Raw genomic sequence first — 63,782 nt, 5'->3', positions numbered from 1 at the left:
GTTTTTATGCTGGTAGTCGGTATGCTAAGTTTTTATGCTCACCCACAACACGACAGCCATGATTATTATTGATGAAGAATAATTCCATCCTTGCGTGGAGTGAAGGAGGCTGAGAATGATTGAATGTGTGATATAATTAGTGAAAGTATAAAGGAATTGGCCCATATTAGCTTCCACATTCATCCCTTCCCTCACCCACAGCTCCTCTCTCTCTCTCTCTCTCTCTCTCTCTCTCTCTCTCTCTCTCTCTCTCTCGAGTTGTAAGTATGATGAGAGGGCTAAAATGAAGGGAAAATTATGGGGTAATTATAATTATACTCCTTTCAGCTTAACTTGGCTCAGATTTTCGTCTTTTTGTAGCTTATATCACGTAGGTCTGAGTCAGAATTAGACAATGCAACTACGGCTCGATATCCTTTCACCGTAGCACTTCTTCCTGACTAGCATCGCATTCTAGTGTTAATCTATAGTTACAAGTCAACATTTAAGATGAAGAGATGGCATTTTAGGGCCACGTTAGAGTGTGTGGTGAAAGGCAAAGCGAAGCGGCCTACATTATTAGCCTCTCGCACTTATAATTCAGCAGTAAACAGGAATCAGAAGTGAAGTGCAGATATGAAACAAGTTTGGGTTTATCGAGAGTTAATCAGCGAGTTGTCAGGCGTTCTTTTTTATCAGTCAGTCAGCCTGTCTTCAGCTGGCGGGTGATGATGATGATGATGATGATGATGATGGTAAAGCCTGATCATTTCCCATCTTCCAGCTAAAATTCAGAATAAGATAAGCAGAAGAATAACACATGCATATTGTCAACTGTGAAGCTAAGTAATATAGACAATAAGGCAACACAGAAACCCCGTGACCTGGAAGACAAGTGGGCGTGGGGCACCGGATGTAAAGCTTGGTCCCCCCTTTATGGACTTCACCTCCTTCACCACTACATAGGAAGGATTAGGACCTCAGCATAAGAAAATAGGTTTCATTGCAGAAGGAGGCTGCCAGAGATCGAGCAGCAGGGAGACCCGCCATTAGATGACCAAGGCAGAAACAGGACTTACCTTGGCTAAAAGTGAATGTGCCTGTCTGTCTCTCTCTTGTACTATCAGTCTTTCATAAATTGGTCGGCTTTGTGTTTTCTCCAGTATATATTTCCCTCTGCCTATGACCTCCATTTTTACACGCAATCTGGCCAGGCACCTCGAAATAAGCGGATCTTAGCTTTGGTTCTCTCTCGTTCAACTTTTCCTGGAGAAGACAACTTTCTACAGGTTTTTCCATCTCCTTCCCTCCTTTCCTCCCCCCCTCTCTCTCTCTCTCTCTCTCTCTCTCTCTCTCTCTCTCTCTCTCTCTCTCTCTCTCTCTCTCTCTCATAAATGAGTAGAATCGAAAACATTAAAACATTAAAAATTTTCCCCTTTACTAGGAACAGGTTATTAGTTTTAAATCATTATATATCTACCTATCTACCTGCCTACCTCTACCTGTTTACCTGTCTATCTATCTATCTATATATCTCTGTCTGTCTGGCTGTCTGTGCTACCACGAGATTATTTTTTAAATTTAGGACACGCGAATTACCCAGTATGTCCAACCCTCTTAACCTCTCCAGCACCAAGGCCTCTGAACATGGTGGAAATAATGAGATATAAACACTGATCTGACACACTCACACACACACACACACACACACACACACACACACACACACACACACACACACACACATACCTGGAGTCGCATTAATCTTCTTCCAATCTTAAATTCTGCATAGGCTTGTTTGTATAATGTTCTCTTCTCTTATATACCTACCAAATACTTCAGAATCATATTACGAGATAGGAGAGTGAAAAATACGAAAGGCATAAGGATTTGTGGTAAAAGTTAGCTGTAAATAAGACAAAATTGTTTACTAAATTACTAGAGATGAATGATTATGTCAGAGAAAATGACCCACAAATAATATGCCTAACTGAGACAAAATTAACACCAAGGATATCCAATGACATACTAAACTTAGAGGAATACAATATATGGAGAAGAGACAGAAATTTAAAAAAAGGAGGAGGAATTATAATATTAACTAAGAAAAATCTAAAAGTCAAGGAAATAAACCTAGATATACCATCACAAGTAGAACTGATTGCAGTAGAGATCGACACATCTGAAGGTAAAGTAATTGTAGCCAATTTGTATATGCCACCCAGATCAAACACATGGGAAAGAGACGAATATGAGGACCTGGCAGAGAGTACAATTCAAAGGATAAGATCCTTGCTACATAAAATGGAAGAGAAATCGGAAAGAATTATACTAACTGGGGACTTCAATACAAATATAAATTGGAATACTCTAGATATAAATAGCCAAGAAAGCTGTTGGGACCAAAAGCTCCTGGATCTCGTACAAGAGTTTTTCTTAACGCAACATGTGAGGGAAACCACTAGAAAAAGAGGACTTGATGTAGTGTACCTTCAGTGCTAGATCTAATATTTACTAGGCAAGAAAATGACATTGACAGTTTAATATATGACCCTCCACTCGGCAAAAGCGATCATGCAGTACTAAATTATAACTTCAGGATAGCATATGACATAGTAAACAGCAATGACAGTTACAAAAAGAGCCTAAACTATAAAAAGGGAAATTATCAAGACCTAAAGAAGTATTTCTTAGAAGTTGATTGGGAAAATGAGCTTAGAGGACAAGATTTAAATGCTGTATATAAAAAATTTTGTGAATTTTATGAAATAGGAGTCCAGAAGTACATCCCACAGCACAAAGAAGCAGATAAGAAAATACAGAAATGGTTCAATACAGAATGTAAAAAATCAAAAGAAAGAAGAGATTTGTTGTGGAATAGATACAGAAGACACAATAGTGAAAGGGCATATAATAATTACAAACAGGCAAGAAACGACTATACAAGAATAAGGAGGGAAGCCCAAAAACAGTTTGAGGAGGATATAATAAATAAAAGTAGTGATCAACCAAAGCTGTTTTACAGCTATATCAGAAGCAAAACCAAAGTAAAAGATATAATACAATCCATTAAGGACGAGGGAATCACTTATACACAAGAGAAAGATATTTGTGAAGCACTAAATAAGAATTTCCAATTAGTTTTTACAGAAGAAAAAAATTTTGAGAGGGACTATGTGGAACACGCATGTCCACACATACTACCAGATATACAAATAGCAGAAAAAGTAATACAGGAGGAGTTAAGTAGATTAGACAGAGGAAAAGCAAGTGGTCCTGATGAAATTTCATGTTGGGTGTTACGAGAATGTGCAAAGGAGTTAAGTAAACCATTATTTTTGATTTTCAAGAAATCCTTGAGTCAAGGGAAACTACCTGATATTTGGAGAAAAGCAAATATAGTCCCCTTATTCAAGAAAGGAAATAGACAAAATCCTCTCAACTACCGACCAGTATCACTGACCAGTGTTGTAAGCAAGGTATTAGAAAAACTTATAAGAAAAGCTTGGGTAAATCATCTAGAAGAACACAGTATGATAACAGAAAGACAGTTTGGTTTCAGAAAAGGAAAATCATGTGTTACTAATCTGTTGAGCTACTATGACAGAGTAACAAACACAATACAGGAAAGGGAAGGATGGGTGGACAGTATCTATTTAGATTTCAAGAAAGCTTTTGACACAGTACCACACCAAAGACTTTTATGGAAGCTGTACCATCAAGGAGGAATTCGAGGCAAACTGTTTTGTTGGATGCAAGACTTTCTCATAAAAAGAGAAATGAGGACAGTACTAAGAGGAAACTACTCATCATGGAAAGAAGTGACTAGTGGAGTACCACAGGGTTCGGTGCTGGCACCAATCATGTTTTTAGTGTACATAAATGATATAAACAGTAACACTGGAAATGAGAGCTATCTGAATATGTTTGCAGATGATGCAAAAATACAAAGGAGAATTACTAGCACAGACTCTTGTAGGGAGCTACAAGAAGAATTAAATAAACTTCATGAATGGAGTAGTACATGGCAAATGGAATTCAATGTGGACAAGTGTCATGTAATCAAGTTTGGTAAAAGTGGAAAAAGACCTGATTGGGATTATAAGTTAGGAAATAAAACCCTATACACATCAGAAAGAGAGAAAGACCTAGGTGTGATTATCAATAACAGACTATCTCCGGCTGACCACATCAGCGAGAAGGTACGGAACATGTATACACTGTTTGCAAATATGAGAATAGCATTCACATACATAAATGAAGACATGCTAAGAAGGATAATAACATCATTCATTAGACCAACCCTGGAATATGCATCAATAGTCTGGAGTCCTCATCTCAAAAACCATATAGACAAGATTGAAAAAGTTCAAAGGGCCGCTACAAGATGGATACCAAGCTTAAGGGACCTAAGCTACGAAGAAAGACTAAATAAACTGAATCTACCAACACTGCAGGAGAGAAGGAAAAGAGGTGACATGATAATGCTATATAAGTGCATTTCAGGAAAGGAGAAAATAGACATAAATGATTACTTAACATATGGAGAAGCATCAGCAAGAGGACACTGCAAAAAACTGCATAAGAAGAGAGGTGATAAAGACGTAAGGAAATTCAGTTTCCCAAACAGAGCAATTGATCAGTGGAATGCACTACCAAATGATATAGTGTGTGCCAAAACAATTCACAAATTTAAGGATATGTACGATAAATATGGTCTAAGACACGGGACAGTACGAGCTTGACTCATTTCTGTAAAGATACAATTAGGTAAGAACACACACACACACACACATCCTTTCCCTCACCTACCCTCTCCCCTTACAGCCCATCCAGCTGCCTAAGATCCAATAATTATAGCCAATGAACCTATCCTTTTACGACACTAACTCGGCCCCACCTCCCTCCTCTCCATCCACCCTTCCTAGCCCCTCTATCCCCGTCCTTCCTTTATTAGCGTCTCCTTTACTTTCCACATAGAGGATGGTCCATATATAGCGCTTCTCTTCCACTTCGTCGGGTGATTTTGTGTGTGTGTGTGTGTGTGTGTGTGTGTGTGTGTGTGTGTGTGTGTGTGTGTGTGTGTGTGTGTGTGACGGCTCAGTAAGTTACCATTGCCTGCTCTACACCATTTATTAATTTCCTACTACCACTGCCACATCCACGCCCACACCAGCAGACAGGGCCATCCCCGCAAGGCATAAGGTACCACCAAGTGAGTTTCCAGTAAGGCATTATTTATGGATCACGCTGTATAAACATTTACTCATTCTTATTCCCCATCTCTCCTTTCCTCCGCTTCTTATTCCCCATCACGCCTTTTCTCCACCTTTCTGAAGCCTTCACGGATGTCCAGCTGCCTATCTATCCCACATCCCAGTATATCCCACACCCAATCCCACATCCCAACCACTAAGCAAGCCTTCATGACTAAGCACATCACCACAGCCTGCCCAAACAACATTATATATATTTAGAGTGTCGATAAATCTGTCATGTACAGTAAACAGATAAATCCAGCCTCACAAACTTACGACAGCATCCAACAATGACTATGAGAAATTTCCAATAAGGAGTATAGGCTGGGTCAATACTGCTTATACTTCCTCACTCTTTTTTCATTTTCTCGTGCACTGGTAAGGCTATGATGAGGTGAAGTTAGGCGTTGACCCGTTCCTGTGTTGTACGAAAAATTATCAAATGCTTAGCAGATTTGTGAAGGGATGTATATGAAGTGTGGTTGTAAACAGATATTCAAACACATATATATGATAAGTTTGCCTGTAAATAATGTGTAAATAGATACATATAATACGTCTGCTTGTACATAGGTGCAAATATATATGTGTTTGCTTGTAAATAGAAACAGAAACATAGATATAAAACTATGGGATACAGGACACATTTATGCTTTACTTAACAAGGCATTCGAGGTTCTGTCTATAACAAGTGGTGGCCGTATGTATGCATAAAGCTACGTTATAGATAAGAGAAAAAAAAAAATGCTTTATTATACTAGGCACTGGAGATCCTGTTTAGATTTAGAGGGGACTGTATGTATATATAAATTTATCTACATATATATAACCAGGCGCCCTAATCCCTGAAGGGGTGGCCACAAATTAATCACCTCTATGTCACACTATCCTCCGCCATTAGACTGCTCTCTCTCCAACTCACACGCCCTCCCTTATATACCTCTTGGGCCCATTCCTCTGTCTTCCTCTCTCCTTCCCCCTCTCCTCCTGAACTTCACTCACTCTCCTAGTCAGTCTCTCATTATACATCCCTTCCACATGACCACCAAATACGAGTATATCCACCACAAGAAATAAGGCCACGTAGTAAAGGAGGTACAAGGAAGGATTAAACCCGACAAATAAGGCAGAGAAGACCAAAAAACTTAGAAATGCAAAATGAGGTGTTGAGATAGACAGATGAATACAGTGCCTACGAGGAGAGAGACAGATTGTGAACATGAGTGAGACTGATAACTACACGAACGTGGAAGAGAAGGGAAGGAGGACTTAAAATTCACTCGTTTTATCTTGGTGTAGATTTTCCTTTTAATGCCTATTTCCTGTAGTTTCAATGCAGAATAAGACAATACTACGGCTCTACAGATGGTTAGATGGACATAGAGTGATAGATTTATGTATCCTGGTAACACTTTCTTGCAGGCAGAGGAGATTAGATGCAACTGCTGTTTTTACAATGCTGTGCTCAGAATGTAGTCAACACTCTCGATGCACAGGACTAATATGAACTGGTTCTCAGTAGTCTACACCCTTACCATAACACTTCTTTATGACTAGCACAATATTCTGGTGTTAATCTCTTGCTACACCTCAGCATTTAAGATAGTAAGATGGCAAATTCGTTCTAATTTATAATGAAGCGAGTATAGCTAATCTTAGAGGAAACCACCACCACCATCCAAAGAGTCAGACCAGATTTCCCAACGGCGAGGTGCAGGGAAACATGCAAAATTTTGGCTCCTGAGTGGACGCCGCAGCTGATTCCTTCCTCTCAGGGTTCACAAAGCCACCACACGAAATCTCCTTATCAGTGCCATGGCATTTCAGGAAACAAAAAAAAGCAACGGCATTTCCAAACTGCCGGTAGGCTGAGCGTGTCTAAATAAAGGCAATTGTTGACCTGGTCGTGCTAAGTTATAATGAACACTGATTTGCCACACGCCAATTAACAGAGTAGCCTTAAACTGGACGCAAAAACACAGAAGGCTTTTCATTAGGCCATGCTCTCGTCACCTCAGCTCTTTCACTCCTATGACGTGCCATTTCAGCGAGCATTGTGTCCTGCATTCGTCATTATTATTACGATGATGATGATGGCAATGGTAAGGTAAAACTGATATTCTTCGACAGGGGTTCTCTGACGTTCCTGCTGGCGGTGCAGAAGGCCCCGGCTCGGTACGACTCCCTGTGACAAGTGCTGGACGACCCCAACGTCACCCTCATACTAGAGTCCTCCACGGCATTCCCCGGGTTCTACTTGGTAAACACATATTCCATAGCACACTCAGTAACACCCCCATAACACACTGGTAAATATACACACACTGTAACACTCCACAACACTCAGTAACACACTAGTAAACAAACACTCCACATCACGCTCCATGACACTTATTAACACGCTGGTAAACACATACTCCCTAACAAACTCCATCATAACACTCCGTAACACACTGATAAACACACACTGATAAACACACACTCGATAACACTGGTAAACACATTCTATAACACACTCCATAACACTCAATAGCACACTGGTAAACACACATTCCACAACACACTCCATGACAATAGTACATTGGTAAACACACTCCGTAACACAGTGGTTAACACACAGGACCCTAGCACACTCCACAGCACTTGAGAACGCACTCGGTAATGATACTCCATAACACATTAGAAAACACTGTGTTATGGAGTGCTTTGAAGAGTGTTATAGAGTATTATGGAGTGTGCTATGTGCTCCATAACATTCCATAGCACACTCCTTTCTCGATAATACATTCCAAAATGCACTCCATATCAGTAGATAACAAGCTCCATAACATTCGATAATACTCCATAACACTCGATAACACACTCCATAACACTCGATAACACACTCCATAACACTCGATAACACACATCATATAACACTCGATAACACACTCCATAACACTCGATAACACACTCCAAAACACTCGATAACACACTCCATAACACTCGATAACACACTCCATAACACTCGATAACACACTCCATAACACTCGATAACACTCCATAACACTCGATAACACACTCCATAACACACGATAACACACTGGTAAACACACAAAGTCACCCACCTCATTCACAGGATCTACTCAGTAATCACACACTCATCCTTCAACAAATTTTCATCCGTCACTCGCCACAAATTGTAGAATCAGTGGAGCGACTCTTCCTGGTATTTTCTAATGGCAATTTATACAGCTGACGAAATATGACGAAAGCTATCCAGTACACGTGTTAGGATGACACAACCTTCTGCTACATACCCACTCAACTTTGTGGAGAGAACAATTTCGCTATACTGTGTTGTTCAGCTTTTCACCCTTCCTTGTACTTCCTCCTAATATTCGGTTCAATCTAATAAATATCCATCTAACTTTTTTTAATACAAAGTCAAAAGAGCTAAGGATAATTAGAAAGTAATATTTACATTCAGTGACAAAAGCCTGTCTATTACTTCACTGCATGTATTTCACACTGGCCACGTCCATCAGTTTCCTCCTTGACACATCGTATCAAAGAGAATCATCTGTAGGCAGAGAAACATACCACACCTCTCATAGGCCTGAAATATTACCTATCATAGGAAAGTGAGGAGAAAAAAGGTGATATATGTATTAGAAGGGAAATAGCTTGTTCTTGCTGTGCTACATGCATCAAAGGAATGAACGTTATTAGCTTCACTTTCAGCACGTAAAAGGGTTTAACGGATCCATAATTGTGGAAAAATTCAGTACCTCTAACTTCTGCAGAAATACACCCTTTTCCCCTTTTTACATAAAATTGACTCAGATTTTCGTCCTTTTGCGACTTACATTATGTAGCTGAGTGGCAGATAAAGACAGTGCTACATTCTGCAACCTTTCCATAGCTCTTATTCATGACTGCCATCATACTGCAGTGTTAGTCAATTCCTACAGCTCCGTATTAAAAATGGAGTGTGGGCAGTTATTATAGGCCACGCTAGAGTAAAATGCAGTACGGTATAGTATCTCCCTGCAAGTTACACAGGAGGTTAGTTACATTTTCCTTCCAGTCTCCCCGCAAGTTACATAGGGGGTTAGCTACATTTTCCTATCTCCCTGCAAGTTAATATGTTACATTTTCCTATCTCCCTGCAAGTTACTCTGGGGGATTGGATAACATTTCGTTCCTTTTCTTCCTCCCTAGAGCGCCACGGAAGGCATTTACAAAGAGCTGGCGGACTCTATGACGACGCGGGGAGTCTATGTGAACTCGGAGGACCTGTGGAAGTCTGTGCCAAGCCTGCAGGACGGCCGGCATGTCATCATTGTGGAGGAGACAACGGGTCTCAAGTTTATGTCGGATTCCGTTAGCCTGGTCGGTAAGTTGATGGTGGTGACGACAGGAAAAACAGAGGATAAATTTTATAGATTAAACAGTAACTATCTATTTTCTTAGGCAAATTTCTACGATCTGCAAGCATTCCTCCCCCCTATAAAAAAAAAAAAAAAAAAAAGGAAAAATTGGAAATAAATGACTTTTACATGATATACGGGTTGGCCTATAAGTAGCGCTGGACTAGAAACTCTGCTGGTTGTATCTCATGTGTGACGGGGACGGTTTAGTACGCTGGTGTAGGCGTGGGTGTGGCAGTGGTAATAGGAAATGAATAATTAATTTAGATTATAAATTGATAAAACTGTCAGAGTCGTCCCCGAAACACACAAGAAATCATCTGGTGGAGTTGAAGAGGAGCGTGGGATAAAGGCCACCCTGTATTTATAACTTTATTACGGCAAAAGTACTTTCTGTCATCCACGGAAGGTGGTGGTATAAGAGTGGACTGGTGTCAAAGCGGCCACACTTAACACCTTCAAGCAAAGACACCAAACATTCTGACGTAGCTGAAGTCCGGACTGGAGAGTATTACAATTTGCACACACACACACACACACACACATACTGTATACATACATACATATATACATATATTCATTGCGGCCACTGCGGTACCTACAAATATACATACTCTTGGACCCTGGCAATGGCTGGTTGGCTGATGATCAGACTGACAATTTCGCACACGTACAAAACACGGTAATACGCTCTGGTTTAAAGAGAGAGAGAAAAAACAAAAAATAGACCCCAAATCGACACCTCTGAAAGAGCAGCACAAGCTAAGGGAGACCAAGCTAAATGTGACAGTAAAAGGAATGGATGGCGAGAAGAAAGGCCAAGATCTACAGTAAGTAAAACAACAATGCAACCTTTGCGGTGTCCTGGTATATGGGAAAGGAAAACTGCGATGGGAGTGGATAGAAGTGAAAGAAAGCAAAAGGGTAAATTAAACGATTACGAATGAATGAAAAGAGAATATACCAGTTATGGGCAAGTAAAAGAACTGTATGGAGGAAACTGAAAACAGGTTTTAAAACAAAGAGGGGGGGGGGTGTACTCGAGTATTTCTATGTAGCAGTGAATGACAATAATATCAGAAAGACTACTGGGATGGAGAGAGAGACTGACGAGGAGAGTGTATATGAGTGAGGTGGAGGGGGGAGAGGGAGGGGGAGGCCAAGGATGAGATGGAGGGATAGAGTGGAGAGGTATATAATAGAGGGGGATGTGAGCTGGGAGCAGGGCAATGAAATGGCGGGGGACAGGGTGACATGGAGATTTGTGGCCTTCCCTTACGGGATTAAGGCGTCTGGCAATTGACAGATAGATATACTTCTGGGATGCGTATGGTAAGAATGAGAGAATAGGGTTGCTTAAGAGTGTACATACTCTGTATCGCAGGGAAAGTAAAGTTTTGTAAGTAATCGGTTCTTAAGGAATGCCAATTGTTAGTTAAAACATAGGCTGATGCAACGAGTAGTCTGAGAATTTTAATTTTGTCAAAAGAAGATTCACTGATGTTCAAGACCCACCGATATGCCACAAACACCCCCACCCCCGCTAACACCAGTGCACTTGTCCTGAATGAAGGAGCTCCTCATGTGAAGGTGTGATCCATAGGAAAACTACTGGGCCTCAGAGAACGGACAATCAAGTCTATACTCAAAGTCAAACACAGGAAAAAAGTGTGCATGCAGAGATATAGCTGAGAAAATGAACTGGTGTGTAGACAAAGCGGAATACAGACTGTTGTTTCTGTCTGCGTGGCTGAGCAGACCCGTCAACGACAGGTAAGACAACTGCTTCTGTGGGGCCGCTCTACAGGTACAGTATAGTACATACATCGTGTAGGGATCCGGCGCCCCCTTGTGGTAGAGAGTGCCTCGCCAGGATGGAATCAGGGTCCTTTCCCACTGCGAGGTGCTAGGAAATAGGAGGAGACTTTGCTTCTAGGTGAACATCGCAGCTGCTCCACCCAGACTACACAGCGATACCAAGTGTAGGCTCCTTGCCAGCGCCGCGGAATGGAGGTACAGGTAACAAATGCAGTTAAGAGGAATGTGTAAGGAGAGCCTGAGAGAACACACAGTACAGAGAAAAAAATTTAGAGGCGAAGTTGTATAGACGCTACGTAGATGCAGGATAAAAGAAAGGGTGACCTAAGTACAAACCACAAGATGGAAGGATGAAAGGAGAGCCTCAACAGAACTTTCATAGGAGCCACCGCCATGTAATAAAAACGCCCCCACCAGTACCATCACTCAAGTCCTGCATGAGAGCCCTATAGCTGTGGTCCGATAATTGTCCCCCAGTGGTCTGTCGCGCATAGGACTTCCGGATCTCAGGGACTTAATACACCCTAATGTCAGATGCATTAACTATAAATTGTGTAATTACTAGTGTGGACAAGGGTAACTTAAAATTGAGGGTGGTAGAGGTGATGCTTGGTGACAGATGTTCGATTGATACTGCTGTCGCGACCACGATGATGTACCCGTAGACTTGACAGAGATATAAGAATATTGATCAGTAATGAAAAAAGTATATACTCGTATATCACCAATGAAATGGACAGAGAAATGAGAGAATGAATTAGAAATAAGAATATGGATTAATAATAAAAATATATGTTATTAACAGTGATTCATAAACTACAGGAAAGTGTGAGCTATACATGTCTTCGGAGCACTTCTTCCCTACCGTCATCGCAATGGGCGGACCCAAGGACAGTCCTCTCCTCCCTCTGATGAATTTCAGGTAAACTTCACGATCTATTACATCTTTATTATTCATGAGGAGCCTGGGGACTAGGAGCTCGACTGCTCAGTCCAGACATTCAAAATAGAGAATGACCAGTCGCTAGCACATGAGTGGCATTACGTGAGCAATAAATCCCAATCAGCCCTTCAGTTTGAAACCTTTATGGGCTACATCCAGTTGAACCACCTTAATCCACCTGACCACCGGGTATCCATCCTCGTAAGAGCTGTGAATCCCTTCCACCACACCTCCTCTAACAAGTGGTTGTTACTTAATACTGAGAAGGCGAAGGGATAGGCCAACCTCTTCTTTCTGACAGCCCTTTATGGAACAGCAGTGATCATTAAATGTGGTTAACCGTCATACACACAACAGACAGGATTCAGCAGTTAGGCAGGGTCAGTGTGTAGCTGTATTTTGTTGACAGTAAGTGGGTGTTGTGATGGACCTATGAGAGATGCAGTCATTTTGATATTCTTGGATAAACATTAGTACAATTTAAGTTCTTACTGAAGCAGTTCATGTTCGCTTAAACTGTTAGAGGCCTGTGTCCCACAGGTCTGTTCGCAAATATAACATCAGTATTAAGTTCGGCACTTTTATGTCCCCTATAGTCTAGTGGTGAGAAGTGAGGATTTTTTTTATCACGTAATGCTTTCAAGGAAAGAAGGCTGGTCACCTGCCCTGGTCATCTACGGTATCCTAGCCTCAGGCTCCTACATCTCGGGGAGGATAATATAGAATTGACTGTTACCGTTTACATTAATGGCTGCTATTATAATCACTGTTACGAAAAATGAGAAAGTATGAGGTGAGGTGCAGTAAGCCGTAGTCAGTGGGGTGCGATGGACAGCCAAGAGCAGCTAAGCCTCGGAAAACTCCAAACAAAGTACAGCCAGATGGACCTCTCAACAATTGGGACTTTGAGCCCTCACCACTGGCAGCACAAAACCAAGACCGGCTCCAAGACGAAACCCAGCGGGACATACAGGACTTGGTTGAACTTTTCCCCTTCACAGCACCTCAGCATTGTGGCTGACGCTGAGGAAGTCACCGAATCATTAAAGATAAAAAACACCAATGAATTAGAATACATACCAAGAGCAAAACAAGCAGATACACCACTCTCCTGAAGTCAGCCTCTTTCCACCTGCTGCCTCGCTAGCGGAGCCAGCATTCCAGTCAGGATAGGTTACAAGAAGCAGAAGTTATGGTGTAAACAATTAGTTTTTATTTTTAATCGAGAATCGCCACCACCCTTCCATCTCCGACTTTGTTTCATCTTTTTACATGAATTAGTCCTTTTAATCGACTCACCTCTTCTTTCACTCCCACTTAAATATCCCTTAAGCTTCAGCATCAGGAAGTCGTAACTTATTTGTGTGAAGGGACGCTGGCTACTTGTGGCTGTAGCAGTAGCAGTAACCTAATCCATGTTTCTAGTTTTCTCAGCTTTAACGTGTCATTCCATATAGCCATCATCCAATCATTTTTCACCTCACCAGGAGGTAGGGGCCCATGGCTAGACTACTAATTTCCGACGTTTAAGGCAAGGGTGACCAGCCTCATTAAACCTGAGTGGCATTATGTAAGCAATAGAACACAACCACCCTCAGATGGAAACCCTTACAGATTCCATCCGTTTGGTGCTCCTTAAACCATTAAACTATCAGGAGTCCAATATACAGTAGACTATTTATTTTATGATATACTGAAATAGAAGGATTCCTCTAAAATAAGATAGAGGTTTAATTTACTGTGTTAAAATGAGCGATGTATATTGTGTTGCAAGGAGTGGTTACATGTAGTGTCCTATACGAGAGGACACTACATGTAATCATTGAGTGATGCATACTGTCCTGAATTAAAAAGAGTACAGCATATTATGTTGTGCTGAAATGAGTAATGAATATTCTGTTAATAAATGATGTATGTTGTATGGTGCAGGATCCAGATGCTGCGGGAGTATGCTGTGTACGAGACGTGGGTTACACAGGAGCTGCAGAATATCTCACAGTGCCTCACACCACTACAGGATGCCACACTACACCCATACTCCGTCAAACATCTCATGGTAACTCTCTCTCTCTCTCTCTCTCTCTCTCTCTCTCTGTCCAGACCCTTTGAAACACCGTAGTAATAAAGTAACTGTATTTCTTTAGTTGCAGAGAAATCAGATAAATCATAATGCCGAGCGAATAATGTGGCATTCCATAGAGTTTAAGTCGCAGGAAATTCAGCAGAGGCCGGATTCAGGCACACGTACGACCAAATCCCTGTCGTAAGTGTGATTTACTCTCCCAGGAATGACAGTGAAAAGGAAATACACATTCTGCCCATGTCCCTTGTACCCCCTACAACAAGAAATCCTGGTGATTGAGGGTGAATTTGTTTAACAGGAAGGACATGGGAATAAGAGTGCGGGATCCCCCATACCTCTAGTTTAGCCTGCAAAACTAAATATAAGAACGGTATTTAAAGTTCCTTTCGCTTCGTAGCACCCCTTCCTTGGTGATTTGTTTTGCATATTATGGTTTAACAATCTCGTGTATGTAATTTAGAATCTTGTAATGTCACATAGACTGCACAACTAACACACAAGAGGATATTGAGGTGTAACGTGTAGAATAAATCTATAAGGAAGAGGTGTTACGAAATCTCCAACGTCACTCAGAATACAGCCATAGGGTACAAAAGGGACCCGATCGTATAATTATACGTTCGAGACTCCCACTCTTGATGTATTATTGCGGACAGTAATACTGTTCCACCCTAACGATAAATAACGAGGTGGTGAGCAGTTGCCATTGAAACCTAATGACTGTATCTTTGGAAAACCAACACGGCACTCGGGATATTGTGTGTCATAATTGATCGAATAAAAAGGTTGATCGATATTAGAGTCCGCAGTAGTACCAAAAAATTTACAGATATCAGCACACACACACACACACACACACACACACACACACACACGGACATATTTGCACATACGAACATCCACTACTTTTTAATTTGCTGTACATGCATAGATGTAGAAATGTAAGTTTACACTGTAGGTGTAGGCATACATACATACTTACATATACTGTATTTAAATTATATTTAAACATATATTTATGTACATACCGACATTCATTTATAAACAATTTTCATTTCGGAGGAGGTGTAGGACAGCATAGAAGTAGCAGATGGGTGGCAAGCTTGGTAACTAGCCATACAGTCATCACTCTTGGTCAGGAAAGATTCAGCCGCAAATAAAGTCATTCGATGATCTTTCTTCTGAGTCTGTACACAGAGTCAAAAGTGCAAGCTGAGATTCTCACATTGTTACCGATCTTATCTCCCCAACAACTTCCAGCAACTGTTGGGAAGTAATAAGCTGCTTGTGGCACTTGGTTTAGCGTCCAGTCCATAGCAAACATCACTGTGGCCAACCCCATTATGGGGATTCCTTACGAGGCAGCATGGCATCGTTTGTAATGAACTAAAAACGAACGGATCTTGAATTTGGCTCTCATTTGTTTATTTATTTATTTTTATTTATTTATTTATTTATTTTTCTGAGGGGGGAGGAACGGTTTGCGGGCTACTGGCCGTTGGTTCCTTCTTCCTTGCATAAAAAAAAAAGTATGGAAGTATGCATGTATGTAGACCAGCATAAACATTTAAATTAACATAGATGCAAAGGAAACAGAAGTATACAGTATATGGTCTGATGAGAAGGTTTATCAGATAAGGCAGGCGACTGAAGCGGAAAACCGACAGTGGTTAAAAAAAATTATTAGAGGCAGCTTAGGGTATGATAAAACTACTGCAAAAGTTATGTGGCAGGTCAACAGTTAGACTGCACAATAGATTTTGGAAATGCGTATGTGTGTGTGTGTGTGTGTGAGAGAGAGAGAGAGAGAGAGAGAGAGAGAGAGAGTCGTCCCAGCCGTGAAACCGACATGATGTAGTTTTTCTGTTTTGTAAGTTCTAACCAGCTGATACTGTACACTGAACATTTTCTCACTCACTCAGTTGGCTGTTGTTGTTAATGTCATTTAATTTTACCTAAGTTACAAGATGCCAGGTAAATGAGAGCAACTCGAGCTGATCTTGTGTTTGATGGAGAAAACAATGAAATCCTAGAATTAGTTTACATAAACGTCAGCCGCCATTTTAACTTACGCAAATAACTCAGAATGTTGAAATACAATTTTGTGCAGCTTTTAGTATATCCAGTGGGAAGCATAAAGAAATAAGTCAGAATTTCCGTTTGTGTTAGATTGTTTCCATTTCTCTGCAATATTCAGTATGCTAGTGTAATTACAAAATATAAACTCAAGAATACGTCATCTCTCTCTCTATCTCTCTCTCTCTCTAAATATATATTAGAGAAAGCGAGCGAGAATATATATATATATATATATATATATATATATATATTAGAGGGAGCCTCTGTGGTACAATGGTAGAGTGTACGTTTCGTACACGGGTGAACCCGGGTTCGCACCCCGCCAGGGTAATAAACTTTGGGAGCGTTCACTCGGCCACATACTGCAATGGCGGACACAAGGGGTGCTGTGGTTGAACCAGTGTCGCTTACTATAAATTATGCTTGCATCCAGTCGGCTTGTGCGGGCCGATTACACTTGTTTCACAGACTACACACACATCCAGAGCCACTCCAACACTACAGTTACACTTACAAGCACTTCTTACCCTACATACAATCTCAACCAGACAGCCTAAGCCACTTGGTATAGATACCTTGGCTGTATCGTCCTGACTTCGGTCAGGATAGGCCGGTCCTGCAGTGGATACTCAAACGGCTGATGATGATATATTAGAGAGAATATATATATATATCTCTTAGAGAGAAAGAGAGAGAATATTTGTATACAGTATATAATTATATTCTCTCTCTCTCTCTCTCTCTCTGTAATTTACATGTATGTCACTGCTGCAGGGGACATTCTTGGTGCTGGGGTGTGGAACTGGTGATGGCCGTGCTCATCTTTTGCTTGGAGCAATTAAGCCCACGAAAGCGGAGGAAGAGGGCACCACCACCACCGCCACCATGCAGACGACGAAGGCACTGATGGGGCAAATATATGACAAAGAAATACACTGAAAAATAGAGAAAGCATCCTCCCTCCTCTAGTATTTATTGTATAGGGTAGAACTTGCATGATGATCGCCTCCATGACACTTTCTCTGCACATAGCATTACCATTATCTTGATCACGAGCTTACTTTTAGGCTGCTGTGGGATAGGGTGCTGGACAAATATTACGCAGTAGTTTGAAATCTTATATTCCTGTTTAAGAAGTGTAGTAGAATGTTTTTTAAACATCTTCAACAAATATAAAGTTTGCAAGAAATGCACTCTATATCGAAGCACAGCTGTATAATAAACCTCAGAAAGAAAAATTCTTGGAATAAGACAGAGTACTTTCGTCCACACAGCTACAGATGATTTGCATAATTTTAAGCCCGCGTCATTGCTTAACTGTGTTAGTACTTCAGATTCTTGTAATTCTGAATAAAATCGTGGAATGCAACTTCTTATTTCTTGAAAAGGTCTTTACATTTACATGTACAGAAAATATTTTAACCCTAACTGGATCTCGTCCACAGGAAGAGACTTCATGCATATGTGACCTGACCTCAGATTTCCGTTCTGTATACTAATTTTGCGCTACGCAACAACCCGATACTAAGGAAACAACTTTACCTAACCTTGATTGTCCTGTATAAGAAAAAATGCAAGAATTGTACACAGAACGGAAATCAGCATACAGGACTGGGTTAGATGGCGCGATGTCACTGGTGAATGTTTATGCTGCCCTGCCACGCAGTGAGAGAGAGAGAGAGAGAGAGAGAGAGAGACGCCCATAGATGCTTAGTCTAACTGAACATGTAACTAAAAGCCTTATCATCCGGAGGCAAGAACTTTATATACAACAAGTGCCAGTGGCAGTCCAGTTAGCTGCCACTGAGTGTTGTTGTGGACAGCATAACTTTTTCTGTCTGCAGACACATTCTTGACCATCCATACTCACCGTCGCTGTCCAAAACCCCGAAGTCTCCTTCTCTGAGGAGTATTTCTTGGTGGTGGCTGTCTACCGTGCATTGTCTGCTTATTACACTGGGGTCTTCTTCACACACACACACACACACACACACACACACACACACACACACACACACACACACACACACACCAATCTCTTGGGATCCAGTCTGTCAGCCTCTTGGTCTAGCGGTTATCACGTATTCTTGTTACATGGCCCGCCCACCTCCATATCTGTTCTTCTGTAACTTCTATAATGTCTTTGACATTAGTCTACTCTCTCACCCAAGTTGATCTTTTCCTGTCTCTTAATGATATTCCCAACATTGACGTTTTCCATTGCTCTCTGAGAACGGGTTAATTTGCATCGATTTTGTCAGTTTCCAGGTCTCACAACCATACGTCATAGCTGGAATTATACATTCGTTATATACTTTTCGTTTCATACAAACTAGCAAACTACTTTTCATAATGTCTCTATGTTTGCCGAAAGCTTTCCATCCAATTGTAATGCGTTTTTTTTTTTTTTTTTTTTTTCACTATAATGATCTTTCATTAATTTAAGTGTTTGCCCCAAGTAATAATATTGTAGTCCTCGACTTCTTCAAGAATTTCTTCGCTTATTCCGATGACGCTGTTTGGTGTTTGTGGATTAGACATTAATTTTACTCCGGTTCATCTTTAGCCTTATTTTGAGACTTTCTCTGTTCAGGTCAATTACCATTTGTTGCAGTGTCTCTACTGTTTCTGAGATTAGGACAACGTCATCTTCAAATCTTTATATAGCTAGGTAGATAGATAGATAGATAGATAGATATAGATAGGTAGATAGATTGATTGATTGATAGATATAGATATAGATATACATCAGCAGCAGCAGCAGCTGTTGAGTTATCCGCTGCAGGACCGGCCTATCCCAATCGAAGTGGGGACGATACAGCCTATGTATTTCTATCAAGTGGCTTAGGCTGGCTGGTAGAGATTGTATGTAGGGTAAGAAGTGCTTGTAAATGTAACTGTAATGTTGGAATGGCTTTGGATGTGTGTGTAGTCTGTGAACCAAGTGTAATCTGCCCGCGCAAGCCGACTGGGTGCAAACATACTTTATATGTGTGTGTGTGTGTGTGTGTGTGTGTGTCTGTGTGTGTGTGTGTGTGTGTATACACATCCATCCATCATCCAATCCTACGTTGCCCCATGAGGAGCGTAGGAGCCCGGGGCTAGGCAAGTTGGTCCTGACATTTAAGATGAGAATGAATATACTGTATATATATATATATATATATATATATATATATATATATATATATATGTATGTATGTATGTATATGTATATGTATATATGTAAATGTATATCTATTTATCTATCTATCTATATATTAAGGTGTTCAGCACTTATTCTATCTATATACCTAAGCTGCTTCCCCCAAGGAAAGTGAGGTAGCCGAGACAGGACGACACACTCCCCATTTACTCATCCATTCAAACACATTCATTCGCATCTTAACCCCAAAGGGGAGAACGGACAGATCCTCACCGCACCACACCGCACAAGGGTCAACTGCACAATGCAATCAGTGACATCCGCAGCAGGGCCCGACAGCAAAGCTGGTTTACCCCTGCCACATCATAACAGACCAATCCCCTTACGCGCACCTAACCTGACTAGCTGATCAGACCAAATACGGGAGAATATCCCCTCAGGGCTGTGTCATCACATTCATTTACAATTTGTCTCCATTTATTTCTGTCACGCACAGCCACTCTTCCTTGCTCAACAGACATCCCTCTCACATCCAGCGCTCTCTTCACACTGTCCATCCATCCTATTCGTGGTCTTCCTCTCAGCCTTACATCTCTCACATCAGATCTAGTTATCTTTTTCACCAATCGCTCATTATCCATTCTCTCCATATGCCCAAACCATCGCAACACCCTCTGCTCAACTCTACCAGCCATCTCCCGAACAACTCCAGGTCTCCTTCGCACTTCATCATTTTACACTCAATCCATACGCGTCACTCCACACATACTCCTCAGACACCTCATCTCCATTACATTCAAACTTTTCCTCTCTGCTACACCCATATTCCATGTTTCAGCCCCATATAATGCAGTCGGTACCACAACACCCTCATACAGCCTTCTCTTTGCATCCATTCTAAGCAAACGACATCTAAACACTTTTTTCATTCCTCCAGCACTTATAGGGGAGGAAAAAAAAAAAAAAAGTATTTAGGTGGGCAAAGTATGCAATCGATTCTATTTTACAAACAAAGCATTCAAGCAGAAATTTATGTTTTTTTATCGATGCAAAGTCGTGCCTCACTACCCCTGCATTCTGTAAATCTAACTGATCTGAGTACGTGGAGGGTATGGTGAAGAAAGGGAAAAATAAACAATGTGGTACAAAAAGAAATAATATTTTTGAGCTTTACAGCAAGCATAACCAGTTTATTACATGTGGGATTTTTTGGTAGAGTCGTAGAGGGCTCTGTGGTGCTGCACAATTAGGAAGATCAGCTGTCGTTCTTCTTCATTCTTCGTCAGACCACTGTTGTAGTCCATTGCCAGTCTGACTGCCCACACAGCAGCGTCATTGACCACTCTGAGGTGGGCCATGACATAGGAATAGGGCAGAGGTCATTGATGGTTGTCGGAGTATCCAGCTTCAAACACTGGAAAAGGTTTTTCGACTTCTGGGTGACAAACTTAGAGATTCTCAGATCAGATACCTTATCAATCGTCTTCATATTCAAACGGCACGGACCCTTCTTCCTCGGCAGTGCTGTGGTCATATTTTTCAGCATTTCCTGTTTTTCCTCAGCAGAGACTTTGTCAGAATACATGGCTAGTGGAGCCAGTCCTCACTGAGGTACCAGAGGTGGCTTTTGACTTTACCCAGTGCCTTCTTTGCTACAACCGGGTCCACCTCTATGAATTCTTCAATCTTCAGGAGATTGAAGTCATTGATTGAAGCGTCGACAGCATTTGGGGCTTCAAACCGGTGCATCACATGGATGGTGACGAGGAAGACACAGATGCGTTTGATGGCCTCCTTTTAATGCCATGTGGAGGGGAAGGTGGCTGCATCCTTCAGTTGATTTCTGAAAAGGAAGATCTTGAGGAGGTAAAGGCCTTTGGACATCCAACGCGCTCTGTGATAGACACCTGGGCGGTGAAAGGTCATCTGTGCTGGCTTCTTGTCAAGGAAAACCAAAGACAGCTGGAGGAGCTCAAGGTAATCAACACGGGGTTGCACACGAGCCATATGGCTGAATGTGAAGTGTTCAATGTCCTCGGCTCTGTTGGCAATCCACAACTGAGATTTTTCATCTAGGTCACCATCGTAGGGATCGAAGGAATCTGTGTCAAGTTTGTTCCAGAACTCTTTGCATCGACCGAAGAGAGGAATTTCAGGACCAGAAGAAGATAAAACGGTCAAAGATCCCTGCCACTGTGAGTTCTCACATGTGGTGCCTGCATGCCAAGAACAACAGCGGGACTTAGAGACCTCTTTCAATGACAAAGCAAGCTCCGCTGTGAACTCCAGTGTTAGACGCTGTAGTATCAAAACAGCCCTGCAATCCAGGGCTTCACTTCCGGCCATTCGTCTAGAGTCCTTAGCACTGCCGCTCCCTTTGCTTTACCCGTTCCAGCTGGGATCTTAAGGATCGCCAGGATCTTCTCCGTACCAATCCCTGTAACAACAATCGCCAGGGGATCACTGCGGCCGCTACCATCAATGTTGGGCATGAGCTTTCCATCAAAATCGAGAATCAAGGGTGTTTGTGGCTGGAATTCTTCTTCTTCTTCTTTTTTTTTTTTTTTTTATTTATCTTTTCAGCGATCTCAGTCCTTGATTCCTTCCAAACAGAATGGAGAGATCCGACAGACAACGTGAGTTCCTACACCTCATGCCCTGCTGCGATCAAGACGGGAGTTACCACTTGCATTGCAACTCGCGTTGAACTGAGGCATGGGTTTGAGAAAACCAAAGAAAAATTGCAAAGTATGGTGTAGTTCCCACCAGTAGTGGAACTGAATAAGCACTTTGCCCTTCAAGTTCTTGAAGGTTCGATTTTTCTGAACACCCTATTATATATATATATATATATATATATATATATATATATATATATATATATATATATATATATAGATATACACCCGACCCTGGCAGCTGCTGGCTGTGCATGTCATGGACCCTCTTCCATCAAAAACCACGGTCAGATTTGTATTTACCTTTGCAGACACCTATTCCAAAGTTCTAGTCGCCTGCCTCGCCAAGTCCCACTTTGCTGCACAGCGGCAGAGGCTCTCATCACTGATGTATTTCGCTACTTCGGCTTTCTGTAGGCCCTCCATTCAGATAATGCCCCAGAATTCGCAGGCCAAGGCTGGAAACAACTGTCCCAGCTGTTTGGGTACTGCCTATCCCACCCCTCTCCTTGCCACCCACAGGGAAACGGCATCTGCAGGAGAATTAAGCCACCGGAGCCTCACTGACCAACTTCGGACCTGGTTAGTCACCCCGGATACCGATGACTGGCCCTCCCAAGTGAAAATCATACAATGGGGGATGAACACCTGACCCCAAGCAGGCAGTATCACACCCCATGAGCACATCTTTGGAGAGCTCCCGCTACTACTCCCATTTCGGCACTTAGCCCTACCAGTTACAAGCCCCACCACCCGAGATCCACTCTCACATCTCAAGAATCGGCTCCGCCACATGCAATCCTGCCAGGAGCTACCGAAGGACGAGACCTCACTAGACAACCCGTATCAAATCGGCCAGAGCGTCATGGTTGCTAGGTTTGCCCCTCGACCACAATTTGCAAACCAAATTCTTGGCCCCTTTTGAAAGTACACGCATGCCGAATTGTTACCAGGTCATCGTTGACTTTCATGGCGAAACCAAGGTTTACCGCAACCGGCACATAAGATGATACAACCCACCCCCGAATAACCAGACCAACACAGAGCCTAGTGAAGTGAAAAACCCCTATGTCACCCAACACTGTTGCCAACCTACCCTGCTCCCCACACACACCCTCAACTTTTCACCCTGTCCCTTCCAGCGTGGAACCACCACCACCTCACTCTCTGCCTCCCCACCCACCTCATCTACTCTGCCGACATCTAGTCCTACGACCCCCCTTCCCACTAGAGTCACCGCCCACCTCTACCTCACCCAACCAGCTTTTCTATACCACAAAATCCCAGCCACCCACCCACACCAACAGCACCAGATCCCCAACCCCATGTTTCCTGCCAACCACCCCCTCACCCCATCCCTCCCCCATAACCACCACCTCACCCCACCCCTCCCCCATAACCACCACATCACCCCACCCCTCCCCTAACCCCTGCAACATAGCTTCATCCCCATCTCAACTCATCACCACTTCACCCTGCTCTGTACTTCCATCCAGGGATTCTTCCCCCTCCCTCACCACAAGTTTCACCTCATCTACCTCCTCACGGCCCCCACCGCCTTCCTTAATCCCATCTCCCTCCCTTCACAGCCCCAATTCAACCTCCAGCTCCATGTCCTCCTTCTCCCGCATGATCAACCAACGGAGTCGCATTCCAATCTTCGCCAAATCTGGCCGACAATCGCGACCTCCAGATAAATATACAGCCCCACAACACCACCACACCCCGCAACCCTACCCATGGCATCCCTACCAATCTCCACCACCACTCCTCCACCCTGCACAATACAACAACAACCCAAAATCCAGTCCCTCACAAACACATACTCACACCCACCCTACTACACGAATACCCCCCCCCCCTCACATAGCAGTACTTTTGCATCTGCTTCCATGGATGACAAGTCAATACCCATGTCAAAGGTCACCATTCGACTCCCTGTCAAGACTACAGCCACTACCATCGCTGCCATCTCTTCACTCCAACCACATCCGAACCAAGTCAGTATGTTCATTCGATATGCCTTCTGAGTCTCACAAGAAGGGCAACAAAGAAGAATTCAATGGCCTCAGCACTTCCCCCGGTTGTTAGCCAGCTATCCCCACTCCAGCTCTTTGAGCCTCATCGAAGACCCCACCAGAGAACCTGATGAGCGATCCTGCTCCTGGTACCGCCTCCTTCACAAGCTCAAACCAATCACCATCACCAGCCAAGGGCAAATGTTCGACCTCCTGCCACAAGGACATGCCTTACAGGACAATGGAGGCGGTAAAATAACCGGCGCCCCAACACAACAGGTCGAAAGATCTACCGCAGTTCCGTCTCGAAAGGGTACAGGAGAATATGCATGCAGCCAACCCCGACTCGCGGGGATACGTGTGTCAGCCCAAGAAGGACACAGGGAGCCGGCGTATCCCGCGACCGGAAGTCTCACTAGCCCAGGACCGCCACACCGTGCATATTGCCAGTCGAGCCACCAGTAGCAGCAGCGACGAGGACTTGTTAACTTAGTGCTTGCTAGAGGCAGCATAACCAGGTTTGCTAGATGTGGCTTGGCAATGCAGGAGTTCCAGTGTGCTTGCTAGATGCGGCACCCCCGAGCTTGCTAGAGGCGGTTTGGCAACGCAGAAGGAATTCCAGTGTTTCAGTGTGCTTGCTAGATGCAGCACTCCCAAGCTTCCTAGAGGCAGCTTGGCAACGCAGGAGTTCTAGACCACGCACTCCCCGGAGTGTAGCAGGCTTCCCCCACGTGATGCTGAAGCTGGAGCCAGTCCACCCCCCGATACACACATATCCCCTCCCACAGGTAGGGAGTGCCCTCATGCCCCTGGAAAAGGAATCCCAGGCTTGGTAACATAAACTTGTTGTCCTGAGTGTTTCGGGTAACTACTACACAAATCACACAACCCTATCGTCAGACTAATAGAGAGAATGAGCCAGACACTGGGTCTCCACTTTTCCGGAACCAGGGTCGTAGCCAATCTCCCCCTTAGCCTTATTGCCACTAATTCACCACACTACAACACCTGCACGGACGTAGAGTTAAATCCCGGCCCCCTTCCTTTTACAGAGAATACCCCGGCGGCGAGTGTGTCATTCCTGGGACATCTCTCTCATGATTTCCCCCTCTCCCCTTCGCTCCTCACGATCTCGGATGCAATGCTATGTATAAAGACTAGTGAAATAATAAATCTTTCACCTTGCCACCTGGAGTTTCTGTGTTTAGCCTACCCTGTACTCTTAAGGTGTATCGAGCCCTGCTTTGGTGCTCATCCCTGTTTAGAACCCCACTGGACTAGGAAAATCCTAGTATAAGTTATGTTTATATAAACAGACGTTGTTCATACACAGTGAAACGTTGGTAAACATTAACAGTTAGTCGAATGCCTTCGGTAGGCATTGATCCCCTGTGCACCGAGCGGGCATGCTCGGCCGATCTGGAGAGCATAATCGAACCTGAACGAGCATACTGTGTATGAATGTTTGATTGGGCGTCGGCACATCTCTTCTTTCAACAGCCCCTGGATAATGATAATTCCAGCATATGCAGCTGCCTTTTCCTCCATTAACACTTGGTATGTGAGTGACTGCACTGGTGATATTAAAGCGTATTTCCACTACGTAGACGTATGCGATCATGTACGCGAACGTTCGCGAATGCTTGTTCGACAGTGTTCACGTTCTTTCGCCAAGTGTAACTTCACCGTGAGACGGTGGTTGTAACAAACGCACTGTCACGTAGAGTGTCCTACACCCGGGAAAGCAAAAACGATTCCTCGTAGAACCGGTGGGGTGCTTTCAAAGCTAGTATTCCGCTAGATGGCTCCACTGTTGCAGTAAACACCTTCCCTGTGCTGTTTAAAAAGCATACTTTTCTTTATTAAATATCTATATTGTTGTGTGAAAATGTGAATCACGGTAATGTCATATGCCGAAATATAAATAATACAAATAGAACACCTATATATAACGTATCGTGAAGTGTTTATATTTATCATAAACGGAAATTAAAATATCACTGATGGCATTTGATGGCAACCCGTCCTTCCAGTGACCCTATATTATTTAATTTCTGCTGCATTTAGTGCAAATTTGGTTCTTAATACATTGTCTGTTCAGACTGTAAAGTACGCCTAGTGGGAATCTAGACTCATCCAGTTTCTATGTGGGCAGAAATTTAATGTTAAGCAAATACTGGCATTCAACATTTTGCTCGCTTCCTTCACGCATGCGCACCACAAGACAGTCCCGTGTTTAAGTTTTTTCACGAGGGATGTCAAGTTTCCATGAAAAATTTTATTTTGATGGCGTGTATGTCACGGATTCACTCAGAGTAGAAACAAGCTAAATTCATAACATTCGTCATTGGTTCATAAGTGACTATGTACAGGCAGTGTGTTTCACTGACCGATAGCTTTGTGTGATTGTCATTCCCACATCTTGCCTCTCTAGCTGTTAACTAAGCTACGCCCATTTCTCATGTCCCTGTACCCGACGTTGGTTACATTACTGTCGTAAATGGACACACCCACAAACACACATAGTTCAGTAATGTGAGTTCCTGACTGTTAAGCTGAGAGAGAGAGAGAGAGAGAGAGAGAGAGAGAGAGAGAGAGAGAGAGAGAGACCTTCCCCTGCAGCTTCCTTGCACCATGAGTGAGTCATATTCATATGTATCATTGTAGCTTTTTGTAAATAAAGTGTTACAGTGAAGTTTTGTCTTTTTCTGTTGAGAACTAGTGGTTATTTTAATTTTTACATTTCACCAAGTGCCTACCAAATAAATACCTTAAGGTCATCTTATCATCAATATCTCACACACATTGCCCCCTCTTGGCAAGTCCCTAATGGTATGGTCATGTGAGAACTGTCTCCAGGCCACCTGTCCACACACACATGTTTGCAAGATCTTCCACTGACTGAGTCAGTAGCTTGTGCACATACCAGTCCTCTTGACCTGGATGCAATCTCACTGGGGGTAGACATTTAAGAGGATGCAGTGGTATTTACTCGTCATGTGTTTTCACGTTTGCATATATATATATATATATATATATATATATATATATATATATATATATATATATATATATATATATATATATATATATATAATCGTGAATACCGAACTTGACTCCGTGTGAATCTTGTGGATCACTTGGAGGCGATGTCTTGGCTTGTTTACCTTCCACAGTCGTCTGTCCTCGGTGAGACCGGGCAAAAAATGACGCGTAAACGATCTTGGTTTTGGGACGGTTCCTCAGACCGGATGATTTATGATGGTGAATGCCAGTATTTACTCAATATTAAATTTCTGCCCACTTGAGACTGGATGAGTCAAGATACCCACTAGGCGTACTTTACACTCTGAACAAACTATGTATTAAGAATCTAACTTGCACTAAATGTAGCAGAAATTAAATAATATAGGACCACTGAAATGGCGGATTGCCATCACATGCCATCAGTGATATTTTAATTTCAGTTTATGATAAATATAAACAATTCATGATACGTTATATATACGTGTTCTATTTGTATTATTTATATTACGGCATATGACATTACCATGATTCACAATTTCACACAATAGTGTAAATATTTAACAAATAAAATTATGCTTTTTAAACAGCGCGGGAATGTGTTTACTGCTACAGTGGAGCCATCTGACGGAATACTAGGCTTTTCAGAAGCACCCCATTAAACTTGATGCCTAATCAACGAGTCCCCGACAAATTACAGTGAGACTACTCGGCCCATCCTCTGAAAGAGAAAGGGAAGGGGGCCCTTTATGGTGGGTTCATATAGAGGAGATGGGTAATGCAATTTGCAGATTTAATGAAAGGATGCAATAGGCGGACAGTCAAACTAGGCAAAGATGCTGCTGTTAATCAAGCGCTCGCTTGACCACTGGTGTTCTTGTATAATCTTAACTGTTGGCTTTATTACGCTAGATTTAATCACTTTGAGACAGTGCTGATTTTTTTATGCACAATATAAAAACTGCAGTTGTCAGTATATGATTGGAGCATAAGGCTCACGAGTTACTATAGTCACTCAATTGCATAAGCCGTCAGCTGTGTGACGAAAACTCTAAGCCAGTGAGTAAATTTAGCTTATTTATTTGTTAGTCAGTGCTGTACTTGTATATTACAGCTTAACATAGTTTTTGTGATGATACTGATGTGTGTGGCACAAGCCCTATCATAATTTTATACTGGCTACCGCCTGATAGTATCGTTAAGAATGGTTTCCTGTCCTAAAATCCAAGAGTCAACAACTGTCGTCAGATAATATTTTACCGATATGGGAAGTAGATTTTTAAAATAATTGTTGTTAGATGATATGAAGCATATAAATTACAGTACGCCTCTGTACGTTCGACTTTAGTGGCCGTGCTACCAAAAAAAAAAAAAAAAAAAGCCGGTTACGTACTGTTCGATATCTTTACGGCTAATTTCTCTAATAAAGAAAGAGGTGGGGGTAGAGAATATTGAAATAGAGGATGCTGTCAGGTTAGGCAATCCAGTGGGAAGATGAAATGGGAAGTAATAAAAAATGCTAGGAATCTGCAAAACACCAGAAGCCCCATTGCAAGAAAAATATCGGTATTACTTTACAAGTGGACAATATGCAATTTTGGAATTTTAGCACCATTATCGTACAGTATAGTCCCTAAGGATCACAAATAACCCCCATTACCCCATTCAGAAAGTGATTATTACTCCCCTAAGATAGGTAGGTATGTTGGGTTTGGTTTGGTTAGTTTTATTGTGTTCGGTGAGGAGCATTTCCGACAAAAATGAAGGTCAGAAACATTCGAATTGCATCAAAAACTGCCAGAAAAATATATTGCACTACCTGGGGGTTGTGTTGTCCACTTGTAAAAATTTACCAAAATATCAATCACTAGACATGACCAGGGCTGAAAGAGAGAAAAACAAAGAGCTTTGGGAGAGGCTGAAAGAAAAACGAAATCAAGGGGTGGTATATAAAAAATGGGGAGCTGGTAAAAAATAGAAATGTTGGAAATCATGAGAATTCAAGAACCAATCCTACTTCAAAATCAAATTACTAAATATACAGAGCCTAACAGTGGTAAACAGTACAGAATTATACAAAATTGTTTACAGGTAGGCAGTTACTGTGTATGACGGAAACTCAATTGAAAAAATGATAAAATGAGGATAAGTAACCATATGGTAAATATACAGAGTATGAGAGAAGAGGATAAGAAAGGTGGTGGTCTGATGGTATTGTATGAAGAAAATCAAGAAATAAATGTGAAACATAAAGACGTTAAACAAGGACATATTTTGTTTTAATTGCCAAGTCAACAACCTGAGATTTAAACTATTACTTGTGTACCTGCCAGTAGAGGATAGTGAGGCTGACAAACAACGCGGCAAAGCAATAAAAGAAGAAATCGAAAACAAAATTAAAGAAATACAGGAACCCATCATACTCCTAGGGGATTTCAATGGTCACCTAGGATTCCTAGGAAAGCAGAAGGTAGATAGCACTGGGAAGGAAGTAATAAGATGGATGGAGGAGTATAACCTAATATTGTTAAATGGGGATCAGCATTGTGAAGGAGAAACAACATGGGAGAGAGGACAACAGAAAAGTGCTATTGATCTGGTTTATGATAAATTTAATTATATGGTAATTGATGAAGGGAAAAGACAGTTTCACCTATCAGATCACAACATGGTAGAAGTAGACTTCAGCTATGAGCATGAAAAATAATTAAAAAAGAACATGTGGCAGAACACAAAATACTATAGAATGGATGAGCAGGTATGTGGAGGAGTTGGAGAAAAGCTGCAGAGAAGGAGAGAGAGAAAATAATGAAAGAAAAGGCTGAGAGTATCCTACCAAGAACATACAGGAGCAAGATAAATGAGAAGAAAAAAAAAGAACCACCCTGGATAAATAAGACGATAAGAGAAGAAATCGGGAAAAGTAAGGCATTACATAGGAAAAAGAGGAATGCTAAAGAAATTGAGGATAGAGAAAGGTTACACACTAGGTACACTGAACAAAAGAAAAAGAGTCCAGGAATTAATCAAAGTGGCAATTAGTGATCATAAAAGGAACGTAACACGAGAGAGTAGAGTGAGAGCAGTGGAAATGAGTTATTTAAGAGGAGCCTGTGGAGTCACATGGAGAGACAGGCTGATGAATGAGGGTATAAAGGAGCATTGTGGTGTGGATGTGGATGTGATAGGAAGCGTTATGAGGAACACACTGAGGTGGTGTGGCCATGTGGAGAGGATGGAGGGTGAAAGAATGATGAAGAGAGTGTATGTGAGTGAGGTGGAGGGGGGAAGAGGGAGGGGGAGGCCGAGGATGAGATGGAGGGATGGGGTGGAGAGGTATATGAGAGAGGAGGGTGTGAGTTGGGAGCAGGGCAGTGAAATGGCAGGGGACAGGGCGGCGTGGAGGCGATTTGTTTGTGGCCACCCCAAACAGGATTGAGGCGTCTGGCAATGGATGGATGGATGGAAAAATAATAGCGAAAAATTATGGGACCACAAACAAGTTAAAAGGCAAAGAGTTAAGGAGAGAAAAAGAAACAGAGGTGTACAATGTAGAGTAAGACAAACTAAACAGTAAGCAGGCAGGCCAAGAGCTGGAACAGTTTTGGAACAGTGTATACCAAATGCACGATAAAAGTATAGATAATGTATGGAATGAGGAGGAGATGGAGAATTTTCAGAACAAAGAAATGAATGTTGATGATACAGAGCTAGGAGGGATGCTTTCCTTTCCAGACACAGTAAGAGAACATATGGATATGGCAATGGAGGTAGTAACAGGGGTAAAGCCAATGGACAAGCCAATTATCAGACTAGGGGAGGTAAAGAAATGTTTGCAGAACTTAAAGAACAAGAAGGCAGCAGGCCCAGATGAAATTAAACCGGAATGCTATAAAGTGCTATTAAGAAGTCAGGATTGTATGACAAAAATAACAATGTTTAAATAAAATAACCGAAGAGAGGGAGTTACCAGAAAACTGGAAAAATTCTAAAACAATTATGATACCAAAGGTGCCTAAACCAACTGCAAAAGATCTAAGACCGATAGTCCTTACAAACTTATCATAAAATTTTCTTGAATTTAATAAAGGAGAAAGTGGAACAGCAGGTCAGAATCAATAGGCTAGATAGTGAAATGCAGGCAGGCTTCACAACAGGGAGAAGGGTGGAGGACAATCTGCTGATCTTAAAATATTGTATAAACACAGGCTGGGTAAATAAAACACCTTTAATCATTGTAGCAGTGGATTTCTTAAAAGCATACAACTCCATTAAAAGAGAAAATTATAGAGACACTAAAGGAAGTAAAGGTCCATGAGAATATAATAGACAGCATCAGCAAAATATACCAAGGAGACAAAACAATGATAAATTTAAGCAAGGACATAAAAAATGAGATAGAAATCACTGGTGGAATCAGGCAAGAATGCACAGGATCAACAACACTTTTCAAACTTGACCAGCTTCCAGAAGCATATCCACACTCGGATCACTCGCCACTCCATTCAGTCACTTAAAGACAACACACAGCTGCATGCATGGCCTCCTGACATCCACTCTTCTGAATCCTATCTTCCTTGTGAGGACAGGGTCCACTTGGCCAGGCTGAGTTGTGGGCACCATCCAGCCCTCTTAAGCTACCAGAAGAGGCTGGATGAGTCCGTCGCTGATGCCTGTCCAGGATGCAACACAGCACCCCATACCATTAAGCACACTATGGAAGACTGCATTGCACACAATCACCCTTGCCAACAACACAACATACACTCTTTGAGAGCCCTGTGGGAAAGCCTGGTCTCGGCCATGGCCTTCCTAAGGGACTTGGGGCTATTCGGCCAGACTTCCTCTGCTTTTGTTTTATCTGCATTTACCCGTAAGCCCTTGTGCCCCATACCATCTCTCCACCTCCTAAACCTTTCCTCTCCCTCCCTTTCGTTCTCTGCAGTCAACACCAAATAATCAGCATACAACATCTCCCATGGGAGTCCGTTTCTAAAGTCGCATGAGAGGGCTTCAAGTATCATGATAAACAACATGGGACGCAAAACTGACCCCTGATGCACACCAGCATTCACGGAAAACTCATCATTCAAATCTCCATTCACTCTTACCTGGGTGCGAGCACCCACATACATAGCCATAACCACCCTAACTAGCCACTCCTGCAAGCCAAGCTTTCTCATTGCCCACTTCACCACCTCTCTAGGGACTCTGTCAAAGGCCTTTTCCAAATCAACAAAAATAATATGCAGATCCCTTATCCACCAATATATTTTTCCTGAAGCTGTGGAACAATGAATATGGCATCAGTGGTCCCCCTACCTGGCATAAACCCAAACTGCATCTTATCAATATTCACTCTCTCTCTAATCATACCTTCCAAAACTCTCTCCATTACCTTCATTATCTGATCTAAAAGCTTTATACCTCTATAATTTCCTCTTTCCAGGGCATCACCCTTCCCTTTATACACATTTACAGTTACACTCTTCAGCCAATCATCTGGGACAACACATTCATAAGTAATCATATTTATCACGTCAGTGACTAACCTCACCCCTATATCTCCTGAGGCCTTCAACATTTCAGCAGTCAACCCAGACACACCTGCTGCCTTCCCCACCCTCATCCTGCCTATTGCCTCACTCGCAGTAGCAGTATCAATCAAAGGCCAAGGGCCAAACACTGGATCTGCTGGCTCCAAACTTTCTCTGTCCCAGTCAGACTCCTCATTCAACAACCGGCTATAATGCTCTCTCCATGCATCTTTAATATCCTCGCTGTTCACCACTACCCTTCCTTCATCATTCTTCACACTCTGCTCACCTATAATAATCCTGATTATCCCTCTTCATCTGATTTGCCACATTAAATATCATATTTTTCCTTTCCCCATGATTTAGGTTATCAAGTAAAAGTCTCTGTGACTCAGACTTCACCCTGTATACCTCTCTCCTAGCCCTATGCTTGGCAGCCAAGTATTCCTCCTTGCTACCACCCTTCTTCCATTCCCGGAAAAGCCTACTTTTCTCCTTAACTGCAGCTTCTACACCCTCATCCCACCACCAAGTTACTTTATGTCTTGGTGATCCCCTTGTCGAACCTCATGTTACATCAGTAACTCTCAAGAGATTGTTCTTGAGGGCTCTGTACTGTTCATTAACGCCTCTGTCTACCGCTCCCTGTTCAGCCACCACTTTCCTCATCTCTCTATAGAAGGCATCCCTTACTACTTGGTTTTTCAGCTTCCATATTTTCCTCCTAGGTACGTAAGTCCTCTTTTTCATCACTTGTTCTTTAAGCACCATATTACAATAAATAGGAAAAAGAAAGTAAATAGGCCAGTATGTAACTTATTGAAACCAGATGGAACTACTGCACTAACAAAGAATATGCAGAGGTACTGAATGAATATTTTTGCATCAGTGTTTACTAAAAAGGAAGACAAGGATTTACTAATACTGAATCAAGCAATAAAACAACCCTGTGGGGAGGAAGTTGCAGAACCTTTTGAATTGGATGTGAATAAGTGTTTATTAAACATGGAAAACATTTTTATTAGTAAATTAAGAGTAGAGAAAGAGCTCAAAAGCATAAATATTTATGAAACAATTGGGCCTGACATTGTACATCCTAGAGTATTAAAAGAAACTGCTAAAGAGTTACCTATGCCAATAGCTTTATTATTTAACAAATCATTAAAAGAAGCAAAACCACCACTAGACTGGAGATCTGCAATCATTATGGCTATACACAAAAAAGGAGAAAAGAAATTTGCCAAAAACTATAGACCCATTTCATTGACATCTGTCTTGTTAAAGATTATGGAAAAAGTGGTATTATTTTACAAGTTGCCAATACGCAGTTCAGGAATTTTAGCACCATTAACGTTGAGTATATTCCCTAAGGATCATAATGAATCCCCATAACCCCATTCGGAAATTGATATTTTCAGAGATAATGAATTTAATTTAAAATTCCAAAAAATAAACACCTTGGATCTTCACTTGGCCAGTCCGTGTTAATAATGGGTGCGTTCATACATGTGTTTCTCTTCCCTTTGACTCCGCATGCATCTCGTAGGTCTGCTCTAGGTCACATGATGGTATTCTACCAATGAATTTGAACCGCGGTCTTTCATTCCTTGTGGATGGAAAATTCAAATCCTTCTTGGTATGGCCTCTGAAGAAGAAAGACGTGCCGTGTGTTCCGGGTGTGATATTGATTATTTACGAGTGATTAAGCGTTTCCACTCGGAACCAGAGGAGGCAATTGAGTTTCTTAGAAGACACGGTGTATTACCTTCGGAAGTTTATTACCCTAGTTTAGAAAAGACAGACATCAGTGGTACCGTGGTCAGTACAAAAAGTACGCAAAAACCAAGAAACGGGTACAGTGTAGTTTTTGTGTTTCTGACTACAAAGGAACTTTTTTGGACAACACACACCTTCCTGCTTGGCAAATTATACTGTTCATAAACCACTGGATTCAAAAGTTCTAAAACCACGACATTATTGCCAGACAACCCTCATCCTGGACCATCGTATCTCTAGGGTAAGCATTCCGCTAGAATGGGTTTAGCGTGTTTGGTGAGGTTACGTTACATATTCCCCTAGGATAAGTTGGGTATGTTGGGTTAGGTTTAGTGCGTTTGGTGAGGTTATGTTACGTCTGTTCCATTACATTAGCCGATGTTGCAGTATATTTTTCTGGTGGTTTTTGATGTGATTTGAGTTGTTTTTTACTTAATTTGTTTTGGAAAATGCTTGATTTCACTTACTTGTCCAGTCAAAGTTCTTGATTGGAAAAGAGGGCAAATGAGGCATTTCTGACAAAAAGGAAGGTCAAAAACATTTGAATTTCATCAAAATCTACCAGAAAAATATATTGCACTACCCGGGGGGTATAATGGCAACTTGTAAAAATTTACCGAAAAAATTGTGAGAGACTTCTTAGTCAGTCAGTCAGTCATGTCCTGCAGCACCCCATGGGGTGCATAGGGCCTCGATGAACTCTGTCCACCAATATTTGTCTCTTGCCATCTCCTTCAGGTCCCACCAACACTCCTCTCCCACTTCTCTTTTCATTGTCCTCAACCAGGTTTCCCATGGCCTGCTTCTTCCTCTTCCTCTAGCAGTCCACTCTGGCACATCCTGTATTAAACTGCCATCTTTTCTCTACATGTGCCCTAGCCATTTCCAACGAGACAGTCTCACATATTCATCAACTGGTTCCACTTTCATAATATCCCTTACTCTTTCATTTGTAACTCTGTCTTTCCACTTTACCCCATGAATCCTTCTCAGTATTTTATTCTCAAATCCTGTACTTTCTGATCTGTTGCAGTTGTACTGTACCATGACTCATGCCCATAAATTAAAATTGGTCTAACCATGGACTTGTAGCCTAAATTTTTACTTTAGTATGCACTGAAAGCATATTATTATTCCAAACAGATTTCAACATTCCAACAGCTCACCAAGCCTGTCTAATCCTCTCCTCAATTTCATTGTTTAATGATCCGTTAGATGATACAATCGTTCCCAGATATTTAAAATTTTCTACATTCTTCACCACATTATTTCCAATAACACAATCTATTTGGTTCTCCACGTTCATATTAATAATATCAGTCTTTCCACAGTTTATTACCAATCCAACTTTTTCTCCTACCTCCACCAGACAATCAAGCACCCTCTGCATCTCGTAAATACTTCTGCAAATCAGTACAACATTATCAACATAGTCCAAATCCATCAGTTTCTTATTACCTTTCCAGTTAATTCATGCACCTGTTCTCCTTACAACCTTTCTTATAACATAATCCATAATCAAAACAAACAGCAAAGTAGAACTATTAAATAAAAACAAATTGATTACATCATGCCAACATGGATTTGAAAGTGGAAGGTCGTGCTTAACAATTATGTTGGAAGCTTTGGAAGACTGGACCTTATATTATGACAGAGGGGATCCTTATGATATTTCTTGACTTTAAGAAGGCCTTTGATAGTGTTCCCCATGAGAGACTACTCTATAAATTGGATAAACTTGGAGTGAAAGGAAATGTCTCCAGTTGGATAAAAGGATTTTTGACTGACAAGACAGTGTGTATCTGTTAATGGAGTGAAATCAAAGTGGACAAATGTGAGATGTGTAGTTCCACAGGGCTCAGTCTTAGGTCCAATACTTTTTGTTATATTTATTAAAGATTTGCCAAGTACAGTAATATAAAGTCTGTTTGTAAAATTTATGCTGATGATAATAAAATCTACAGTAGAACATCAGGTGAGGAAAATGTAATAGCTACATTCAGATTTTTAAAAACTTGAAAAATGGTTGAAAACATGGCAGGTGGACTTCAATGCAGAAAAATGTAAAGTTATGCATTGTGGCCATGGAAACACTAACATGTCATATAGAATACTAGATAATGAATTAGAAACAGTAAATAAGGAGAAGGACCTTGGAATAATAATTGCAAATAATCTTAAAACTGAACGTCATATTGCCAGCATTACCACAAAAGCAAATAAAATGGTGGGAGTAATAAAATCTTTTCATTACTTATGCCTGGAAACAAAAATGGTGGGACTAATAAAATCTTTTGATTACTTATGCCTGGAAACATTTTAAATTTTATATAATAGCTATGTAAGACCACACTTGGAATTTGCTGTACAAGCATGATCACAGTATTTGAGAAGAGATGTAGACAAGGTAGAAAAAATTCAGCGAAGAGCAACGAAACTAGTACCATACGGTACCAGCTTTACAGGACATGACATATGAAGATAGACAAAAACAACTAAATATAACCACATTGGAAGTAAGAAGGACAAGAGGGGATTTCATTGAACTTTTAAGATTCTTAAAGGATTCGAAGGCTTTGACAGTTTCATTTTCTCTCAAAGAAATTGTAATGACTTAAGAGGAAATACTCAAAAAATCTTCAAGAAACAAGTCAGAACAACTATAAGAAAAAACTTTTTCTCTCATAGGATAGTAGACCTGTGGAATAAACTGCCAAATTATGTTGTAAACTCGACAATGGTAAATCAGTTTAAGAAAAATTATGATAAGTTTATGAAAACCCAATCAGATTAGAAAATATGTAGACAAGAGGCAAGCTTGTGAGGCGAGCATTAAAGCACCAATAGGTACATACACAGTCTCGCTTATTATACTGGTGAGTTAGCTTGTGAGGTGAGCATTAAAGCACCAGTAGGTGCATACACAGTCTCGCTTATTATACTGGTGAGTTATAATGGCGAGTTGACAATTTTCAGTTTAGTACAACCATGGAATCTTGAAATTCCCTTTTGACAGTATACACATCTTCCCTTCTACTGCCATTTTTACTGATTGCTTAACACATAGACATGCCAATGACGACCTGTGTCGTCATGCTTTTGTCAATCTCTAACGTCAGTATGACGACTTTGCCCATCATCCAATGTAATCTCTAAAGAAATATTTTGGGAGTCGTCATTTTTGTTGGATGACGGGCAAAAGTTGGCGGAGCTAAGCCTGGCACAGCTGGCGCATGCGTGCCCACTTGGTTTGCTCAGCTCAGTGTTTTGTGAGGTTCCTCACAGGTAGGATGTACACCTCTTGACCTCGCGCTGAACACTTATGTTCCATTTTCTCGCGTATATATGCAGCGCTATTGTTTAAGAAAATACAACTAGTAATGCATTATTGGAAAGGAAATTTATTCTGCTACGTATTGAAGCTAAAAATAGTATTACTTCTTGAATAGCTTTTTTTGGGGGTGAATATTTTTTAAAGGACAGTGTAAAACTTTAGCATGTCTCCTAACTTTTACTCACTTTTTTTTTTTTTTTTTTTTTTTTCATTTTATTTTGTATATATTGTCTTTTTGGACAATGGACAACAGAGCAAAAGTCTTCATCTTCAAAATGAGACCAAAGTGGCCTTTCTATGATGAATATTAACTTTCCTATGAGTGTTAGAATTAAAATATCACTACGCAACTGTTTTGAAAGCTCTCGAGCAAGAGTTACGTGCACAACCAGAATTTACGCTCCTCCCTTGACGTGAATGGGTTAATTGTTGGAAATTATTTTAACATCAGTAGAGGGGGGTGTGAGTTGGGAGCAGGGCAGTGAAATGGCGGGGGACAGGGCGACTTGGAGGCGATTTGTTTGTCGCCACCCCAAACGGGATTGAGGCGTCTGGCAATAGATAGATAGAGATAGATAGTATATAAAATGCTATTGGGACCGAGGGCAGTGTTTTTGACCAGCGAACCACAACCATCGACTTAGAAACAATAAGGTGAGATTTACTGGTACGTAATTTCCAGGATAGGTTATGCGATTAGGTTGGTTAATATCATGGGGGTCTGCCCCCGAGTTAGGATGATTTACGGGTCCGATTTACTTGTTTTCGAGGATAGATTAGGTTATGTGATTAGGTTTGCTAACATTGGGGGAGGTCTGGGGTGGTGGAGCCCCCAAAGTTAGGATCATTTTTCTGGTAATTTTGGCCTTCAGTTTTATTACAGATACACCGTTTCAGCCATGCTCCCCCCACCCAAAACCCCCAATCCCCCACCAATCCTCCATTATCCTTGGGTGGGGGGTAACTCTGAAACGATTTAACTGAAATGAGGTTTGATTGATTTTGAAATGAGATTCAAAATCGATCATATCACAACAAAAAACACCAGAAAAACAAATTTTCATTATCAAATTTCGTGGTCGAAACTGCAGATTGACCGAAACTAAGACAAGAGGAAAATTAAAAATAGCAAATGTTATGCAAAACTTGTTTTAGATTTTAAAGATTTTTTGGGTAATTATACATTTTATTTATTTATTTTTTTTAATTGTAAAAAAACAAATTCACATTCTAGAATGAACAAGAGATGGGAACCCTACAAGAACAGTCTCTTAACCTACCATGCATTTTAAATACGGTGGGTAAGAAGCAGAAGCACCTTACCAGTTCAGTTCTTCTTCTTTAGAGTCTTTTATGGTATATTTTTGGTTTTTTTTTGGGGTGGTAAATAAACATGTTGGTTTTCCTGTTGTTTTTAGTCATATTCCTTCCACTATTGTTTCTTGAGTGTAATTGCAGACACTTACTCCAACATACTCTGATCTACCAAAATTAATTGATGTTGGCATCCTGGTTGCCTTTTAGTACTTCTTTCTAGCCATACATTTCAACCTAACTTAAACAAACCAGACCTAACCTAACCTTACCTATCTTAGCAATTAAACCTAATCTAATCAAGATTCAGATACGTTTTAGAAAGTTTGCCATTACCCCTGTGAAATAAACATCAGTGAAGCTAAAGGGACATGGATAATAAGAGGAAAACAAGCACAACAGAGTTAACAGTAAACATCATTTATGTAAATAAAGTTAGTAAAAAAGAAGTCAAATTAAGCAGAAAAAGTAAATGAATTTGGGTGGATTTCAGTAGGTTTAGGAAATCAAAATGATCATTGGTGTGGAATAAGGAGCATGATGATAACAGGGGGGGGGGGGAAGCCAACAGGAAATAATTGTTTACCACCTTGAAAGTACAGTAGTCAGAAAAATACAGAAAACAAACTGGATAAATAGGAATTAAATAGGTAAGGCCATTTGCTCAAACTGCAGGAGAGTCCCGTTAACAGTTGTTGAAAATTTTATCTGTTGCCAGACACCTTAATCCTGTAAGGGGTGGCCACAAACAAATCGCCTCCATGTCGCCCAGTCCCCGGCCATTTCACTGCCCTGCTTCCAGCTCACACTCCCTTCTCGCTTATACTTCTCCACTCCATCTCTCCATCTCATCCTTGGCCTCCCCCTCCCTCTCCACCCCCCCTCCACATCACTCACAATCACTTTTCTTTTCAGTTTCTCCTTCTACATCCTCTCCACATGGCCAAACAACCTCATTGTGTTTCTCCTAACGCTTCCTATCACATCCACATCCACACCACAACACTCCTTCACTTCCTCATATGTCAGTCTCTCTCTCCATGTGACTCCACATGCTCCTCTCAAATAACTCATTTCCACTGCCCTCACTCTTGACTTCTATCACTCCAACAAGGTCCAGGCTTCACTTCCATACATTAGGGTTGGTATCACAATACAGTACTGTCATGCAGTAACCTTTTCACTTACATGCCCACTTCCCAGTTTCTTATCACTGCTTTCCAAGAACCAGCAGCCTAGCAACCTTTGTTGTTGTGCCCTTTCAAGCACTTCACCCTCTAAACTTCCATCCTTACTCATCACACTGCCCAAGTACTTAAAATGCACTCACATTTTCCATTTCCTCATCTAACCTTACTGTACATTCAGTGACTTCATTTCCCTCAAAGACTGTAACTTGACTGTTCCCTACATTCGCCTTTAGATTCCGTTTCTTACACATTCCCAAAGTCATTCACCAAACCTTGCAGCTCCTCTTCATCATCACTTAGCAACACAGTATCATCTGCAAACCATTATACAGCAAGTCCTCGAAATACGAAAACCCAAAGTATGAATTTTCAATGGTACGAAATCAATTAATATAGGACAAATTCCACAGTACTAAAATATCTGTCTCAATGATACGAAAATCTATACTCAATACGAAAGGAAATGCAGAGATAGCCCGATTATCCAGACTATATGATGTGAAGAAGTGACTGAATAGTCTTAAATCACGATTAATCAGACGGAAACAAAACACAGGTACTGTTAGAATTATTTACCGGTAAATGTACAATGAGAGTCACAACTATCTTCCCAGTTCAGTCTGAAGAAAATTTACACCAGGTGAAATACAATGAAAACCCTGTTTCTACTAGTGTGTGTTTCAAATGGTTCGATTTTTCCACGCTATATTTGTCAGACTTTGGGAGGATGCTTGTGTCTTTCATTGTACACATGAAGCAGCAGAAAGACCTTACCAATTCAATTCATAATCCTCCAGCTTGTTTCTGTAATTTTCTGACAACTTTCAGTTTGGCAAATTATTTTTTCTTGCCGAAAAATTTCCTTCTCGTTATTATCGTCACTTTCCCCTATGATCATTTCCAGTGCAGTGGAAGAAACTCAGCATGCTCAAAGGTGGATATCGTTTCCCAATTTCCCAACTGGAGGTTAGGTTAGGTTAAAATTGATAGGTACAGATAAGCTCGGTAAGGCCAGGTTTAGTTAAACACTTTGGGAAGAACAGTCCTTTCTGCCATTATGTTAACTAAATAAACAAGAGTTGTCACTCCAGAACAGCTAAAAATGACGGGGAAACAGATTTAATAAGAAACGTTTACCGGTACTCTATTTACCAACCCAGAAATAATCTGAGAAATATAATAGACTATCAGGAAGAACTGATTTGGTAAGGTGCTTTTACTGCATGAAGTAAAATGTATGTTTAGCTCCCTCAATGGCTGTGGGTTCAGATATTTGCGTGCTCCCGTGGTCAGCCTTGGGACCGTTTTTTCAAAGTTCTAAAATCAATTTCTTTTTCTTACATATGTGAAAAGACTTGTCTGGTACACCTGTCTTTTTTTTATATTATTTTTTCCCCTAAACCCATCCTGTGATTTGCTATGATTTGTGTAAGAATTAATAAAATTAGGATGTGTGTTACATCAGCATGTAATTACACATCGGCGAAAACATCTGGGACGAAGTGAACTGTGAATGCCAGACTGCTTGAGGTGGTAGAGTAGGGTCGTGTAAACACACGAGTGACCCTCGTTCCCCTCCCATAATTGCTCGCAGTTTTTTATAGCTCACCCTAACTCAGCATCACTGACACCAGTACAGTAAGGCGTTGTCCAAGGCCAGCAGCTATGAAAGCGATAATGGAATACATTATTGTTTGTATCAGTCCTCTCTGTTTCACACATACACATAAGAACAAACAAAAGAATGAGCAGTAAATGTACACTAACTCTAAGGAGCAGAAATAACTGCTCAGTCGGTCCGAAATATATTGGGAAGAGTGATACTGAACGAAGAATGTGGAACTGAATGCTAACCTACAAGAACATGTGGGACAAAAGAGTAATTTTTTTCTGATTAGCAAACATTTTTGTTCCATATCGTCTCTTAAAATTGTAAAACCAATAACCTTTCATTTAAGCATACAGCCTAAAGACCTTACCAGTTCAGTTCATATTCCTCTAGTTTGTCTTCAGTATTTTTCTGACTATTTTGAGGGTGGGCGCATGTAACATAAGCATGTAAACATTGGCGAATACATCTAGAGTGAAGAGAACGCCTGACTGATGGGATGGTAGAGTAGGGTCATGTACACACACCAGTGACCTTCATTCCCTTCCCGTAATTGTTCGCAGTTTTTTATAATGCCCTAACTCAATGTCATTGACACCAAAACAGTGAAGTGTTATTCAGGGCTGGCAGCTATGAAGGGGTTAATGGAATACTGTATGAAAAATTAAAAATGGGCGCGGTGCATAGCGCCGCATTCGCTTGCTGAGAGAAAACGAACTAACCCCTCTCTGGTAAACAAATTTTCGTGCGCTTCTCAGTTGAGTCCATGTCCCTCCTCTCCTCACAGCCTCGCTGTACGTGAGGATATTTTCGCAGCCCTTCACCTTTTCGTATTGTTTCACCATGCCTCCCAAGTGCCTTGCATCATCTCCAGCACTGGGGAAGCCCGCTGCAAAGAAGCAGCAGCACTGTCGTACTCTAATTCTGGAAAGGAAATTGGAAATTATAAGACCCCACAAGGAGCGGCAGGGAGTCTCGGAGATTGAGCGTGCTTTAGGCCGTGCTGTTTCCACCATTGGAACTGTGACGAAGAAAAAGGAGATGTACAAGAATATTGCCACCTCCTTCTCTACAATTGTGTACAGGTAATGCTTACTTCTTAATGGGGGGGGGGTAAAGTTTAGGTGGGGGTCCGAGGGGGTCCTGGGACGCATCCCCCCATTTATATGTATATTTCAATGGGGAAAATCGTTCCGATATACTGTACGAAATTTTGATTATGAAAGTTTTTTTTTATCCCTATCCCTTTCGTATATCGAGGACTCACTTTACAAGGAGTTGCCACACACTGCTCTCTCTCAGTATGGCCGCTCCAACATCCACAGCCCTACCTTGTATCTCTTTTATAACCCCATCCACATACAGATTGAACAGCCATGGAGACATGACACATCCTTGTTTCAATCCAACCTTCAAATAGAAAAATTCACTCAGTTCACTCTCCACACGCACTCCTGCCTTAGCACCCTCATACATACTAGTACTTCACGGCATTCAGCAACCTCCCATCTACTCCATAAACTGTATTCTTAATACTTTCCACAATCCTTGTCTATCCACCGTCATATGCTTTCTCCAAATCCATGAATGCGCCTACAACGTCTTTCCCTTCATTAGAAACTTTTCCACTAAAGACCTAAGAATGAATATCAGATCTGCACAACCTCTTCCCTTCCCAAAACCTCCCTGTTCTTCTCCAGCTAATTCCTCTGTTATTTTCCAAACTCTGTTAATGAGTATCCTACCGTATACTTTTTCCTAGCATACTAAGAAGACAAATGCCCTTATGATTACCACACTCTTCTTTTTCCCCTTTCCATTGTACAGGGTAATAATTTTTCCTGATTTCCAATCCTCCGGGACTTTACCTTCCTCCCAGGCAAATCTGCACATCTTCCATATCCATTCTGCAACCATCTCTCACCCATGCTTCAGCATTTCACCATACACTTCATCAATTCCTGGGGCATTCCCCATTTTGACTTTCTTCATTGCCTCCACAACTAACATCCTACTGATTTCTTTCTGTCTTCTCACCTCCCTCCTTCTCCCAGCCATTCCCCAGCCACTTATACTCACATTACATTCATTCTTTATGTTCAGCAGTTCTATAAAGTGTTCTCTCCATCTCCTTACTTTTTCTCCCATCTGTAATAGTAATCTACCATATTTTTCTTTCACTCCTCGACTAGCTTCTTTACCATCCTGTCTAAAATTTTATGACAGCGAGTTTATCTTTCATAAATGTAATTTCATTATGACATCCAGATTGTGCAGAAATATTTTTGTTACTAAAGAGTGTATAATTCATTCAACACCAAGATTCCACAAAAATAACTTTTTACTCAAGAGCACAAAATTAAGTTTGTTGACATTGACAGTGGTGTCCTATGCAAGACAAGGGGTTCATTCGGACCTGAAAACTCATTTGTCCCCAGATCATTCAGGTATGTTAGGTTTGGTTGAATTAGGTTAGGTTGTGTTAGTTTAGGTCAGGTTAGTAGAGATGAACAGGTGTTGATGGAGTGACTTTTGTGCCGAATCAGCCTAAAAATCTGACGTGGCCACAATTTGCGTGTAAAACTTGAGGTTGTATACTGAAGTTGATATTGTCAATATTATGTTTTTCTGCAGCTTTTTAAAGCTATCAGTGATAATTATGTTGTAGTTTATTGAGAAGAAATAGCAGTTGTAAATTTTGGGCATGGGAGCCCTCCTGTTGTTTCACCGTCTTCCTGCTGCTTGAAGTCAAGTGTACATTACCAATTTTGGATGTAATCAGACAAAGAAAGACACAGTTGTTTCTGACTGGCAGATTTCCATTCAGCATAATATTTTTGCACTACATGTGAAGTTTTATTTATGTTTTTCATGGGTTAACTGCTGAAATATTGAAAGCCTTAGGAGATACTGTACTGTACTTTATTGTATCATGCTTACCCAGTGCCTCATTGCAGACATGGGGAAAGGATTTGGTGAGCTGGCATATGTGAGGGGCATCATCAAGTACTCTTTGTCACCCTTTGAGCAGAGAGCCTTTGCTGGTGCAGTGTCATATGGCATCCCCAACTTGTTCAGGAGATTCCGGTCACAGGTGCTTCGTGTTACTCCACGTAAGTACTATGGGCTCACCTTGTTCATGCATAAATGGTTCCAGCAGCAAGCTGTGGATAAGGCAAGTACCAGATTACTACATCACTGTAGTTTGCTTTGGTCGTCTTCATCTCTGTGCAAAAATTTATGGATGTCCCCCCTCCCCCCCTTAACTGCCCAAGTTTCTTCCCCTCACCCTCCCTCCATACAGCCGCATGCCAAAAGTTTGTAACTACTGTATTTATTCTGATGCCTACAGTTTGGCTGTTGCAGTACTTTCATTTTTTTTTTTTTCCCAATACTTCTGAATAATTGTACATCCTGTTAGTGGTGTAGCCGAAACAAAATAAGTGAAGCTTGGGGGAGTGATAGTAGTAGAATGGATGTGGAAGATGTGGAGATTGGCCTGGGAGGAAGGTAACATCCTGGAGGATTGGAAGTCAGGTACAGTATAATTATTCCCTTGTACAAAGGGAAAGGGGAAAAAGAAGTATGTGGTAATCATAGGGGCACTTGTCTTCTTAGTGTAATAGGAAAAGTATACAGTAGGATACTTATTGACAGAGTTAGGGAAACAACAGAGGAATCAGTTGGAGAAGAACAGGGAGGCTTTAGGAAGGGAAGAGGTTATGTTGATCAGATATTTATTCTTAGATCTTTAGGAGAAAAGTTCGTAGAGAAGGGAAAGAAGTTGTGTGCAGCCATTTTGTATTTGGAGAAAGCATATGACAGGGTGGATAGACAAGGATTGTGGAAAGTATTAAGAATATATGGAGTAGATGGGAAGTTGTTGAATGCTGTGAAGCGTATGTATGAGGGTGCTAAGGCTGCAGTGCGTGTGGATAGTGAACTGAGTGAGTTTCTCTATTTGAAGGTTGGATTGAAACAGGGATGTGTCATGTCTCCATGGTTGTTCAATCTGTATGTGGATGGGGTTATAAAAGAGATACAAGGTAGGGCAGTGGATGTTGAAGTGACCCTAATGAGATAGGGCAGTGTTTGGAAACTCCCTGTATTCTTGTTTGCTGATGATACTGTGTTGTTAAGTGAAGACGAAGGGGAACTGCAAGGCTTTGTGGATGAGTTTAGGAGTGTGTGTAAGAAACGGAATCTAAAGTGAATGTAGGGAAGAGTAAAGTTACGGTCTTTGAGAGAGGTGAAGTCAGTGAATGTACAGCGAGGTTGGATGTTGAGGAAATGGAAAATGTGAATACGTTTAAGTACTTGGGTAGTGTGATGAGTAAGGATGGAAGTTTAGAGGGTGAAGTGCTTGAAAGGGTACAACAAGGAAGAAAGGTTGCTGGTTCCTTGAAGGCAGTGATAAGAAACAGGGAAGTGCACATGGAAGTGAAAAAGTTATTACATGACAGTATTGTGATACCAACTCTAATGTATGGAAGTGAAGCTTGGACGTTGTTGGAGGGACACAAGTCAAGAGTGAGAGCAGTGGAAATGAGTTATTTGAGAGGAGCCTGTGGAATCACATGGAGAGACAGACTGACAAATGAGGATGTGAAGGAGCGTTGTGGTGTGGATATGGATGTGATAGGAAGCATTAGGAGAAACACACTGAGGTGGTTTGGCCATGTGGAGAGGATGGAAAGTGAGAGACTGATGAGGAGAGTGTATGTGAGTGAGGTGGAGGGGGAGAGAGGGAGGGGAAGGCCAAGGATGAGATGGAGGCATGGAATCGAAAGGTATATGAGAGAGGGTTGTGTGAATTGGTAGCAGAGCAGGGAAATGGCGGGGGACAGGGTGACGTGGAGGTGATTTGTTTGTGGCCACCCCGTATAAGAGATTAAGGCGTCTGGCAATAGATAGATAGATAGAGTGATTAGTCATTTCACTAAATCTTTTCATCACTTCACTTTTTGAGATGGAGAACCACTTGTTCCACTATACTGTTCAGAGAGAGTTATAGATAATTTCTTTCTGTAAATATGGTATTGGAAAAAAACAGTCACTGTAGCTCAGTTGGGAATGATTTTATGAAAAAATGTTACATTAACTCGAGCTGCAGGAGCTGCTTTCCAGCGCGGTAGAAGCAAAAATATAGGCAGCAGAATAAATACTGTATTATATAAACTATTTCTCACCATGAGAAAACTGCAGCCTGAGTAAAGGTAACATTTTCTTTCATAAAATTGTTCATAATTTAGCTATCTATCTATCTGTCTACTGCCAGACGCCTCAATCCCATTTGGGGTGGCCACAAACAAATCGCCTCCAAGTCGCCCTGTCCCCCGCCATTTCACTGCCCTACTCCCAACTCACACCCCCCTCTCTCATATACCTCTCCACCCCATCCCTCCATCTCATCCTCGGTCTCCCCCTCCCTCTTCCACCCTCCACCTTACTCATATACACTCTCTTCGTCAGTCTTTCACCCTCCATCCTCTCCACATGGCCAAACCACCTCAGTGTGTTCCTCACAACGCTTCCTATCACATCCACATCCACACCACAGCGCTCCTTTATATCCTCATTCGTCAGCCTGTCTCTCCACGTGACTCCACAGGCTCCTCTTAAATAACTCATTTCCACTGCTCTCACTCTTGACTTGTGTCCTTCCAACAATGTCCAAGCTTCACTTCCGTACGTTAGAGTTGGTATCACAATACTGTCATGTAGTAACTTTTTCACTTCCATGCTCACTTCCTTGTTTCTTATCACTGCTTTCAAAGAACCAGCAACCTTTCTTCCCTGCTGTACCCTTTCAAGCACTTCACCCTCCAAACCTCCATCCTTACTCATCACACTACCCAAATACTTAAACATACTCACATTTTCCAATTCCTCACCATCCAACCTCGCTGTACATTCACTAACTTCACCTCTCTCAAAGACCATCACTTTACCCTTCCCTACATTCACCTTTAGGTTCCGTTTCTTACACACACTCTCAAACTCATCCACCAAGCCTTGCAGCTCCCCTTCGTCTTCACTCAACAACACAGTATCATCTGCAAACAACAGTACAGGGAGTTTCCAAACACTATCCTCTCTCACCAGGGCCACTCCAACATCCACTACCCTACCTTGTACCTCTTTTATTACCCCATCCATGTACAGATTGAACAACCACGGAGACATGACACATCCCTGTTTCAAACCAACTTTCAAAGAGAAAAATTCACTTAGTTCACCATCCACACGCACTGCAGCCTTCACACCATCGTACATACTCCTCACAGCACTCGACTTCCCATCTACTCCATATATTCTTAACACTTTCCACAATCCCTGTCTATCCACCCTGTCATATGCTTTCTCCAAATCCATGAAAGCCGCATACAACTTCTTTCCCTTCTCTAGATACTTTTCCACTAAAGATCTAAGAATGAATATCTGATCTACACCACCTCTTCCCTTCTTAAAGCCTCCCTGTTCTTCTCCAACTAATTTCTCTGTTCTTTCTCTAACTCTGTCTATAAGTATCCTACCATACACTTTTCCTATTATACTAAGAAGACAAATGCTGCTATGATTACCACACACTTCTTTTTCCCCTTTTCCTTTGTACAAGGGAATTATTATACCTGACTTCCAATCCTCCGGGACTCTACCTTCCTCCCAGGCCAATCTGCACATCTTCCACATCCATTCTACTACTATCTCTCCCCCATGCTTCAGCATTTCACTACACACTCCATCAATTCCTGGGGCTTTCCCTGATTTAACTTTCTTCATTGCTTCCACAACTTCTATCCTACTGATTTCTTCCTGTCTTCTCACCTCCCTCCTCCTCCCAGCCATTCCCCAGCCACTTATACTCGCATTACTTCCATCCTCTCCGTTCAACAATTCCTTAGTGTTCTCTCCATCTGCTCACTTTTTCTCCCTTCTCCACTAGTAAGCTACCATTTTTATCTTTCACTCCCCTGCTAACTTCACTTCCACCCTGTCTTACTCTTTTCACTTCTCTCCAGAACATTTTCTTACAGTCCCTCCACTTTACACTCAAATTCCTTCCAAATTCCTCATCCACTCTCTTCTTACTCTCTCTTACTAATCTTTTCACCTCTCTTTTTTTCCACATATAACTCTCTCTTCCGCCTCTCAACTTCTTCCACGCCCCTATTTCTCATCCATTCATTGTATGCTTTCTTATTTTGTGCCACAGCCTGTTTCACCTCTTCAGTCCACCACGCTGTTCCTTGCACCCCCCTCCGTCTTCTCTTCCTTCCACACACCACATCACATGCTGCACATATTTCTTCTGTAAATATCTTACACACACCTTCCACGTCTCCCATCTGCTCCAATTCATGTTTGCCCAATCGTTCCTCCACTTCTCTCTTATACTCTGCCTTTTTCTCATCCTCTTGTAACCTTTCCACTCTCCTTGCAACTACTCCTTCCTCTCATCTTTCCCTTCTTCTATTCCTCCATCTTACTTGAATCCTAATTCTGGCCACCACCAAGTAGTGGTCAGAAAGTCCACTTCCCCAACCTCTATAAGCTCTTGCATCCATTACACTTCTTCGCATCCTTTCATCCACACTCACATAATCAATCATTGCCTTCCTTTCATTCAGTTCACCATCCACCCTTCTCATCACTCTCCATGTATACCTGTGGATCATTTTATGCCTGAAGAGGGTATTGGCTATCACCAACCCCCTTCCAGCACAAATGTCCACTAACACACTCCCATTCTCATCTATCTCAGCAGGCACACCCCACTCACCAACTATTCCATCCACCTTCACATTCCCAACTTTACCATTCATATCACCGATCAAAAACACTCTCTCATTCCTTCCAAACTTTTCCATGCACACTTCTACATTTGTCCAGAACTCTTCTCTCACTCTTCTAGCACGATCTTGCATTGGCGCATACACACGCACAATCGCCCACATTTGTATTCCAACTTTCAACTTTACCCACACAATCCTTGACCCAACTGATCCATACTGTCTTATGCTCTTCTTCCTTCTTTTACTCATAACTATACATACTCCTTCCTTTGCCCTCTCATTCTCACCTACTCCTGCAACTATACCCCATCCATACTCCCATTCTCTCACACTTTCTCCTCTCCATTTTGTTTCAGTTATTCCACATACATCCACTTTCGCACCCTCAAGCACCTGGACAATCTCTCTCTCTTTCACCTCATCATTCGCTCCTCTTACATTCCATGTACGCATTACCAAGTCCTTTGTCCGGTCCTGGGTCGTCATCGTTTGGTCAGTCCTTGTCTGAGGCTTCTTGTTTGTTTTTTTAGTTAGTTGTTTTCCGGGGAGGGGCACTAACCCTCCGCCAACCCTTTTAGTCGCCTTTTACGACAAGCAGGGATACTGGGGGAGTATTCTTGAAAAAAAACCCTACCCCCAGGGGGTACAAATCATGTTACTTGTTATAGTTTTCCTAACCTATCTATCTATCTATCCATCTATTGCCAAATGCCTGAATCCCGTAAGGGGTGGCCAAAAACAAATCGCCCCACGTCGCCCTGTCCCCCGCCATTTCACTGCCCTGCTCCCTGCTCACACCCCACTCTCTCATATACCTCTCCACCCCATCCCTCCATCTCATCCTTGGCCTCCCACTCCCTCTCCCTCCCTGCACCTCACTCACATACACTCTCCTTGTCAGTCTCTCACCCTCCATCTTCTTCACATGGCCAAACCACCTCAGTGTGTTTTCTTAACCCTTATAAGAAAATAACTTTTTCAAATAAGAATGTAATTCTCTGCCTCAGTTAAATAATCATGTCATTGCTTTCCTAAATTCCTCACCAACATAGGAAAATAATATTTCTTGGCAAATAATTTTATTATTCCTCCATCCACCCATCATCCAATCCTACGTTGCTCCATGAGGAGCATAGGAACCGTTGGCTAGGCAAGTTGGTCCTGACATTTAAGATGAATGTTTTTCTTTATCTCAGTTGAAAAATAGCAGGTTATAGATTTCTTCACCATAATAAGAGCCTTTTTTTTTTTTATTGCTTTCCTTACGACCTTTTTTTTTTTTGGAAATAAGAATGTTACTCCCTACCTGAATTACATCATGTTATAGCTTTTGTCACCAATGGTAAAAAAATTTGTATAAGAAACGATCAAGCTTATTATTGATCAAACCTGAAGTAGTGAATCTACAAGCATATTGCACTTATTTCTTATGATTAGCCAGTAGTTATCTCTGGGAATATATCTGACATTCATCACCATTTTCATCATTCATTGTCAGGTGCAAATGCTTGTAAATTTTCACAAGCTTTGTGGCCTTCTCCACACCAAATCTATTTCTCAGTTTTGACCACAAGTGGCCAAAAGTTAAAAAAATCCTTTCAGTGGATGCTGAGCTGCAAGGACAGCTTAATAAGTGCTTGAATAATTGACAGAACCTGCTTGGGAGTGTACCTTTCTTTGCTGTTCAGTGTTCCAGTAGCACCCACCATTTGGATGGATTATGTTTGTACATACTTAGAACCTGTGGTTCAGACATAGAAGAGGGGAAAATATCACAATCTTGAATCCTGAATGTTAGAATGTGTGGTAGGAAGTGAGGCTTATGTACTTTGATCCATTCTTCTGCCTGATCCTCTTTTTCTGTATTAACTCCAGCACTATTGAGGTCCATAAGATTGGTAATGTAGAAGAGGGATTGTATTGCCTTTTCCATCTTTGATTTAATGGAGTCCTTATGTGGTGCAAGAGTTTCACTTTTGAGTACCAGAACTCATTCCACATATCAGTTGCAGAAGATGGAGTGGCTGAATCACTTTGCAGACCATTAAGGGCAGTAGATATATACAGTACATGTGTGAGTTTCTGCAGCTCAACAACTTCTTTGTAGAGATGAATGTTGTTCAGGATTGCTAATGTTGTCAGGAACTTTGTGGTCACTCGATATTTCAGCATATTTATAGAAATTCTTTGTGAAAGTTGACATGCATGCATTCTGACTGTTCCAGCAAGTATCGTTAGGGATTTGTGGCATCAACCCCACCCCCCTTCCTTTCTCCTTCAGCCATCCACGTGGTTGATGATGATTGTGAAAATATTTCTGTACTTCCACTACATGCTTCATAACTGTTTGAGATGAGACTACCTTTTCAAGTAAACTCAGGTAGTGAGCAGAACATCCCTATGTTATGATGTCTTCCAGTTCATCACTATCTTTCATTAGTTCCTTCATTCAGTTCATTTTTACCTCATTATCAGTACACAAAGCAAACACATGTTTATTAAACTTGCTTTTCATTTCCTGCACAGTTGAAGAAGTTGTACAGTATTCCACAGGTTTCTTTTCTGCTCCTGAATCCGTGGCCTGCAGTAGGAATGTACTTTTCCCAGTATGTACTGAAGAAGCAAGGATGGGGTCATTCTTAACAGAGGACCGCCCATCCATGAATAATGTTAAAGTACAATCACTGTCACCTAACTGGGAATTCAGGCTCTCTTCTACTTCTTCATGTATTTCATTGAGTTGTGGTCCTCCTAAATCCTTCCTCATTGGTGGTGAATATCCTGGTTGTGCAGTGTTCTTAAGCTTTTTGAAATACTTTCCATCAAAAATTAGAAAGGACAAGTTGCTTGAATAAAAAAAAACCTGGCAACTGCTTTATCAAGGACCTTTTTCTGTGGTTCTGTTGTAATTATGGCAGAATCACTTACTTTTATTTGCAACTTCTGAACACCAGCCACAGTACTATTCAATGAAGATGTCAACACTGTCTTTTTGTTGCTTCTTCCCAGCTACAGAACTAATATTTTGACTTGCTCTTGCTGAAGATGTTGATGGCTGGCTGTCATGTACGTTGGATGGGACTGATGGCCTTAATGGGTCATCAGTTTTAATGACGATTGACTACTGCTTCTTATAAGTCTTTTTGTACATTTGTTTGAGTTTTGATTCTCTCTATTTTGGCACTAATTTCAGTATTGTAGTGTTTACAGATCACTTTGTTACTGCTTTCCACTTTTGTTACTTCACTCCATTCATTTGTCCTTTTTTGACCACAACCAGCTGTACAGGGCTGCGAGACATGTTTCAGATCACTGAAATAAACAAGAAATTTTGCACTCATATTTCCCATTCTTATTATAACCTTAATTACAACATTATTTCCATAAATGAATGTAAACATGGATAACTGTGCCTAAAGTTGGGGAAAATAAATCTTAATACAGTAATCCCTCCGGACATGCTAGAGCCAAAGGCATGTCCGGGTAGTGGCAACATCCGGATGATGAACACTATTCCCTTACCATACCCAGACTCTACTTATACCCACCTCCAGCCTATACCTAACCTATTTGTACAGTACATGTGCTTAATTTAGCTGTGTTTTCTGGTAATTCAGGCATATTTAGACATCAAAACACACACAGGAATATCCAAAGTAATGGTAAACTCCAAGAAAACCATGCAGAAAAAACACCGAAAACCAAAAACACCCTACCTAAACACTACTGGATGTACAGTACCCTTCCTTATTTTGGGAGTGTTTTCCAGTCAGTCTGCCATATTTTGACCTCAAAACATATATAGGATTATCCAAAATAATTATCAACACCAAAAAAAAAACTGAAAACCAAAAAACACCTAACCTATACACTACTGTATTTACAGTACCCCTCTTAATTTTGGCACAGTTTTCAGGTCAATCTGCCATATGTAGACATCAAAACACACATAGGATTATCCATATTAATGATAAACATCAAGAAAGCTTGCATTAAAAAAAAATTCACAAAAAAAAAAACTGATGACAGTTTGAAAGTCTGTTGTCTGTGATGAGTGATTGCTCCTGGGGCTCAAAAAAAAAAAAAAAAAAAAAAAAAAAAAAAAAATGGCCAAATATGCCACCAGAAATTAGTTATATTGGTATAAATGCTTTACCATCATCTTCACTGGTGTTTATACATAAACTGACAAGTAAAAGTACAGAAATATATCAAGAATAAAGAGTTTTAGAGTAAAACTTACCTTCATATAACTTCCCACCATCCTAGTGCAAAATTTTGCCAAAAGTTAAGTATATGTATAGATGCGGAATTTCTTGAGCTTTCTCATGGTCACTTTGGAATTTCAATACGACCAATAGTAGTCGGATAAATCGCAAAAAACTTTGAAAACTCACAAGTCATTGTTATCACCACGGAGGAGGGTAGGGACTGAGCGAGTTAGGGGGGAGCCGGGTGGGTATGGAGGAGGGATGGGAGGGGGGGAGAAGCGAGACTATGGGCAGGATTCTCCCCCTTCATTCAACAGGTGGGCGGGTGCTTTTAGCATACAGTACAGTTACTTGTGACCTGTGGTCTCTTAGATGCTGAGTGCCCATGCGGAAACACAACTCACTGTGACCAGGGGACTTTTGACGTTCGGTAGAGAGGCGGACGGCCACTGTCGTCAAACATGTACTCGTGGCTTGTGGTCTGTGTTTGATGGAGACGACAGTTAGGAAAGACTTAGACCCCATGGCTGTGCGATATTGGACATTTGGTGCAGAAAGTGTACGGACATTTTGACACCACTTGCAGGTTACAATTGTATTACTCGGGCGCTGGAGGTTCGTTGGGAGTGATAGGACGAGCGTGCAACTTTGACCATATAGTCCAGGGGCAGACGGATATTTTAGTTTTGGTTGTGGGTTACGGACTACAGTACTTTCCACTCATGGCTCAAGGCCAGCAGCCACAATACCGTATGTTTGAACATGTCATCTGGCCAGCCGAAGTTCTCAGGGACTTTTATGTCCGGATAATAGCAAGTAAATTCAGATAGCGGTTTAATAGAGCCAAGGTCCAGCATCCGGATAGTGAATACATCTGGATACTAAGCGTCCAGAAAAATGAGGGACTACTGCACTGTAGTTTGAATTGAAGGTAAATTTCCTCAGGCAGTCATCCGGTGAGCGTAAACTTTATATCCAGCATTAACTAATTTTGTAACCTTTTAGGATTACCAGTAAGTTTGTTTGTGATAGATAAGGTTTTTGCTTAGTAAAGATTAGGGTAAATTTGTTATATAATCAGTACTTAGGTTAGACCTATACCAGGTTAGGTAGTCTTATATTACCAAATCTCAGTCATGTATAGAAACTAATTACAGTATAAACATTGCTTTTTTAATATACGGCAGATCTATTTGATTGACTGAGATTTGTTACCCCAAGGCTATTATTGCTGTTAAGATGATGTGTACATGCACTTATGGAAGTGATTTTTCACATATAAGAAGAATGGGAAATGTAAGTGTAAAATTACCAAGGAAAGTTGTAGCAGCAAAGTAAATGAGTCCTTCTACTACTGTGTTGTGGCAGCAGAGGAAATGAGTCGTTCTCCTGCTACTGTGTTGTGGCAGCAAAGGAAGTGAGTCCTTCTCCTACTACTGTGTTGTGTGCACTGTTCTTCCTGTCAACTCATAAGGTGTGCTCTCATGTTGAAACATGTTTTACAGTGTAGCAGGCAGCCCAGGGGTAACAGATAAATAAGTCAAAGCATGATCGTCTCCCTCATTCAACTCCCTGTGTAAAATTATAATTTAATTGGGCTGTCCGTAATTAGGTATAAACAGTATTATTTTATTTGTTTTATGGTATACTGAAAAAAACTACCTTTGCCTGGTCTTTTGGGGGGGTTGTTTTGTGGGGGGGGGGAACCCTGGTGGGTTGGGCTTTTTCATTCCCCCCCCCCCCAACCCTGGCTCAATGTGTCAGTGTATTGCATGTTAATATTCTCATATATGATATATATGCAGTCTTTGTTTGTAGCCAAGTGAGTAGTGTTGCCAGCTATCAGGCTTCTGGCCTGTTAGAGTCAGGGTTCGAATTCTTGTATAGATAGGTGGCACCACATAACTTGGATGTCCATCCACCGTTTGCAGTTAGCTGGTAATATTAGTACAGTACCTAGAGTAATGCTTAAGAGAGATAAATGTGGTACTTACCTGGATTATATTAATGCCCTTCAGGATAATGGGTGAATAACCTGCCTTAGGCTTAAAGCTTCAAGTTAAGAGATGAGCATTTTGTCTGCCCCATGGTTACCTTTTATATTGGTATTAAAAAAGTATCAAGGGCATATAAGAGAGTATTGAAGTGTAATACAGTATCCATGATATATAAGTAAGGAAGAGGTGTTAGAAAGTTTCCTGTCCTTACATTAAAACAAGGCCAAGTTAGCAACAGTTAAACTGCGTCAGTGTTTCCTCTGCTCAGCATTACCCAAATTGCATTTCATTAAGATTCACACTCCCTGGTCATACTGTATAATCTACAACTCCCCATGACCTTTATCATCTCATTTAAAAATTTTAACCTTCCACAGGATGTTATTAAAGCATTAATTGTTGTCTGTTCTTCCTTACAGCTTTTATCATTGCCTACATGGTGTACAGTGGAGTGGAAGGCAAGCATGAGCAGCTCATGAGGAAGAACCCAGCAGATTATGAGAATGATCAGTAGGTATTCATACAGAATGCCTTTACTGTACTTTGTCAGTAACTGTGCAGTTGTATTTATATACTGAAACTATTGTCATAAGTTTGTAAATAAAACTTACACTTAAAGAAATGAACGGTTCGTTGTATATTATGCCAGTTCTTCGTAAATAAAATTAGATTTTTTCCTTCATCTTGTTGCCATCTCCTTAATAATTGTGCTTTACATATTCATAGTACAGAATTACTGATAGGATTAAAAAAAACATAGTGATGATCTGAAATGCAAATTTAACTATGCATTTTGAAATGTAGTGTGTGTCTACTAAATTATGAAGTCATCATCATCATCATCATCATCATCATCATCATCATCTGGACATCCTTTCCCACCCTAGGGCAGGGTGAGGAGTAGCAACATCCAGACAGCCCAAGTTTGCCCAATTCAATGGGCCACGCTTCCATTCACTCATCATTCAAGCACCCGGAATCTTGGCTTTGTATGATACACCCAAAACTTTCACCACATTCAATCCAAATGCTGTCACATTAAAAGAGAGTGCCAATCCCGGATCATAAGCTTCTTCTTACAAAATTCACCCAACCAGCTCGATCTCCTGTCATTCCCCTAGCCTCACCAACTTCCATACCTCTCTTCCTCACACACTCATTCACCATATCCCTCCACCTTCTCCTTGGCCTACCTTGCCTCCTCCTTCCTTCAGTTTCACTCTCTTGTCCATTCTCACCATATGCCCATACAATCTCAGTACACTCTCTTCAATTCTGGTGTCCACAGACTTCCTAACTCCTCATCTTTCACGAATCACATCATTTCTAATCCTATCCACTCTGTACTCAACACACAGTCTTCAGCAGTCCTATCTCCACCGCTCTCACTCTTTCATTTTCATGCCACACCATAGTCTCACATCCATATGTTAAATATGGCACTAACACTCCTTCATGTAAGCCTCGTGCAGGTGCAACACTCAAGCCTCTTGTTACTTATCAAGACCTTCATAGCACCAGCTACTTGCCTTCCTTGTTGCACTCTACTTTTCTCTTCTTTTGCACATTTTCCTCGCTCTTCTATCACTCTACCCAGGTATTGGTATTTGACTTCTCTCACCAATTCCAGTCTCTCTCCATTCACTGTAACATCACACTGGGAGTCACCTTCTCTCCCAATAACCATCACTTGACTCTTTTGTACATTTACTCCCAAGGCACAACGCTCACAGACATCAACAAAACTCTGCACTAGTTTACACTAGTCCGGTATTTTCTAGTAGCACTGCATCATCAGCATACAACAAATTTGAGATATTCCATTCATTACCAACGCCATCCCTCTCTCCATTACTCGTGTTTTTACTTCTCTCATCACGCCATCCATATATACTGTATATTGAACAGCCATGGGGACATCACACAGCCTTGTCACACACCAACGTTGATTGTGAACCATCACTTAGATGCCTATTTACCCTTACACATGACTCACTACCATCATAAAAACTCTTGATGGCACCTAGCAGCTTACCATCTACACCATACATGCACAATACCTTCCACAATCCTTCTCTATTTTGTCATATGCTTTTTCCAGATCCATAAATGCCATAAACACCTTATAGTCCTTCTCACAAGCCTTCTCCACTAACTGTCTCACTGCAGATATTTGATCCACACATCCTTTGCCACTCCTAAAGCCACCCTGTTCATCACTCACTATAGTCGTGGCGCACGACTCTGAGGTTGTCATTATCGTATCCTGGCAACCTATCATTCAAAATGTGCGTCCAATTTTGTATCATTATACACGAATCATATTATTATGCACGAATATCTTATACACGAATATTATTATACGAACATATTATACACGAATCACATGCGTCTCATATTATACATGAAATCAGACGCACTTTTGAATGGTAGGTTGCCAGGGCACAATAACAACAACCTCAGAGTTGCGCGCCGTGACTATATTACTTCTGATCTTTTTCTTGCTTTCTCTGTAATAATTCTTCCATTTACCTTCCCTACAACATTCAGTAAATGTATGCCATGATAATTCTTATTCACTTCACTTACCTTTATTTTCGTACAGGGGTACAATCACGGTCTTTTTCCACTCAGCTGGCACATCTTCACTCATCCATACCTTCATACATATCTCCAACAAGCACTTCATTCCACTCTCTCCACTACACTTAATCATCTCTGCATGCACCTTATCAACCCCGGCTGCTTTCCCATTTATCAGCTGCTTCACAGCGCTCTTCACCTCTGCGAGTGTCATGATTCCTGGTACTGCATTCATCTGCACACCCCAAAAACCAATCATGTTTACAGTTGCTCTGCTCTTTCTATTCCCATTCAACTGGCTTTTTCATCTGGTCCTTACTTCATCCCCATGGGTTAGTAATCTACCACTTACATCCTTTGCATTTTCACATTTCATTCCGCTGTCAATTCTACATTTCCACACCTCATTCCAGATTAACTTCCTATTTTCAGAGTACTTGGCATTCATTTTTCTTCCTAGGTCATAATTTTCCTCCTTTTTCCTCTTCACTTGTCTCTTTACATGCATTTTGCTCTCATTACATTCAGGTCTTATTTCAACTGAATCCCTCTAAACACTCTAGCCACTTCTTCCTCTTTTCCTCCACTGCTTTCTTTCCTCTTCATCCCACCATGCCATACCTTCCATCCTTGTTGTTACTCTCGTCACACCACACACCATTTTAGCATTCCTAACAAAGCAATCACCATATGCATTCCACAGGCTGTCCAGATCCATTTCATTCCAATTCACTGATTCTAACTCCTCTCCTACTGTGGTCCTGTATCCATCTGCCATTTCTTTGATGAAGTAAGGTAAGTAAAGTCTGGATTTCACCAGCTGTTTTCAACATTGGTTGCCAAACAAGAGTTGCAGCCAAGTACAGTATAGTACAGTAATTCTTTGTATTTGAATCCTTGACAGGGGAAGTGTTTTGCATTCAGTAGTTTGTTCACTTATCTCCAAGACTAAAATAGAGAGAAAAGTAGTGGTGTTTCCTACCTTTGATGTTTTGATCATCTGCAAAGATGGCAAAGCTTGTACAGACACATAGTACAGTAAAATACCAATTCTACAATATGGTTTGAAACTGTACCATCCATCCATCACCCAATCCTGTGTTGCCCCATGAGGAGTGTAGGAGCCCAGAGCTAGGCAAGTTGGTCCTGACATTTAAGATGAGAGTCATCAGTCTCACTCATCCCTGGGTGGCAGTACAGTATGTGAGCAATAAGCCCCAACTATCCCTTGGATATAAACCCACACAGGCTTAATCCAATTGGAGTGCCTTAATTACCCACTAAACCACCTGGTGCCATAATTTGGTTATATGGTTACCACTCAGCATAGTAAGTGGTTTCCTGGTGTACAGGAAACCATTTGGCATGCCACACAGTGTAGAGTCACCCATAGGCAGAAGGAAGAGGAAAGAGTGAAGGAAGGAAAGACAGAAGAGGGAGTGTAAAGTCACCCGTAGGCAGAAGGAAGAGGAAAGAATAAAGGAAAGAAGGACAGAAGAGGAAGGAAGGAAGTGAGGAAAGGTCAGAGGGCAGACACCCAAAGCAGCACTACATCAAGTGAGTGGATGGTGAGTGCCCCCACCTACCATTAAATCAGTTTCTTTCAAGACTCAAAAACACTATTCTTATCTTATCCTAGTAGTCTACACTATCTGTATTATCCTTGTAATAAAAGTTTGACACTTACTGAAGCCGCCTAGCACTTGACAATGGGCTTTCATGCATGAATTCACTAAGAACATCTAGGTGGAAAACTGGGATGAAGAAAATTAAACAAACTGTTTTGGTATCTGTATAACAACTAGATTCATTACTGCACAAAAAACAGATTTTGCATAAGAACTTGAACACTTTAATGTAAATGACCCAATTATTAATACTGAAATGCATTTAAATGTGGTAATACGAGTACAGTCATTCATCACTTGTTTTGGGACCGTTTTCCCCCTAGGTCTTGGCAGTTCCCATGATAATGAACTCCCCACGTCAGTGGATTACAGTCAGAAATATTTTATAAAGTCATGTTTTCCCATTAGTATTCACTCTGGGATGATTTTGAAATGCTTCGTAGCATTAAACAAGGTTTGGTCATCGTCAGGAGGGGTATGGTGGTACTGTATTTCTATCCCCATCATTAAGCGGGAGTATTGCATGTAGGGGTAGTGTATATTGGGTATTACTGTGTAGTGGTTGTGGTTTATTGTTCATGTTATGCCACTCAGGGATGAGTGAGGCTGGTCACTCTCATCTTCATGGTCAGGACCAACTTGCCTAGCCCAGGCTCCTACACTCCTTATAGGGCAACATAGGATGGATATATATATATATATATATAATATATTTACACACAGTAAGACCTCACTATAACGGACTAATTGGGGCCCAAACCATTCTGAAAAATGCGAAATTCTGACAAAAGTGACATCCGGACTTTTTCCAATATATCATACATTAGTCCGGATCGCATGAACGATCTTTAAACTGTTTTGACTACCACTGTTGTACTGTACAGTGTTCTAACTTCACTACATTAATCTAATGGTATAAAATATATAATAAGACTGTACTGTACACTGATAAACATGTCTTTTATTTACCTTATTGTGGTGAACATAGCTGAAGGGGTCAGGCAGTCCGGACTGCAGCTGGCTTTATCGGACTTTTTCCAATATTTAAGAATTTAGTCCTGTAGCTCTTCGAGTCCAATAAAAGCGAATTCTGGTGTATTGAAGTCCGTTATATCCAGGTTTTACTGTATATATACAGTAATCCCTCTAATATTCGATGTAAGAGAACCAGAGGCATGTCCGGATAGTGATCCTGTCCGGATATTGGGTCCCAGCCTCCTGGACTTGTACTTATGGACCCTAACTCAGAAAAACACCTATACAACTCCCTCTGGACACGCATTGCACCTATTTAAGACCCAAATCACACCAATAAGGGACATAAAAGACTGAAATAAATGCAAAAGAACCAAATGCAAAAGGTTTTAGAGGTGAGTTTATACAATATTAAACATTCTGGGTACTTACAAGTCCCTGGCTCCTGGACTGGTTTGAACCGCCAGTTTGCTGTCCACAGTTAATCCTCTGCACTCTAAATTCTAATTTCTTAACACTGCACAACACTGTAAATTCCCGTGTGTTCTAGTGGTGAGGTATTGCAGTTTATTCACTGTTTATTCACAAAAAACAAGCACCTGTGGCTTGCACTGCTATAAGCATCAGCTCTCGATCGAAGTTAGGGTGTGACTGTTGATGATGGCAGGGTAACAGAGTTGCCAGATCACAGTGGCCACATTACCAAACCCTCAATTTTCATTACCATTTTTAATTTTCATTACCAAATTCGTAAAGCTAGCATCTATTTTTCACTAATTATATACACTAGTGGAAATACATGTAATCACTCTTCTGATAATTAACAGCATGTTGATTATTATCATGCCATATAGGCTACCAAATTAAGCAGAGAGAGCAAACAATCCACCATCTCCATCCTGTGTATCCTCATACATGTGAAAAATCCATGTGGTAATGCATTATTCTGATTCATTACCAAACGAATTTTTCATTACCAACTTGGCCCACACTTGGTAATGAAAAATACCAAGTGGCAACCCTGACAGGGGAGGGGGGAGGAAGGAAGAGGTGAAGGGACCATGGTGTAACAGCTGTTCGGCGCCACGTGGCAATTTCAGATTACGGGTGGGATTTTTTTTTTTTTTTTTTTGTTTTGGGGGGGGGGGGATTGGATCCCGAGACGATTATGTCCGCTTAGTGGGGATGTTCGGATATTGGTCGTTCGGATATTAGAGGGATTACTGTATATATATATATATATATATATATATATACTGTATATATATATATATATATATATATATATATATAATATATATGTGCAAAAATGTAGAAATGAAGGTGCAAAGAAATGTGGCTGTGGAAGAATAATATCAGATGGAAGTGAAGTAAGGAACAGATGAAAATATATTGAAAACTTGATGAATGGGAACAATAAACAGCACAGTGTTTCCAGACTTGACTGTTTAGGTGATGCACAAAGGAGGAGTGTAGTGCCAAGAAATGTGACAGGGCAGAAGTGAAGAATATTGTGAAGCAGTTAAAGAATGAGAAAGCAGCAGGTGTTGATGACAAATATGCAGATATGATTCAGTGAAGCGGAGAGTTGAATGAAATGTTTGTTGGAAGTAAGATAGCAAGCTTGGATGAATCAAACTATACCAGAAAGAGTGGAAAAAGGTTGGGATTGTACCCCTGTGCAAAAATTAAGGTAAGCAAGGTTAGTGTGTGAGAAAGCAAGGTATAGAGGTTGATGACCCAGGTGAAAGTGGATCATGTTGGTTGGAAGAATTTTGTATGTAGGAGTGTATGACGAGAGCTTAGCACCCATCATTACCTGATAACACGGTAATAACTGAATTTGAACCCAAGTGAAAGTGGATCATGTTAGTTGGAAGAATTTTGTATGCAGGAGTGTATGACAAGAGCTTAGCACCCATCATTACCTGATAACATGGTAATAACTGAATTTACTATCTGAAAGGTAATGTAAAGTGTGTAAGTATGGTTGATTACGTCCATAAGGTGGAGTCGGATTCTGGAGGCTTAAATAATAGGTGGATGAGAAAGTGGCCCGTTTAACTGGGCAGAAAATTGATAGTTCTCCCTGTGTGAATTTTTTTCTTGCTTTCTGGATGCTACCTCACTCCATCCTGAGGTGTGAACAAAAATCCCAATTTCTACAAATTCTTCCTTTCCTCTCTTAGACCTCTAGCAGTAAAGTGGAAAAATCACTTTTTTTTTCTCTCTCTCTCTCCCACAGAAGGGTTCATTCTCCATTGATTCCGACACACAGTAGATACGGTCCAAAGAATGTCAATGGTAATAGGATTACATAGGTCAACATTTACAATTTTCATCTGATTCAGACAGAAGGGTTGAGGTTGAGCAAAGGGTGAAGTAACTCGGTTTT

The 63,782-nt window shown here is 41.2% G+C and overlaps 1 protein-coding gene across 1 annotated transcript; it reads left to right on the top strand.

The window, feature by feature from the left end:
- The first annotated feature begins 28,460 nt into the window (after positions 1-28,460).
- Positions 28,461-56,877, top strand: UQCR-Q (Ubiquinol-cytochrome c reductase ubiquinone-binding protein). Its single transcript, XM_080286341.1, has 3 exons — positions 28,461-28,496; positions 45,155-45,310; positions 56,621-56,877. Exons 2-3 carry the CDS (start codon positions 45,157-45,159, stop codon positions 56,713-56,715), a joined length of 249 nt encoding a protein of 82 aa, XP_080142467.1. The 5' UTR covers positions 28,461-28,496; positions 45,155-45,156; the 3' UTR covers positions 56,716-56,877.
- The last annotated feature ends 6,905 nt before the right edge of the window (positions 56,878-63,782 follow it).

The sequence above is a fragment of the Coenobita brevimanus genome, chromosome 111 (genome assembly GCF_032717465.1).
Source record: "Coenobita brevimanus isolate Jiangsu-jjx chromosome 111, ASM3271746v2, whole genome shotgun sequence".
Taxonomy (NCBI): domain Eukaryota; kingdom Metazoa; phylum Arthropoda; class Malacostraca; order Decapoda; family Coenobitidae; genus Coenobita; species Coenobita brevimanus.
Note: the sequence above shows the minus strand (reverse complement) of the source record. Positions and strands in the feature narration are given on the sequence as shown.

What these genes read in the sequence shown, in the direction of transcription:
- UQCR-Q (XM_080286341.1), top strand. Translation starts at nt 45,157, where the DNA reads ATGGGGAAAGGATTTGGTGAGCTGGCATATGTGAGGGGCATCATCAAG. An exon ending in GGTGCTTCGTGTTACTCCAC is followed by an intron (nt 45,311 to 56,620) that starts GTAAGTACTATG and finishes TCTTCCTTACAG; the next exon opens with CTTTTATCATTGCCTACATG.